The sequence below is a fragment of the Scardinius erythrophthalmus genome (genome assembly GCF_964197995.2).
Source record: "Scardinius erythrophthalmus genome assembly, chromosome: 20".
NCBI lineage: Eukaryota > Metazoa > Chordata > Actinopteri > Cypriniformes > Leuciscidae > Scardinius > Scardinius erythrophthalmus.
The window spans coordinates 30995891-31056838 of record NC_138240.1 but is presented as its reverse complement, the minus strand read 5'-3'; the positions used below and the strand labels follow the sequence as shown (position 1 = coordinate 31056838).

Below are 60948 nucleotides of genomic sequence, written 5' to 3'. Positions count from 1 at the left end.
AGATAAGAGTCATATCAGTCATATCTGTTAGGTCACCATTACAAAATGAATACTGTAAGGAACATTTGAACACTTCCAAACTAAATAATGGTCACAATTTTGGAGTTACCATAGCTTATCATCAAGAACCCTGTACTTATCTTGAAAATCAGGTCTTTCTGGAAATTCAGGTCTTTCAATTACTCTTGAAGCAATTACTAAAACAGAGTAATTGGAAGTTTCATATTTGACATTTGAGGAAAAGAGCAAATCAGACATTAATTTTGGCCGTTGTTAGCAATGTACTATTAAGAAAATACTTCAAATTTCACTTTTTTCATGCCAATGCATTTTATGAAGCAGAAGTAAGGTGAGGAGTCAACCATAATGCATACATATTATAATTCATAGGGAACATTCCTGAAATCAGGGATCTTTTTATGTTTCGAATCAAATATTCTTCTTGATTCATTTAAAAAAAAAAAATCGTAAGTATTATTTCAGCGGTTTTCCTTTCTTCGTTTTCCCCAATTTAGAAGAAAGTTTTATTACACTTTATTCCACATGCACATATGTTTTACATACATACTTTACCCATGTAGTTCCCTTATATTATTCAGTGCTTTCTTGGGTAAGTGCAAGTAACTTTTTTCAGTGATCCAATGGAGATTTGGTTTTATGAATTGTATTCTGCTTTCTTTATTGCCCCGGTAAGGTATCTTAAAGGTGACATATTATGCCCCTTTTCACACGATGTAATATAAATTTATGTTGTCCCCAGAATGTGTCTGTGAAATTTCAGCTTGAAATACCCCCCAGATCATTTATTATAGCTTGTCAAATTTTCCCCTTTTTGGGTGTGAGCAAAAACTCGCCGTTTGTGTGTGTGTCCCTTTAAATGCAAATGAGCTGCTGCTCCCGGCGCCGTTCAGAAGACAGCCGATCCTTTACACAAGCTTCGGATACTCCAGGAATAACAAAACATGTGAATAATCTCACTCATCCAAAATCTTGGCCTCAAGCCTTACAGAGAGACTCAGGAAGAGGTTGCAATTTTTAGACGCACCTGGGTGTCTCTGAATGGTTAGTGGATACATTTATGTAGTTGTTGTGGCACAGTTGACACTACTTTTTTTTTTTTTTTAAATCCCCTTTATGTTGCGTAAAATATTCCCCACTTGTGTCAGAATTTAGAAAATCTGTTTACAAACATTGACACATTATTGATTCGGACCCTAAACTAATCAGAGTTTTGCTTATTTGCTTAAGCGTGCCCCTAACTTAAAAGACCACCTAGTTAAAAATGATATACGTCCACAACTCACAACGTCCTTTCTTAGTATGCCAGATGGTAACTATAGATGTGGCAGTTGTGCCCAGTGCTCGTACACGCATAAATGCAAAAATTTTAATCATCCACACACTGGCAAGACATTATGCATTCGCGGTGTCATTACATGTAGCACCACATATGTTATTTATTTAATTCGCTGCCCATGTGGCTTAGCATATGTGGGCAAAACAACGAGAGCGCTACGGACCGGAATCAGTGAGCACAGGAGTACCATTGGAACAGGGGATGAGCGCAGTCCTGTCGCCGCTCATTTTAAACTAGCCGAGCATAATGTCAGCGCCCTCAGATATATCGGGGTGGAGCGGGTCAATAAACCGTCTAGAGGAGGAGATCATGATAAAAGGCTTCTCCAACGGGAAACTTTTTGGATTCATTATTTAAATACAATGTCTCCCTATGGTCTTAATGAAGAATTTGATATATATATAATTTTTTTTTTTCAAATTGTAAGAAATTGTCTGTTTCTATGCTGACTACATTGCAGCAGGTTTTATGAATATGTGGGGTAATGTTCTTTAATTGGTTTGGGTTGGCTTGTATATATAAAACTGTTTCTTTCACTGATTGGTTTTCTTTTTACTTTTCTCTTTTTTTCTTTTCTGTGGATGGCTATGTTATGTACTCTTTTGGGGATATTGAAATTTAAAAAGCCCCCTTTTGAGATGTATAAGTTTGTAAAAAACCTCTATGTAAGTGTTCTCTTAATTGAGTAATGTGTGGGGCTATTAGGCTTTTTTAGACCTAATCAAACTAATTGAAATCACATGGTGGGTCAGTTGATTGTAAGGCCTATATATATCCCTTCATCAAATGTGTCCACCATTTTCCTGAAGAAGACCCAGCAGGGTCGAAATGTTGCCTTTTTATTAAATATGGGAGTTTAAAGCAGTGTTGCGGACATTACATTTTTTCCCAGTTAACACAACTGACACAGTTCCCTGAGGTCTTTATAAGACGGCTGTGACATTTTTGATCAAATAGTGTTCTGTGCAGCCAACGACAGAACAGTTTGCATGCTTTGCTCGAACTTTTGCCATTGCGTTAGAACTGGTTACACTGTTGTCACTTGCAAAAACCAAATGGCGACGCAATGGCCAAATGGCGACGCCATAGGTGGAAGATTAAAGGTCCTTGCACATCGAGTCTGAAATTTTTGCACGTTGAAAAATAAATACGACCTCACGTTGTGTCAATCACGCTTACACACTGCCTCTGAAACTTTTGTCCGTCATAAAAAAATTCGGATCGGGTTCGATTTTCTGCGTTTTTCACATCCGTAGCAAGAATTTGGAGAGGTTTTGTGACAATTCAGAGCCACCAAATGATGAATACGTAAAAAATGCATATGAAAATTTCTGACTCAGTGTGCAAGGACCTTAAGGGGTGGTAATATTATAATAAGATCCCCTTTCTATGTCAGAAGGGGAGCGAAATCTGATCGCCTTATTTTTTGACATGCTTGCAGGGAAAGGCTTACCAAAAGAAAGTTACTGGGTTGTCACTTTTCACGTTTTCTGGGTTGGTAGATGCACCGGGGACCCGATTATAGCACTTAAACACAGAAACAATGTAACAATGTATGTAACAATGAACTAAAATCAATTATTGAGCATGTACATTAAAATGTGTTCAAAACTGTCTCACTGCCTTTTCCAGATTCACAACGATAAGCTGATAATAATCATTCAGAACTTTAACTGTCAGGTTCGATTTTGTAGCAAATTTGTACAGTTTTACACCATTTGTCTTTGCGTGGTAATGTCATATCCGAATATGAGTCATTAGGTCTCAATTAGGTCATTCAATGGTTCATGGAAATGGATGGGCACTGCAGTGCTCTTTGTGATCTCCGTTTCCATGGTAACAACATGACTCGTCTGATGTGGATGTTGTTTCAGGATTACTGTTGTAGTTCTTTAACAGGAATTTTGCTTTTTCGATAAATAAATAAAAAAGCACACTTGTCTTGTCTTATTTTGCTACTCTATTTTCCACTGGTATTGATGGTGGGAAATGATTTTAAATGTAAAATGTAACTAAATTATTTAGATGTTTGTGATAACTGCTTATAATTTTTATATATTATCACAGGAATAAAAAATATATATGTAGATTCAAATATGTGTTGCATTCTCAAATCATTCACATCAAATACTATAGTACAAACTAACACTTTAAAATAAAATGTTTTTAGTAGCCTAATGATGACCTTTATAAGTAGTTATGCTCTTCCTGGCCAGGAAATAATGATAATTTAATTTGCAATCTCATAATTTAGAGGACCTGAAATTGTTAACACTGCTGGAGGTGAAAAGTATGACCTTTCAGTAAAATAAGTTTTTCCTCAGGAAATGTCTGTAACATTAAAAAGTTAACATTAATAATCACAATTATGGATCAAATGTGACAAAGAGTCTTTTAATTGTTTATTTAATTTATTATTTATTAAGATAAACTGATGTGAAATAACTACATCTATTGTGAATTTTCTGTACATTTATTAACAGTTGAAAAGATGAAGGTAACATTTTTTTTTTCTTTTATATATGAATGATAGATATTGATGTGCCTTTTAAATAGACTTTTGTGAGCTGATCAAGAGTATCAGATGTTTTGATATCACTGTTTCAAAATAAAAGACTCACATTTGCTGAATCATGATGAGAGTGAGGCACTAGCAAATTTAACTTTGCGCAAAATCGGAATGTTGCATAAAACATTTGCGAATAAATCAGTGTTTCCATCCCATGTGTTGAAGAGAACAAAATCGTCACTTCTTGGGAAATTAGTGCAAAGTATCCAAAGTTTCTGCAATTGGGGAATAAACTGTGGCTCTTTTTTCCTCCATCATAAATGACTTGCGTCTCAGAGCAGGCAGGTGAAACGCAATAAACGCTGTCATGTTATCTTGCGTTCGTGTGCCTGGTGTTTGGGAACGCAATCGTGTGAGACACTTATATAAAATCATTCTGATGACAGACTTTGGCTCAGGTATTGCAGAATGATCCAACCATTGCAGAATTATCAAACATTTGACATACTGTGCAATGAAGTTGATCTACTGGTTAGTCCAGTTATCCAATCACATTCCCTACTGAGGAAAATCACTTTTTTTTTCTCCCCCCGAGGTATGTGTTTCCTCTGTAGTTTTTGCACACCTTCTTATCGGATAAAAAATGTAACCGTGTCAATTGAGTAACTATGTTTTTTATGTGCATTCATAGAATTCATGTGCATCTTGGCGTTTCCATCCAGCGTTTTTTTTATGCGATATCCCAAAATGCACCTAAAAATAAGTGGATGGAAACAAACTTTTGCCCTAATGAGGTACAAGAAAAGTACAAAAAAGCAACAAAGCATTTAGCCAAAACCTGCTCCAAAGCCCAGTGAGCTGCCTACCAAAATTCCTGATCAATAAGTGTGCTCCAATAGCAAAGGATATTCCAAAATGTAAAGCTAGCAATTTTATGTTATCTTCGAAGATTTTTGCCAAATACTAGAGCAGCATTGCATAGGGTACTGATCAGGGAGTCAGACATTTTAAGGGCTGCCTCAATTGCAAAAATCCTTCCAGTGCACTGAAACGTTAGCTCCCTAAAAAGTCCCACAATGCACCATGAAAACCAGGAAGCATCGACGCTCACTATGTTCCCTTAACAGAGGTTATGAAGCACGAAACATAAATCACATGAGTCAACTCTACACATAAAGACACGCGTGACTTTTAAAATCACGCGTTTTTTAAAAATACAATCCATTATTTAATTATATTTCAGCATAAACATAAATCGCTAGACAGGTAATGAACAATCTAGTTAACATTTATAATTTATTTATGGCTGAAATGTTGCACGTATATGTAACGAGCAAAGTACTTATCATAATGTACTTGTAACGGGATTCAGATGTTACGGGAAGAAGGAGGCGGGAACCGGCGAACATTTAAAGATTTTAATAAATAAACACACAAATACAAAAATGAAAGTAAAAGTCAGCAGCCCCTCACGGACGACTGCTGGCAACACAAACCAAAAACAAAACATCAAATAAAACACAGGCCTGTCCTCTCTCCCTCTTCACTGTCGTCGCTCCTCCTTTATGCTTCCGCTCCTCCGTGAGAGATGCGAGACCGGTGCGTCGCGCACGTGTCGCTCATTATCAATCGCGCCACCGGCCTCGCGCCGTCCTCCCACGGCCCTCGACCTCGTCGTGCTCGCCACAGTACTTTAAATAACATTCATAAATACCATGGTATGGTATATGTACCATAGTGAAGTTGTACAATGAGGACGTTGTCATGTTGCCGGAAATAGTTATCAGTGTCCCAATGTGTAGTGAGCCAGGGTCCTTACTGTCTTAAGCCTGGTTCACACGGGACGATTTTAAAATTGTCGGCCGATTTTCCAAACCTGAGAGACCCCACACACGGTGATAAAAAATCACGGGTCTAACAGTTTTGGTCGTACAGTGTGTGGTGCGCAGCCACACGGCAAAATCAACACATCACACACGAACCGATTTGACTCCCGAGCATTCCCAGGTCAGACGGGAAATCTCGCAAAATCCCTCGAGATCAAACGTAATTTAATACTGTGCTTACGAGGATACTTGACAAAGTGAATATTTTGGCATACTTTTGTGTGTTTTTGTCCGTTCAAGCGTGAAAGAGAATGCAAAGCGGCAGCACACTGTCTGAAGCGGGATTCTGTACACATGAGTTCTGTGTGTGTGTGTGTGTGTGTGTGTGTGTGTGTGTGCATCACACTGAGAGGAGATTTACAGACAGCGCGCCGCCAGTAAAGATTTAAGTTCTTTTTTGCGTTTTATCTTGCTTGAATTGTTTCTTAGCACTTGAATAAATGATAGCGTGATAAAATACTATAATATAGAGCAGCCAATGGATGAAAGAAAAAATCTACATGCCACAGTCCACAGGCTGCGTGCTCGTTTGTCGCGGGGGACACCACACACGAGGAGAAATCGGGCCAAAACAATCCAACATGTTGGATACCCCCGATTTGAGATCGGAGCGGTCCCGAAGTCCTTCCGAGCAGACGAGAGCAGTCTTAACACACCACACACGGCAGGAATATCTGATCAGATTATTTTACGATAATCGGTGTTGGGGATTGCCCCACTGAAACTGGTGGATTATATTATTGACCGCTGCAGAACTCTGGTCAGGGAGTCGGAGTCATCAGATAGAGTTTAGCTGTTTATTGCACAAGAGTGACCATATAATACACATAATAGTGTACTTGAGGTAGACTCTGAAACAAATAATATAACAGAAATAAATATTCACAGTCTAAAATTATTCAACAGCTTAGATTGCAAACTCACATATAAACATCTCTGTAAAGTGCACTGATGCATGAAATATAAATCGAGAAATATATTAGTATGAGTCTGTAATAAACTGCATAATGCAATGACAAAACACCAAAATGTGGATTATAGAAATTGGACTGTCTCATTAATACAGGCAGTAATAAATGACAACCAGTGAAAGATATTATCCACGGAGAAATTCATTTCAAAGTAATAACTAGTAGGCTAAACATGAACAATACGAGCCGCGATGCTAGCGGGATAATCCGCTCGTTAAGCAGTAAATCAAATTACACTCAGAAAGATCGCTAAACATCAACCACACCACAAGCATGGTCTAACTTAGCGCAGTTGGGATACAGTATGACAATCTGTTATTCACAATATACATAAAGGAGAACTTACTTTGTCATAAACTTTCTCTTGCACATAAACACTGCATATGAATGCGTGCACGCGATATGATCGCTCAACTGGAGTAGCTTAGTGAATAGCCAATTACGCTGAGTTCGTATGTGCTGAGAACGCTGCACTACGTTATTTGCTTACAATGCAACTTAAAATATCACACACGCAACCAACTTAATATTTAAAGGGACAGAATTCACAACAGCCGCCCCCACATTTGAGTAGCAAATGGGTAATCAAGGGAATTCTCTAAATGTCTTTGGGGTTACCTTCTAGAGCAGGCAACTGTATCAAGCGAGCAACTGGTCTAATGTAAGCTTTACCGTCAATAACAACTTCGACAGTTCGCACACATCCATCACTGCTGGGCAATGTCTTCCGAACTCTGCCTATGGGCCACTGAGCTCTTGGGAGTTGCGGATCCACAATCAGTACAACAGAGTCAACCTCCAGGTTTTCTGAAGCTTTATGCCACTTCTGCCTGGTCTGAAGCGTAGGCAAGTAGTTTCTGGTGAACTGTATCCAGAATTGGTCCGCCATGTTTTGACAGTGACGCCACCTCCGCCGCCCCATGTCTCCTGGAGCATACGCCACCTGAGGGAGGGATGCATCCCGCCGCCCCATAAGGAGAAGATTAGGAGTAATTGGATCGATGTCGGCGACATCTGTTGAGGCGTATCCCAGAGGTTTTGAGTTGAGAATCCCCTCCACTTCCACTAGGATTGTGGACAGAACATCCTCTGTGACTGCTTGGTTACCAACGGCTACCTGGAGAGCATTTTTTATAGAGCGGACCTCGCGCTCCCATATTCCGCCAAAATGTGGAGCGCTGGGCGGGTTAAGCTTGAACTCAATTTGGTGGTCTGCAAGACGGATTTGGAGTTCTGACTCCATGCTAAAGAAGGCTTCCCGTAGCTCTCTTTCCGCCCCGCGGAAGTTGGTGCCACAATCTGAACGGATCTCACGGGGTAGACCTCTTCTGGCTATGAGCCGGCGTAGTGCAAGAAGGAAGGCATCAACATCCATTGAATTAAGAAGCTCGATGTGAACTGCCCTGGTTGTGAGACATTTGAAGATCAGGCCCCAGCGTTTCTCATTCCGCCTTCCTATTTTGACCAGGTATGGGCCAAAGCAGTCAACACCCGTTGAATAAAAGGGTGGACAGAGCAGACGGAGGCGTTCTGGTGGCAAATCTGCCATTTGAGGTACCTTTGGCTGCGCTCTCCAGCGCTGACAGGACTGACAATGGAGTTGATGGTGCTTGATAGCCTGACGTCCTCTGAGAATCCAGTACTGTCTCCGTATCTCAGCGTAGACTCTCTCAGCTCCCGGATGTAACAGACGCTCATCAAATTCTTGAATAAGGAGCTTTGTTACTGCGTGTCTTGGGTCCAGTACAATGGGATGGATTTGTTCTGGGTCTGAGTTTGCCAGCCTTCTTAGACGCCCCCCAACTCGTATCATGTTGGTCAGGGGGTCCCACTCTGGAGCGAGGTTAACTAATCGACTGTGCACAGGAATCAATTTCTGTGCTCTAAGGGCAGCTCTCTTCTCTCTCACCTCTTCCGGGAAGCTCTGAGCTTGACATGCTATCAGCAGGACAGCTTCCGCCTCTCTGTTAGTCATTATTACACTGTTCGATGCGGCCGCCCCTTGACAGGCTCGTAGAGTTGCCCCCACTAACTCTCGCCAGTTCTTGAATTGCGTAACATCGGGGTGGTTGGACTCTGTTACAACTGCCATTACGGAGTAGCAGGTTAGGCCTTTCAATTCGGAAACTACTTCTGACTGTGCAACTTCAGGTCTTTTAGGCCAGTGCTCTGGGCTCTGTTTCAAGAATGGAGGCCCTTGACTCCATCGACTGGGCTCGGCCAAACTTTGGAGGGTTTTGCCTCTCGTAATGTCATCAGCTGTGTTATCCTGCGTATTAACATACCTCCATGAGCTGTGGTCTGTTAATTCTTGGATCTCGGTGACTCGTGTCCCAACGAACACCTTGTACCGGCAGGAGTCTGACTGAATCCACTCTAGCACAGTCATGGAGTCCGTCCACAGAATTGTCTCACTAATGGAGAGTGTCAGCTCATCCCTCACCAGTTTGGCCAGCTGAGCTCCAGCCAAGGCAGCGCAAAACTCCAGGCGAGGTATAGACTGCTGCCTCTTAGGAGCAACCCGTGATCTGGCCATTATGAAGGAAACATGAATGTCACCACTGGTTTGAACTGCCAAATATGCCACTGCCCCGTATGCTCTTTCAGAGGCGTCGCAGAACACATGAAGGGAACTGTGCTGTTCTGCTGCAGTTGTAGAGGTTGGCATGTAACAGCGAGGAATGGAAACTGCACTGAGTTGTTTAAGCTCGCTTTCCCAGTCGGTCCAGGCTGCCTGAAGGTTTGGTGGTAGATCTGGGTCATCCCAGTCTCTCTTTTTAGCCCACAACTGTTGGATGATCACCTTTGCTCTGGTGGTAAAAGGTAGTATGAACCTCAGTGGATCATATTGGGAAGCCAACACCTGGTAAGCAGCTCTCATAGTTAGTTCTGCATGCTCAATGAGCCGATAATGGTAGCCGAGGGTATCATCTGCGCAATTCCACCTGAGGCCTAATGTGGGCTCCATAAGGTCAACACGGTTTTGCACTAACCACTGCTCTGTGGCTGATGACTGGGCTTCCGTCGGAAGATGAGCTACCACCGCTGGATGACTGCTAGCCCACTGTCTTAGGTCGAACCCTCCTTCTGCTAACATGCTGCGTAACTGATCCACAGTTTGCTTGGCTGCTGAGACAGTAGGGAAGCTTGTCAGGCAGTTATCCACGTAGAAGCTTTGGTGGACTAGCTGTTGTAACCCTGGATATTTGGCTTCAGAATTGCAAGCATGGTGTTGCAGAGCAAAGATGGCACAGCATGGACTGCTTGTTGTGCCGAATGGCAGAACCTGCCACTCGTATACATCTGGAAGGTTTTCACTCTGCAAATCTCTCCAAATGAAACGGAGAAAGGGCCTGTCCTTCGGCAATAGACGGACTTGATGGAACATGCCCTTGATATCGGAGCTTACTGCCACAGGATGCTGTCTGAATCTCAGGAGTACTCCTAACAGCGATGGTCCAAGTGTGGGACCTGGGACGAGCTGATCATTCAAGGACCGACCATGGTATCTGAAAGAACAGTCGAACACCAGTCGTTGCTTATTGTTATGACTCACGAGATGATGGGGCAGGTACCATGCCTCTGTTTGTGTCGCTTCGGTTTGGTTGAGCTTGACTACGTAACCTGCCTCGATGAGTTTGGCAATCTCTCCTGAATAGATTGAGGCCTTGTCAGGGTCCTTCTGGAGTCTCCTTTCAGTGTTCCTCAGATTTGCAAGGACAGATTGCATGGAGCCCTTAACCCTCTGGAGTCTGAGCGGTTTTCTGGGCCCTTGAGATGTTCTGACATGCCCTGACATTTGTGCTTTTTTCAGTTGCTTATAAACATATTAATGGCAAAGGTGTAAATTCACTCTATAAAGCACAAACAGGGCTACCATAATATGTGAGCCACGTGTATGTACATGTTTTAATTTTTGAGAGAATAATGTTTATGCGTGGATATTGAAAAAACTAAAAACTAAAATTTCTGAAATAAGGCCACAAAACACATAGTAAATATGTGTCAATAAGACTTTTGACCAATGGATGTCGTCGCCTATAGTTTTTTCTTCAAAATTATGTGAAAATAGTCTTGCTTTATCGTTCAAATAAAACCATACATTGATTTAAATTGATGTAAAACAGGTTTTGCTTGGAAAGCCAATATGCGAGGGGGCGTGAACGAGGAGTGGTTTTCACCTGAATTACCACCCACTCTGCATAATGATGAGCCATTCACACAGGTGTGAAACTGGCTGAGCCACAATGCTTGGACAAAAGATATTTAGAAGAAGACTTATATTGACCATTTAAGATTTTGCTTACATCTATCTTGTACATATGTTGTGCTATTTTATTAAAAAGGTTACAATTACAACAATAATTACAATTTCAACAATATTTCAAGTGTACTCTTTCTTTATAAAAAAAAAAGAAAGATTATAGGCCTACATTTTATCTATGTATTCATTACTTTGAATATAGCCAACATTGGAACAGCTAACATCTTAGTTGATGACTTTATTTTTGACAAAAATATTAGGCTATTTTATATATAGAAATTGCTAAACAAAAGCTTATTTGACGAGGCAGTATATTCTACAGTAAAAACTGTACCCAAATCTACTAAACAAAATGTTGTCTTTCATATTTCGCCTGACTGTAAAGTTGTTTTCATGAAATATTAGGGCATATAAATGTTAATTTGCAGTTTACGTTGCTTATACAAATAGCCAACATTTTATTTCAACATATTTCAGTCGATTTTTACTCATCTCAGTATAGCAATACATTTTGCTAAAACATCATCATTCGTTGACGATAGGCTTATTTACTTTAAATCCAGGAAAGTTGTTAATGAAAAAATTATTAAAATTAAGATACAATTGATACAAAACGAAATTCGTTTTAAAGAAAGGATTTGTACTTTCTGTTTTGAGGTCTCTGTGAAAGTTTGAAAGTCTTTTAGTGGTTTTTTTTAGAGCTTGCGTCCATAATGGAGAAAAAACAGAGCGCATGCCGTTCATTCGTCAATAAACAGAAACCCGAGAAGGAAAAACTTACTAGTATTCCTCAGCTCCTATTCCTCGTATTCCTCATTATTCCTCACAGCGCTGCAAGACGGTGTAAGCAAGTAATGTTCTGAATAAACTTGTGTTTTGGTTTTCTCGAGCTGATGGGGGCGTTCACAGGATTGCGTGGATTACCTCAGCCATTTGCGTTTGAATAGCGTGCGCTCTCCGTGGGCGGAGTCACATTACATTTGAATTAGCTCTAATTAGGTCGACTGGAATCGCTCTCTTTTAATACAGATTTCACAAGATGAGAATATTTGTTTTTTATATAAATTACTTCATTTAAAAGAAGAGATTTCAAGCTTCATAAAGACATATATCACGTGTATGTGTGAGAAGTATTCACTGAGTTATGGTTCATTTTCGGACGCGTTTCAGAATGGACTACACGGACAGAGAGAAGGCAGAACTCGCTTCGTGTTTATTTTTCTTTATTTGTCGAAAAGCACAACACTATGTTTTTATTGTGAGTATACACAAAAATAATACACATTTAACAGAATCGATTGATGTATGTAACTCCTATGGAAAATCAAAGTCAACAGAGTATTCATGAGTTTCTTTTACACTGATAAAAAAAAAGCAAGCTGGTATCGCCGGCGATACCGTCGACCTCAGGGGGTTAAGTTCTGGAGCACCTGGGTTCCACAGAAGAGGGGTGGCATAACGCTGTACTCCCTTGACATTGATTCGCTGAGTTTGAGACTCAAGCAACTGCATGGCCTCTTTGTCTTGCCTAGACCGGACAACCAGTTTCTCGTTGCGAAAGGGCAGCACATCCAGTTGCCATAACCGCTCCACATTTCTGTAGAGAAGATCATCTGGGTGGTCAGTGGAGATGAAGAAACACTGCTGCACTGGTTCTCGGCCGGTAGTACTCATTTCCGCCCCTTGGAGTGCCCAGCTGAGAGCTGTACAAACTGCCACGGGTCCCCCTTTGGTGCCTTGACGAATAGGCTCTTTAGCAGTAATAAGATGAACTTGGTCTGAACCTATGAGCACCAGCGGACGTACCTTGTGAAATGGCTGTAGTGGAACTCCTCTTAGATGTGCATACCGTCTCTGAAGAGTCTGAACTGGGTATGACTGTTCCACCAGATCAATGCCAGAAGCTGTGAATGCTCCAAACACTTGATAGCGTTTCTCTGGTTTACCTTGTGGAGAGATATCGAAGGTGACTTTTGAGCCATTGAGGTGAGTAGTATCTGGTCGGACTGTACGAAGTGCTAGGGTCTCAGGTTCACCTTTAAGCTGGAGCTGCTGGACAGCAGTAGGTAGGATCATAGTGCGCTGTGCTCCGTCATCTAATATTGCATAAGTCTCTATTGTCTTTGATTTGTGGTGCAGCAGCACAGGCACCACTTTCAAAAGGACTCTGCCAGATGCAATGGATGGCAAGAGGTAGATGCGGCTCTCCGAGGTAGCTGATGATGTATCAGTTGCACGACTTCGAGCAACGCCATGAAGCACTTGAAGGTGAATACCACCACAGTCACTGCTGGGTTTCCTCAGATTACAGGTCTCATACGCATGGGAACGGGCACATTTCCAGCAGCGCTTCCCCTCTGAAATCCACTTACAAAGATCAGACACTGACTGTTCTTTAATACTACTGCATCGAGTGATGTAGTGGTCTTTACTGCCACAGAAGAGGCAGTTGACTTTGAGGGGGGTCTTCTTCCAAGACACCTTAGGACTGGGGGATGCTTTATCCTCAGTGGGTGCTGCACCATGATACAAGGCTGTACTTTGGCTTTTTTGTTTAGCAGCACTCTTCTCCTTTGAACCACTGTGATCTCTTTCATACTGGTAGCGTTGCACTAACCTACTAGACAATCTCTGTTGCTGAGCTTTGATGTCGAGCCACCCTGTGAAGTCTTGTAGGTTGTACGGATTAATACTGGGGGAGTTAAGCTTCCCTTGTAGCTGGAGAAACTCTATGAAACCATCTCGCAAGTACTTCGGCAGCTTACTAAGCAAACGATCCACATGCGAGCAGCAGTTCAACTCCATCCCTCTGGGTCCCTCCAAAGATAACAGCATGCTCACTAAGAGGTGGACACGGAGAGCAAAACTCTGAAAACTGCGTGCATCGTTTGGTTTTACCTCTGGTGCTGTGAGGATTGCTGCTATTTCGCTCTGCGCCAGCTGATGGGGTTGGCCATATTGTAACTGAAGAGCTTGCATAGCTGCAGAGTACGGGTAGGGATGATGGCGGCAGGACTGGCCAATCATTTGTGCCTCAGGCAATTTAAGGTGTTCCAGCAAGATGTGATACTTGTATTTTTCATCTAGCTCTGCATGAGGTTCCAGAAGATTGTCCAAAGCTAACTTCAGGTTAGCGAATTCCCTTTCATTGTCATTCACAAAATCAGGAATCTTTGGCTGGGGGACAGCATGCAAAGGGCGGTGAGGCACCAAGTATTTTGGTCGCTTCAGTGGCTGGCTCAATGGCTTTAGAGAAGTGTCTGCGAGAGCAGGAATGTTCATGGCAGGAACTGAAGCACTGTGCAGGGTTTGAGGCACTGATGCTACTGGAGGCATTGTAGTATAGTGAGGAACTGAAAAACTGGGTGCAGGTGGAGCCGCGACAGGTTGTCGAGGAGAAGGTGCCACTGTTGTATAGGTGTAAGGCACACTGGGATGTTGGTAGGTTGGTGTGGGAGCTACTAACTGTGGCTGCATCCGAGGCTGAAAGGCAGTTCCAGCATCATCATATGGGCAAAACTGTGTATTAAGCAGTAGTGGCACAGTATCTGCTCTTGTGTCATACTGTGGTTGGCGCACGGCGGCAGGTAACGTACCAGACGAAATTGGTGAGTACAAAGGGAGTGAAGTGGCTGGCTGTATTGGTACGAAACCAGAGTTAAAGTGCTCTGCCTCTGCAGTAGGTGTGCTTACATTTACTTGTGTGGCACTCACATGTCCTTGTCCTTTGGTATGTAACTCAATGTCAGGTGACTGTGATGAATAGGAAGAATGACTTGATGAAGGGGTCGGATGAGCTGAGTTTTCTGGAGGTGATCTCATCGGTGGTGTGGCAGGCTTTACACTTTGCACCTCTTCATCCCCTTCTTCCCTCAGGAATGATGTGATATGTTTCATCAGATCCTGACGCCGACGCTGTCGTTTTTCATACTGCTTGAGTTTGCTCTGAAGCGCAGCCATATCAGCTGCTTCATCTCTTTCCTTTTCGGAGATAGACTTCATTAATTCCCTCAGTGAACTCATGCTTAATAAGTCTGTGGAGCTTGTGGCTGGATGCTCACCCTGACTGGAGACTGGTCGTGATTGATTAATTATGCCCACTGCGGCTGCTGCTCCTCTCTGCTCCGCTGGCACCTCTGCTGTAGGTGGGGAGGAAAGAGCAGGTCGGTGATGGCTGTAATCAAGGAGATACTCCTCCAGATGCTTAGGTGTGCGACGATGCCTTGAGGGTCTGTCTGACGTCTCAGCATGAGGGAGAGAGGTTGATCGCTCTTCCAATGACATCACTGCAGTAGTCAATAGATCCGGCTCGAAGGACCATATGTTGGGGATTGCCCCACTGAAACTGGTGGATTATATTATTGAGCGCTGCAGAACTCTGGTCAGGGAGTCGGAGTCATCAGATAGAGTTTAGCTGTTTATTGCACAAGAGTGACCATATAATACACATAATAGTGTACTTGAGGTAGTCTCTGAAACAAATAATATAACAGAAATAAATATTCACAGTCTAAAATTATTCAACAGCTTAGATTGCAAACTCACATATAAACATCTCTGTAAAGTGCACTGATGCATGAAATATAAATCGAGAAATATATCCCAGATAGCACACGTACGTCGGGCCGACGTTGGCCCGATGTACAAAGTTCCATCGGCACGATGTCGCTCAGAGATCGTTTGCTCATCGGCAATATGTCTCCTCGACGTCGGCCTTTGATCGCAAATGATCTCCGGCCGATGTTTGAACGATGCAAAGCTGTAAATCTTTTGGCAGCTCTGCATGGGATTTATAGGACCTTTATTTATAGGTCGGACCTTTCGGGCTACTCCTTACATTAGACACCATGCGCTGCTTTCATTGACGCACGCACTTACGAACACACACACACACACACACACACACACAGAGCGGAGATCGCGCTGCAACACTCACTCAGCAGCACATAAACTGTAGTCAACATTGCCCCGAGACTTAAATTGATAAAATAGCTTTGATACTGAACACATGCAACTTTCATCCCTCAAAATGGCCATATTCAAGAAAAAAAAGTGGAGTAGTTTTACACTTCCATCTTACCTCGCACTCTTTCAAAGTTAAACTGATGAAACACATGCTCTGCTTCTGTGAACAGTAAACCCCGCCTTCTATGATTTGATTGGCTATCTATTTGGATGGTCTCTGTAAGGTAGACCAGCCTAAAATGTAAGTTTTAAACCTTTTTGCCAACCTAAAAACAGAGCGGAGCAAGAATTTCCAATATTGAATTTCCAGTTTGGCTATTTCTAATTATTGACATACTATTGTTATTATTGACGTATAATTATACACTGCAAAAAATGCTTTTCTTACTTAGTATTTTTGTGTTGTTTCCAGTCCAAATATCTAAACATTCTTAAATCAAGAAAAATAACATAAGAAATTCTATTTTGTTTTCAGATAAACATAAAGTAATTTAAGTAATTTTTGCTTAAAACAAGATAAATTATCTGCCAGTGGGGTAAGAAAAAATAATCTTGTTTTCCAATTGAATCAAGATTAATTTTTCTTACCCCACTGGCAGATAATTTAGCTTGTTTTAAGCAAAAAATTACTTAAATTACTCTGTTTATCTGAAAACAAAATAGAATTTCTTATGTCATTTTACTTCTCTAGTAAATGCTTCTTGATTTAAGAATTTTTTGTTATTTGGACTGGAAACAACACAAAAATACTAAGTAAGAAAAGCATGTTTTGCAGTGTAGGACTTGTCCCCCTCAATGTCTATGTACATATACAGCCCTGGAGTTACTTGACTATCCAATATGAAAAAAGTAGGCTATACTGACATTGAAAAATATCTTCTTAATTTTGTGTGTAACTGTCTCTAGTATAATGAACAGACACAAATCAAGTTAAGACATTTTAATGACACCAGAAAGACCTCCAGGAGAAAAGGGATCAGAAAGGAACGGCAACATGTAGAGAAGGATTCTTCCTGGCAACCTGTAACAACAGAGTGAAAAACATTGAGAAAAAGCAGTTAGGACTAAAGCTAAGAATAAAATTGTCATTACACTGGATAATATAATTAAAAATCTAACAACAATCAAAGGTATATCAGCTGGCAAACCATTTAATAGTTTAATAGGTTTAATAGTCTATTTAAAGGGAATGATTGTTGTGGGGAGTTTGCTCAAACTATGGCAGCGATACAGCGAATAGTTGTGCTAAAAGACGGCGCCGTCCGCGGAGTGCTTTCAAAGGCCAGTGAAAGCAGACTGTCAGTTAAATTGTAAGTAGATGCTAACTGTTTCTCATGGGTTCGTATGGTATTTTAAACATTTACAGGGTTAAGTCTGTGATTTTATTGCCATCCGAATCCATAATGTCAGTGTTTATTTTCACCCAACCCGCGTACATTTCTTAATTGCTTTTATAAAGAACACCGCTTTCTCAGTTAACGCAGTGAAGCAGCCCCTGCACGAGTGAATAATTGATTCTCGAGCCATCGATATCAGCAGATTCAGCAGCATCGCCACGGGTAGCACTGGGTAACGTCACACGTAAGAAGGAATATCTTTAGCAGCTTTCTAAGGTATACACGCCGGAACACGCCTATAAATGGTATACCTTTAGTTAAGTTATACCTTAAGAGTCTTCGTAGCACGCTAAGAGACAACGTTATCGGGAAACCCAACCCAGGTGTTTATGAATGAGACACTGAATTAATTGGTTTTAAAAGTGTTTGAATTAATGATTCAATTGAGTATCTTTTTTTTAAATAGACTGAAACATGTTATTCTGATGTATGTTATCGTGGTCTCCATTTTAAACAAAACAAAAATGATTTTAAACCAAATAGATTCTCAGTTTATCCTGAATTAGGAGCCGTTCACATATCGCGTTTAAAAACGTGTGGAAAGCGCCCTCTCCTTTCTACAAGCTCTTGCGCTCCCATGGCGTCTGTCGTTGCTATGCAACCATGAACTGCGCTCTCCATGATGACGAGGAAGTATCAAAGGATTAATTGATTTCTAGCCCTTGCATTAGCTTTACTACTAGATATATTTATGGAGATGAGAAATAAAAACTCGCCCTGTACAGCTATGATCGGCTGTTCGGCCGAGTTTTCCATGTTGTTACGGAAAGGCCAAAGCTGATCGGTTGGTTTTTGTCACATGACCTGCGGTGCGCTTGTGGCATTCTGAAAAGTTGAGATGTTTTCATCTCGCTGTGGCATATGCGTGCCTGGAAAAACGAGCACGCCGCATCGCATGCGCGTCACTTCTATTATGGTATTACACTTTTACTATGGTTTGTTTGGGTTCATTCCAAATATCAACAGTTTCCAACAGCGTTTTTGAAATATTGCTTACCCCACCTTAATATCTGGCAGTTTTTTTATGTCCATCTATAGTTGCCATCATCTGAAGTCTTCACAAGTGAGGCTGGATCCAAACTGGAGCTGCTATAATCTCTAGTGAACTTGCTGAGCATCCTGAGATAGAAACAGGGAAGCAACAGGAGAAAGATTAGCATAGCTGCAGTTCATATTATTTCAGGCAAAAGATGATCATGTGCACTTTTTACTATTTCATCACATATTAACTGTAAAACAAGATTATGAGATGTGTTAATTGAATGCTTGGCTAAAGAGTTGTGTCTTTAGTCTAGATTTAAATTGGGAGAGTGTGTCTGAGCCCCGAACATTATCAGGAAGGTTATTTATGAAAGTAAAAGAGTAGCAAAACTCAAGAGCATAAAGATGTGAATTTGAGAACTTGTCCCCTGTAAAATACAAGTCCAAAGTTGAATTTAGAGATTTGCACTTGCAGAACGTGACTTAACGCATAGACAGTGATATTAAAATAAATAAATGATAACTCTGTAAACACCATACTAATTAAAAATAGTTAAAAAATACTTATAAAATACTACTATGTACAGTTAAGCGTTTTCCTCACATAGAAAACTGGTAGAAAACACTTAAAGGTTGCATGGTATGAAAATTTCACTTTATGAGGTTTTTTAACATTAATATGAGTTCCCCTAGCCTGCCTATGGTCCCCCAGTGGCTAGAAATTGTGATAGGTGTAAAACAAGCCCTGGGTATTCTGCTACGCCTTTGAGAAAATGAAAGCTGGTAATAATCATACATTTTTCTTGAGCGTCAAATCATCAAATTAGAATGATTTCTGAAAGATCATATGAAGCTGTGATGCTGAAAATTCAGTTTTGATCACAGGAATTAATTACATTTTACAATATATTCACATAGAAAACAGTTATTTAAAATTTGTTATATTATTTCACAATATTATTGTTTTTAATGCTGTCTTGGTGAACATAAGAGACTTCTTTCAAAACATAATTTTTTTACCAACACAATTAGTGTATGTTTGACATTAGTGTATGTTTGAAGTTTTACTTACTAATCATATGGTTCATAGCGCCTTAGAGATGATGATCAGCCCAACTCTGCTACGGTGGAGGCAAGGGCATCAACATTGAAGGATCTAGGAACACAACACACCATTTGTCACAGAGCCAACAATATTATTATATAATGGCAGGTTTATTACAAGTAAGAAGCTATAGCTAAGCTATATTATATATAAGCTACAGCAGAGGTGAAATGCTTTTCTGAGATGAGTTTCTGAATCTATTTGACCTGCATCTGGGCATGGAGTACCTACGGCCTGAGGGAAGTAGCTTGAACTGGCAGGACAAAGGATGACTAGGGTCAGCTGCAATCATAGACTGTAAAAAAATATGGATGTAGTGTCCGTGACGTCACCCGTAGGTTTCTGAAGAGCATTTTTGAAGCCTAAAGTGGGCGGAGCCATCCGTCGCCATCTTGGCCTTGCGTCACTCCCGGATAACAGAAAATAGGCAAACAGGCGGGGCGTGAGTGGAGCTGAGGAGCCTGGCTATCTGAAATCACCTAGCTCGACGTGATCGAGTTAGCTGATGATGTAAAGCCAATTAAAAGTTCCTGTTTTTGCCCTTCGAAATATTATAATAGTTAAATACATGGCTACAAGTGAGACTGTGTATTACTTCGAGAGTGTTTGTGTGTGACAGTGATATTTATGTGCATAACGTTACATGTCAGTCACTCTTTCATGGTCCGTCAGCGCGGCATCGCTCAAGTTCGTAGAGAGCTTATTCAGTCCATTTTAAATTCTGATTTTGGCCGCCTCTCAAATGGGTTAAACCGTTAAACCATAGATATATTGCCTTTGAAGTGCAAGTAAATGCGCTAGAAAATCCGCGCTCATTCATGGATCGATGTGCATTTATTGCACGGACGGAGAAAGCGCCGACGCCTGCATGATTTCATCTGACGGTCACGGTACATAAGCATATTATAATCCATCTGTTCCGTGAGAGCAGAACAAACGAGCCTTTATTGACGTTTTAAATTTGAAAACCCCAAAAAGCAACGAAATTGTCTGACATCCATTAGTGCATGTTCACAGAGGAAAACAACTGAAATACAGCGCTGGTTGTTCTCTCAAACGATACTCGACGACAACGACTGAATCCAAAGACGTGGGCTTTGTACCCAAGTATTAAATTGTATGAAATAATCCCGAAAAAAAGCACAAACACCGCAGAAAAGGCAAGTTCAGCAGCTAACATTTGCTGAGGTGAAGTGACGGCTAGTAACAGCAGACAAACGGCTAGCATTGACATCAGCGGGAATCCACCTGTCACTAAAGTGGCCACACCCTTAAATTTAAATATTAATCAACTAAACGGATGAGTTATAAATAAATTCACCCCCCTCACAGTTGTTATGAAGGGCAAAATTAGCTGTATAGACCAAAGCCACAGAGAGAACCAGGCTGTAAACATGTTTTTTTTCTGCTGTAAAGTTGGTAATTTTAACATGAGGGAGATACAGATTTGACTCACTTCTGCAGCCAGGCCAAGCGGCCAGTTAATGAATTGCAGTTCAACTCACAGGGCTCCAGACTAACTTTTTGCCTTGGTTGCACTGGTGCGCCTAACTTTTTTATTTAGGTGCACCAGCACAAAATTTGGGTGCACCCAAATTTTTCCTCGGATGTATCACCTTTAACGCCACAATTTTAAGGTCACCTTTTTATCACGCTCTATACACATTCATATATATTATGTAAATGAATTTAAACAAGAAGGTGTAGGTAAAAACTTTTATTTATTTTTTGAAGCACAATTATTAACGGTATTCCTACTCTTACCGATACTGCTTATCGATACAGTACTTTAACTGTATTCTTATGGTTCTTTTTGTTTTATATATAATAAACAAAGATAAACAATAGATAAACAAAAGATAAACAATTAAACAAAGATACACTTTATATAGGCCTACACAGTGCTTTAATTTCAGGAAGGCCTACTACTGTTCAGGCATGGTCTAAAAAGAAATCTAATAAAGTAATAAAATGTAAAATAACACTGTAAAATTTATCATAAATAGATTAATGCTTATTAAAGCTGAAGTTATTCTTTCAAGAGCTGTGAGTGATTTTTCTCTTGTTGTTTGATTTGCAGTAATGGCGCAATCGTCAGCATGTTTATTAGACTGCGGCCCCTTTAAGACCGGGTGCAGATCTAATAGGCTACTGATGCACCATATTCTCCCAACTATTTCCATAACTACGTCCATTTAAGACATAAACTGTTTTTAGTGAATCTCAAAGCCGGTAATTTTGACACGCTTTTGTGTACAATTGATCGTTTAGACGCGCACAATCTGCACATGAAACCGAAAGTATAATTTGCTTGTCTCGGTCTGTTTCGGAGCGCGCGCCGCCATGCGAACAACATCTCTTGCGCAGATTTTTGTGTTTTTTAATAGCTCTTTCAATTATTAAACGCGTCCCGCAATTTAGCAACAGTACCTAGACTGCATTTACAACAATCACCGATCGTGCTGATTCTGAATCTGAGTTTTAGGGAGAAATGACAGCGTAATGCTGCGAAGGGAAGAAGTTGCGCGTAGTTAGATAGTTTTTAATGGTTTTACCTCAATATATTATTTTTTATAATCTTTGGAAGCCGAAATTTAAAATAAAATCAGACTAATAGGCTATAACAGACCTTTAGTGTAACCAGGCTACGTTTGAATGTTTAATTCTGTCCTCCGTCGTCACTCATTAAGCAGGGCTGTCATGTTGTGCGAGCTGTGGCATCGCGTGAGAGAAGAGTGCGAGTTCCGTCAAAGGAGAACAAACGCCAACAAACGTTCGTGGAGAGGCAGCGGATGCGAGGACGTTAGGTGCACCGGTGCGACCTAGGAAAAATGTTAGTCGCACACTTACAAAATTTGGTCGCATATGCGACCAAATTGGTCGCACTCTAGAGCCCTGCCTCACTTCCGTGTTGGTTTCAAGAGAGAGACGGGGAGGTTGCCGCTTGGCTGCAATAGATAGTGCCTTCTTTGCCACTCTGTTGGAGTAGCTGCTAAATGTGTGAGAGAGGGGGAAAGTTAAAGCCTGCAATCTTGCTACACGTCCTAACTCTCTAATCGTTTTTTGTAGGAACCAAACCAGCAGATAAAACAGAAGGTTAAAACAGACTGAATAAAACAAGAATAAAACATTCTCATCAAAGTGGGGTCAATGTTAAAATTCCTCAGTCTACGGTAAAAATACATTCGCTGCTGGGCTTTGGCACAAACAGCATCAGTGTGTGATTCAAAACATAGCTTACTATCAATTATTGTGCCAAGGTTGTATTCTTGTATTATCTCAATAGGTTATGATAGTAAGGGGAAGAGGGGGCCTCTGTTTCCTAAAATCAGTAATTAATTCTTTAGTTTTGGATTTCCTAACGTTACCTACCTACCTGTATTTCCTACTTCTCCAGCAGTAGCTTTCTTCAGAAATGTTGAAGTCGTGGAGCTTTCCCTCTGTTATGGGTTATTTTGTTGCTGCTGAAATCACAGAACATTTTTTTTAATCAATATTTGTTTACCATTGATCTAGTTTCAACCATGTAACTTGTGTAAGTGTAAGTTCTCCATGTAAGTGACGTCACCGATTACATATGTTTATGTTTACGTTTGTGTAAAATAAATTAGTTCACTTCCAAGTAAAACCTTTACAAAACCTCTCATATACACATAAGAGGTGATTAAAAGCCCAAACTTTCATAAACAAAAGCTCAACCGAGTTAACGTTAACTTAGCTTAACCAGAGACAATTTATATGGCTTAACTTAGCTGCTACCTTCTCTGAAAACGGTTGAGATGCTAACGGACTTTTTCCGAAGACACAAAGCCATGTCTATAAAAGTAAATATTCAACATAAGCGTATCAATTACAAGTAAGAGAAGTGTCAAGAACAGTTGTGTGTATTATCCGTGTGATTTTAGAGACTAATATGACCTGAAAGCAGTGAATTTGAAAACAACAGCGAGAGAGGGAGTTTTCCTGCTTACCAGTCGCAGTGGTCCCGCGGCGTTTCCATGGCAACTCTGCGCCGCGGCCGCTCCAGTGTTTGAAAGCGACTTGAAAGTTCACAAGCACAACGCGACATCGGCCTCCCGTATAGTGGGCCGACCTAAAGCCGACGTAACGGAGCTGGGAAATAGAGCACTGACTGACAAGAGATCTGCCTACGCCTGGCCGACGCCTTTGCGATGTTAAAGGGAGGGAGGCCGACGCTCGATGTTGGGCCAACGTCGGCCCGACGTACGTGTGCTATCTGGGATTAGTATGAGTCTGTAATAAACTGCATAATGCAATGACAAAACACCAAAATGTGGATTATAGAAATTGGACTGTCTCATTAATACAGGCAGTAATAAATGACAACCAGTGAAAGATATTATCCACGGAGAAATTCACTTCAAAGTAATAACTAGTAGGCTAAACATGAACAATACGAGCCGCGATGCTAGCGGGATAATCCGCTCGTTAAGCAGTATCAAATTACACTCAGAAAGATCGCTAAACATCAACCACACCACAAGCATGGTCTAACTTAGTGCAGTTGGGATACAGTATGACAATCTGTTATTCACAATATACGTAAAGGAGAACTTACTTTGTCATAAACTTTCTCTTGCACATAAACACTGCATATGAATGCGTGCACGCGATATGATCGCTCAACTGGAGTAGCTTAGTGAATAGCCAATTACGCTGAGTTCGTATGTGCTGAGAACGCTGCACTACGTTATTTGCTTACAATGCAACTTAAAATATCACACACGCAACCAACTTAATATTTAAAGGGACAGAATTCACAACAATCGGAGCATCCTTAAGATTGGCGGAAGGGGTGAATCGGGGCTAAAATCGGCCTAATTATCCTGCCGTGTGAACCAGGCTTTACCAGTGCCCGACTTTGTTTACGCCTACACTATATACTGATTCATGGATTCATTGGAAGCTAGGGAGCTGATTGAGACACACCACTGTCCTGCAGAGTACAACTCCAATCCTAATCAAACACACCTGAAGCAGCTAATCAAGCTCTTCAGGATCACTTGAAACTACACATGCAGGTGTGCTGAAGCAGGTTGGAAATGAACTTTGCAGGACTGTAGGGCCCCTGTAGGGTTGAAACTCTGGCATATGGTTTGTGGAGAACGCAGTCCCAGAATGCATTACGACAGGCTTAGTGAAAAATCATCTAAGATTGTGGATAGGCTGAGAGAAATATCTAATATTTAACCCAGTATAAAAAAAATGTTTTCTGTCTATACCGTGGTCTGTCTGCATACTCAATTCTGAGTGTGTTCAGACTTGTTTGGTTCGCTTGGTTTGTTTGGTCCAGACAAACCCCCAAAAAACATTTGGTACTGGTCCGCTTTTCGTTCACATTGGCATTTTAACACACAAATCTAAAGATTCCGAACCTAAAGGCACAGAGATATGTTCACAACCTGATTGGTCGGCTTTTATTACGCATTGCGTTGGAACTTACCGAACATCCAAAACAATGCTGTGTGCTTGGATAAATGCGCTCACTGTATGTATGATGGTATTTTGACCAGCTGAAAACTCGTGAAGAGCTTATAAAATGTGTAAAGGAGTCAAAAACAGCGGCAGGAATCCCTCCGTCACACACACAAATGAAGATCGTGGTTCTGATGCCTGTACCGAACTGTGATGGGCAACATCGTGACTATGATGAGAAAAAACAGGTATGCTTGAGCATTCTGTCCTTTTTAGGGTAGCATCTTGTGACATCATGTCCTGTTTTTGGATTATTTTTATGTCTTTGGTCCATGTTGCATTTATATTTCATTCAAACCACACCAGAGTTCTTTTGGAAGCAGACCGAGACCCATCTGTTCAGTATTCGGATGGCAGCGCTCATACTCATTCAAATGAACCGCACTAACAGAACAATCGCACCAGGGTTCGTTTTAATCGAACCAAACATGCCAAGTGTGAACACACCCTAGGCTGGAAGGTGTGCATCAAAACCGTTCTCAATTGTTCTCAATTCCTCTCCACTACACATTTTATATCACACCTGACTATTTCCCACATCTGATTTGGCTCCAGGCTGAAATATGTGAGTCAAATAAGAAAGACATCTAGGCAATTCAATGATCACAATTGAGGACCACTGTATCAAATTCTATTGGAATCAATTAAGAGTCCAGCCTCCTATGTGCTTCACGTATGTGTTATTTATATAGCGTGTAAAGTTGCTGCCTATCTAGAGCATTCCTAATCAGTCACTTATGAGCTTCCATAGGATGCTATTCATTTGGGAAGGTAATTGTTTTTTTCTTTAGGCTCTTTCAACTTGACAATAAAAAGTCCCTACACAGACCTATTTGATTATGGGGAATGAACTTCTATCATTGAGCAGAAGTTGAACAAAAAAACTGCCATCTCTCATCCAGAACTGAACCATTGGAATTTCTATAAAAATAGGAGCTGTTTGTCTCGTTTTGACTGTTAGAAGAATCTCCAAGAGTCCCTTAAGCATTTCCCAGCTTCTTTTTTTTCTTCCAAGGATCACCTTTCAGCTCGCCAGTGACATACCTCTAATGTCTCTCTGTCCAAAACAAATACCAGCAGATCCTCTTGTCCTATTCTTTACACTGAAGCCTGTCCCCCCTTGCCTTGTCTCCTCTTCCATATTCCGAAAATTGCCAATCCCAATCTAATTTATGGAATATTTTCAAGGTAACCATATACGCAGAGCGTCGGCGATAACATCTCCAGGCCCCCGTGACAGGCAGGAACTGTGCAGTGCGTAGTTAATAACATAAACTCCTGCACAGGCCAGTCTAAGGGAGAAGGGTAGTGAGGAGAAAGAGAGAGGCAGTCAGAGAAACCAGTATACGACGTAATTGGGACCATGTGAGCTTCCCCCAGCGGAGGATTAGGAAAGAAACGGAACTCTGCTAGGCCTCGAGATCGCTTTCAATTAGATGCGCCCAGGGCAAGTGAGAGAGAGGCACTTGGTGAAAGATGCAGCATGAGGAGAGCATGAAGCGTCTCGGTGGAGGAACCCATGCTGGGGTGAGCATGGGGTCACGTCCAAGTGTTGCTAATCGAAGATAACATGCTATGTTCTTGCACCAGCTAGGGTGGGTGTATTTTGGGGATTAGACTTTCAACTGATAAGCATGCAACATAAATAGCCTCGATGAAGGGATGGAATGATGGCGGCCGTAAATAGGGATCTCACTGGGTAGAGGTAACTCCAAATGTTAGGGCTTAGCTGTAATAAAAGATGGCACTAACATAATTTCAAACTTTCCATGTCAATCTTATCAGCCAAAGCAGTCTTTCAAAAACTAAAATGGATTCAACATGTGTTGGACTTTCAGAACCAATCATCCAATGTCTGAACCGATACTCCTGCCAAGATGCCTCGAGTCATTACTTGAAACCCAATGAAAAGCAAGGTGGCCTGTTTACGTAACATTTACGAGTAGTCTGTAAAAATGCATTTAGTCACACACATGTTGGATAAAGGGGCTTGTCAAAGACTACATGCTAATGTTATTGCTACAGCATTAGCTATGACTTAATCAGAGCTATGTCATTGACATCCTAATGGAAACAGCAAGACATTGAATAGATATGCTTCCATTCAATCGGTATTGAATGGTGGTACAAGGGATTTATCCCTATATCTGGCTCCACTTTCGCACAGATGGCTGAAAGTTTCTCTGTTTTGTTAATGGCTCAATTATTACATGCACAGCCTGGCATTGGCCCAACAGGTGGGCTTAGCGAGTCCCCATAGGCGAGCCATACGACTTCTGCAAATGGAAAAAACTAAGAACCCATTATGATGTTTCATTGATAATTAAAACGTTAGGAGGCACATTAAAAAGGTTCATAGTATGAACACTTCACCTACTATACACGCTCAGAAAAAAAGGTACGAAAGCTGTCACTGGGGTGTACCTTTTCAAAAGGTACACTTTTGGTCCTTTTAGGTACTAATTTGTCCCTTTTAGGTACTAATATGTACCATTAAGGTACCAATATGCACCCTTTAGGTACAATAATGTACCTTTTAAAAGGTACAGCCCCAGTGACAGCTTTCGTACCTTTTTTTTCTGAGAGTGACTTATTAAGGACACTTTGAAGCCACAAATGAATATGGAAGACTTTTGACATTTGAAGAATCAAATCTTCATAAAATATTTATTTTCACAAAAAGTGTTGTCAGGAGATACATGACAGTTTACAAACAAACAACGTCAATACAGAGACTGTTAAGTTTTATGGCAAGGAACATTGCATTGAAAGTGCAAGCTTTTGCTCCAATTTTACACTCTTAAAAGGGTAATTTTACTCATTTTAAACTAGATTTGTTCTACTACAATGTCTGTAGTGTGTTAATGAACAATGTGTGAGAGACAGCACAAAAATCAAAAACGCATTATGGCTGTTGAGGCTTTTGGCAATGCCCTTTTGGTCTGTTTTCTCTAGTCATATAGCACAGATTTAGCCTGGCTAACGTCAGACCTCTTCTTATGTTAATTTTCTCGTATTTGAGGCGTGGTTTACGAATGCCCAGAGCCGTTTATTGGGCGCTACGAATGTCTATCAAATGCGCCTGTACGTAGCTCATAGCCAATCGTTTCAATTATACCAGATGACGTATGTAGAGCGGCAGAAATTTGACGAGGAAGAAGACGAAATAAACTTGCGTTCTAAACTACTTCGAACACTATCTAAGGCTGCATCGAAAGGTAACTTCGCGTCTGCTGCCATGCTGGATCCATAGATATAAACAAACTGCTTCGGTGTGTCGCATTGACGTTGTCATCGTCTTGCTGCTCCCTCCCCGTTCTGTGATTGGTTCCCTTTTTGAGGGGAAAATCTGGTCCATGGTGTCCAGACTGCCTAGCAGCGTGAATAAAATCGCGCTGCGCTCAAGGCAGCGTGGGGAATCCCAGGCTAGCACAGATTAAGAAAAATGCATTTCTGCTGCATAGACTGACAAGTTTTATTAAAAGCCGTTCTTGCCAGCAGTGATTTATGTTAAAGGGATAGTTCACCCCAAAAATGTGTCATCATTTTTCTCACTCTCATGTTGTTCCAAACCTGTATGAGTTTCTTTATTCTGTTGAACACAAATGAAGATATTAAAAAAAAAATGTTGTTAACCACACAGTTGATGTTAGCCATTCACTTCCATAGTACTTTATTTTCTACTGTGGAGGTCAATGGGTTCTGTCAACTGTATTCCAGTAATTTTTTACATATATTATATATACAGTTATATACAGTATATATACAGTTTTTTGATGTATAAACATATACATCAAATTTAAAGTACACTACAAGTGTGCATTCAATACAGTTAAGTGCACTTCTTTTTTCACAAGGGTTACAATATCAGTTGGGACGCTTCCCGTCATTCACGACTCTCTCATAGCCTCATGGGATAGTAAATCACTTCTCGAATGTAGTAGGTCGACCAGGTATTTTCGTCACAGTTTTATGAAAACGGCAAAAAACGACATGCTATGAACTACATAGTAGGAAAGCAGGCATATTTAGAATCTGGGATAAAACTGCTTTCATGTCTATAGAAAGCTACCTCACTATTGATCATTTTGAAAGGAGCTACTACCCCTGAAGTCAGTTACCGGCACATCATTGAAAGAGTGCAAGTATGTTTAAATTGGACAACTAACTTGCAATTTGTTGGCCAAGCATTCATGTCTGCGTACTTGCAAAAAGTACGTTTCACGCCTAAATGTCCGACGGCTAGGATTTATATATGCGGACCCCTCCTGTGACAGTTGTATATGAAATGCCACAAAAGTTTATTTCATTCAACCTCCCTTCATCATCTCTCAACTAGCTTTATGCACACTGTTTCCAGAGTTTTCTTCTTTTTTTTTTTTTTACTTAGACCAGCAATGCTTTGTTTATTTTCAGAAAATCATTTCAGAAAATCAATAAAAAAAATCTGGGGACCTCCAGTATGCTATATCCTTTCTGCATCATTTAGTTTAAACTGAGTGCTTTATATGGAGATATGCAAGCCATAAACCGTGCGGTGTGTTTAGGGTATTGAAATTTGAGTAGAGACGTGACATGCGGCATATTTTTTCATAACTCTTAAATCAGCGCATGTACTTGGATGAAATCTAAATACCGCTGAGATTTATTTAAGATAAATTTGTCAGGAAACAGCTTTTGCTCGGGATAAATATGCTCAAATTTAACTTACTGTAAATGCATACACTCTATTTTTTTATGATGAAATGGGAGAAATGGAAGCTGTATGTTTGCAAGGTTAAAAGCCATTGCCTTCAACGATGAGGTAATTATGTCTGTGTGTTTAGAATATGTTGACTGCCCACTTTCCCTTTGCCTCCCTCTTTCTATATCCATCTCTCTCTCTCTCTCTCTCTCTCTCTCTCTCTCTCTCTCTCTCTCTCTCTCTCTCTCTCTCGCTCCCTCCCCCAGTCCTCATGTTAGACGTCTCCCTGTGGGAAGAGGTGCCTGAGATGTTGGCTGGCCCATACATCTCTGTCAAAATCTCTATGAATAAATTAACCTTTTAAAGATTAGTGCACCCTAATACCGCAGGGTTTTTACACAGAACAAACACTGAAAAATGTTTTGGGTCCTCCCTCACCAAGTTGGCGTTAGCGAAGCTTTAAAAACTTTAAAGGTACAGACATCATATTTTTATTCCGTTCTGTGTGGTTGATTGTGAGGAGGTCTACACACGCATGTATGTTATTGTTATTGTAACGTTGTTTAACGTAGGACTCTTTAACACAATTTACCGGCTAATGAATTTGTAATTCAGTCATTCATTTGCAACTGGCGGTATTGTTGGCTTGGGCTCGGAGGATGGCGCAAGCTATAGATTATAATCCAGAGCCTCTGATATGTTTATACACAGCAAGTGATTTCTCAAATGAGTCTTTGTGGAATCCAGTGAAAACTGAAACACTGAGCAGCTGTTGCTGCTGGAAATTACCTTGGTGTTCTATTAAGTTCCTGTTTGACATTGCATTGCTAGTAATGCTACGATTTTCTAGATTACGCTTTCGCAGATAACAGAATTTTGGTTGGTTCCAGAGAGGGAGAAAAAAAAAAGTCGGGGAATGAGATTTTATAGCCAATTTAAACCTTTCAGTTGTACCAGTTTAAAAATGTTTCCTACAATATGGTTCACCACAGCGCTGGGACATTACCCAGTTTTAAGAATGGAAGTAATATTTGTGGTTCCTTCGCTGAACTGCTCAGAGACGGCTGAGATATTTACCCGAAGCTGGCAGTATTTGGGATTTAACGGCGCTCATCCACTGACTGAGGTTATTTAGCCCAGGAACCACACCTGGAAGACGTCCAAACACCCTCCGGCTCCAAGAAAGAATCTCACTCTCGCTGTGGTCGGGATTATAGGGCTAGCTGCTTTACGGGAATTCTTCATCCACCATCTTGAACGCGTTTTGTACCTACACTTGATTGTATTGGCTGCAGTTAACATATTAACGGCGTCAGAAACATTAATAGTCTGAGACATTGTTTTATCAATTAAGGAAAATTTCAGTAATTCCGTGTGGGATGTATCTGTTTTTCCCCCCGGCAACAACAGTGGTCTCTTGTTGGTGGTTCGGCGTCTCGGTTTTAAACAAATCAGAGTAATTATGAGGGACAGGTTTTAGGTTGAAAAATAAACTCTTCATGTATACTGAGGGAATATGACATGTATTGGCTATGTCACTGGTTTTGGATTACACTCTCAGGACAGGCAGGAGGCGTCTCCTATACTTCCTGACTTCTCGCTTGTGCCAGCTAATGTGCTGGAGGTTTTTCTGGACCCCCTCCCTCGCTAACTTGGGGTTTTGGGCCAGGCCGGAGTGGCGTGGGGGGTGCGAACCGGTTCATGCCTTCATCGGTCCACACACTCCTGAATCTCCCCTGTTCGACCTCATTGCTCAATCTTCGTTTAACCCTGACATTTTAGGTAAGCACACTCAGGTTAATTTATGTTTGCAGAGACAAGCTTGGCAACAGAAGCCCTTAAGAAAAGTCCACTGCCTTGTGCCAAGGTGGAGTGGTTAATTTCATTTCTAGAAAGGAAGCGCTCTTTTTATTGCTAGAAAGTTTACAGTGTACCCCTCCATTTTTAGGGAAAGGACTTGCAGTAGATGTTTTAGGTTGTGACTTTGTTTCATTTAATATATTTTTTCCCCTTATAAGCTTTTAAAAATATACAGAATAGATATATGACCACATGATGTTACACATTAAAAATATGACAAAATGTTATGTGTAGCCTGTATTTTCTGTTACATAAAATAATCATTTTTATTTGAATTATAAATTACTAAATGTACAATTAGTAAACACAAAGATACTCTGTATAGAGATTCAAAGTTCTGCTTTTCCAGTATATTTCTTATAAAGTTATATTATGACTTAAATATATAATGATAATTTAAATTATTAAATGATATTATATTAAATATAAAGAGCAGGTATAGGATATAGTCAGCACTGTGGTATTGAAATCAGCCTTGTGTATATAAAGGTTTCTCTTCACTCCTCACAGTAGGTGGCTCCATAACCCATCATATCATGAGCCTCAGAGCTCACACACACACACACACACACACACGCACACACACACACATGCGCGCACACACACACACACACACACACACACACACACACACACACACACACACACACACACACACACACACACACACACACACACACACACACACACACACACACACACACACACACACACACACACACACACACACACACACACACACACTCAACTCAACCAATGTGGCTACAACCAACATATGGAAATGCTTGATTTGATGTAGTGTCACTTTACATTGCAGCAATGAGTATATGTCTTTTTTTTAGCTCCCTAACTAAAGTGAGAAATATGATCCAGCGTAACTGCTAGTGTTAAAAACAGACATATCATTAAACCATTAACAGTCTACTGGAGAATAAACCATATTATTTACTGTTATCGGTAACACTTCATTTTACAGTGTCCTTGTTACATATGTTACATGTATTTACTGTAGTAATAACAGTATCAATAACAGATATTGTGCATCCATCTATCTATCTATCTATCTATCTATCTATCTATCTATCTATCTATCTATCTATCTATCTATCTATCTATCTATCTATCTATCTATCTATCTATCTATCTATCTATCTATCTTCCTTTTTATCTTAACTTTGTGTGAACCAAATGTATACTGTATATTATTAGTTTATTAAGCTGCATTTTTCTAAAAATATTTATTAGACCACTGAATTTTATTCCCCATCCCCAAACCATATTGTTGCTCCATACTCCAATACTCGTTCTCTCTCCCTCTCTCGTCTCTCTCTCTCATTTTAATGCAGTCTTATTTTATTACAGTTTCTCTTCTCTTCACCACCCACCTCTAATAGAGCTGTTTCTTTCCTCACAGTGAGGGATCAGGGATGGAGAGCAGGCGGATTATGAGCCTTTGACAGACGATGAAAAAGCCAGTGTGTGTTACTGCTCTGAGCCGTAAAGAGCTAGTGAGGGCTGCTGGGAGTCTGTTTGGTCCATTTCCAGGGTCAGGACGAGACCACATCTGAGACGAAAAGAAGAATCACTATACTATTGTGATGTTCTCATGAATTTCACAGAGTTATGAGTCAGCTGATGTTTGTTCCTTATGATGGTGTTTGCTGATGTGTGTTGTTTAAAACAGCTGTGCAAATGCCTAAATGTACTTATGAGGACTGGGGGTGTGTGTGTGTGTGTGAGAGAGAGAGAGAGAGAGAGAGAGAGAGAGAGAGAGAGAGAGAGAGTGGTCATCGACACCAGAGCTTCTGTGTGGTGTTTGTGGAAAGAGAAGTAAACACAATAATCCAACTGCCACACGAAAACCAGACCAACAAACCACTAACTACACTTTCGATGCAAGTGTTTATAAAAAAAGGTATTGTTTTGTGTATTTTTTTTCTGTTTGTCTTTCTTCATGTAGTAATGGAGTACTTTTTGGTTAGTTTCTTAGTCTATAAATTTTTTTGCATCAACAATATAATAAATATCATGTTACATTTATTAGTATCAATTATCAGAATAAACAGTTCTTCTTATGAAATAATGAAATTCATCATTAGCATAACTGTCTCTTTCCTAGCGTATGTCCCGCGCAGGTGCGGGATCCGCTTGTCGGCAAGCCTTTCTCCACTTTCTTCGGTCCGAGGTCCTCGGGAGCGGAATCGATGTATTTCATGTCTTCCTTGATTCGGTCCATCCACCTCTTTTTCGGTCTTCCACGTAGCCTTTTCCCCTCAGGGCTGAGCCGCAGTGCTCTTCTCGCCACTGACTCTTCGTCGCTTCGGATCACATGGCCATACCATCGGAGGCGGGCTTCTCGCATCTTCTCCGTGATTGGTGCTTACTCCCATGATCTTCCTGACATCCTCATTCGTAATGTGGTCCAGTCGGGTCAGTCCCAATGTCCATCTGAGCATACGCATCTCCATCGTGTGGAGGGCCTGTTCGTGTTTGGTGGTTGCAGGCCAGCATTCTGCTCCATAGAGGGCAACTGGGCGGACTACCGTCTTGTAAACCTTTGCCTTGAGGTGGGTGGGACACCAGTGACTTCATCCAGGCAGCGTTGACTCTTGCTCTGGTGTCTGGAAGGCTGTCACCATTAGCCGAGAGGGTGGAGCCAAGGTACTTGAACTTCTCCACTTTCTTGTGCCGTCGGTTTGGGCGCCACCTTCCACGTATTCCGTTTTATCCAGGTTGAGCTTGAGGCCGCTTTCACCGAGGTGGTCGTTCCACTGCTGCACTTGGACGTTGAGTTCCTGCCGGGTCTCTTTGGCGAGGAAGACGTCGTCAGCGTACAGCAGCGTCCATGGGTGGTTCGTTTGGATGTCGGCTGTTACATGCAGAGGACGAAAAGCAGCGGTGATATGGCTGATCCCTGGTGTACGCCAACCCGGATGTCAAATGGTAGCGAGGTTCCAACAGGGCACCGGACGCTGCTTGTGGTACCTTGGTAGAGGAGTTGGGTCCAGCGCACGTACTCTTCCGGGACTTGGTGCGATCGAAAGCTTTCTCCAAATCGAGGAAGGCCATATGGACCTGTATGTTCTTCTCCCTGTGCCTCTCCATTAGCAGGCGGGCGGCGTAGATGGCATCTGTGGTTCCAGAGCCCTTGACAAAACCGCATTGGTTTGGCATGATACTGATGACAGAGTGTAGGCGGGAACTGTAGGCTGTGTACTGTTGGCAAAAAATGTAATAAAAAATGAACACATTTATCACAACTATCAGATTTAAAATTTTATTTCATTAAATTTCAATACATGGCAATGTAAATATATTCAGAATCAGTGTTAACGCAATGGTAATGGCTGTAATTAAAGGGCCTGTTCACCCCAGAATGAAACTCACCCTGATTGTCTTGGAACACAATAGGAGATATTTTATAGAATGTCCAAGATGCTCTTTTCAATGCAGACCATGTCATCGATCATATATGATATTCCCAGATTTGTAAAGTCATATGATAGCATGGAATGATGAACAGACCCACATATAAGCCATTATTCCAACACAATCTCATGAGAATTGGTGGCTAATTGGTATGAATTTGTACAATTTCATTCGTACGTATTCGTATGATCTGCTTACTCCCCATTGACGATTAGGTCATGCTTATTGCTTACTTTCTTTTTTTAAATCGGATATTTTTGGGTACAAATCACATAATAAGAATTCATACAAAAGAGATTCGGTTTTAGCTTTTCCATTTCCATTATAGATCTGTGTGTGTCCATTGTAACTGTGACCATGAAAGTGAACACAACACAAATGTGTGCTTCTACAGAAAGAGACCGCTGTCCTCCTAAGCAGAACCAAATGGAACTGTCTGTAGCCTAACTATAAAACGCCGCGCAAACCTTCTCCGTCTCTGAAGCGAGTGTTTGAGCTGTTCCAACACGGTTGCCATTTTGCTGGCTGTTTTGTCATTTCCTTCGGGGCTAAGGTTGGCCCTGGCTCTCCTAATCTTGCACCAGTTGAGACTTCAAGCGCCTGTCACCTCGCTCGTAACGCTCCGCTGCCTGCCGCTGATTGGCTGGAGGCAGATTTATTTCACCCTGTCACAGCCAATCGCATGACAGCGCGGCTCAGGGTTCTGTTTAGTTACAGTGACAAACATGCTGATTAGAGGCGGGACATGATGGATGGATGCTGGCGGAGGAGTTTTTATCAGCTCATAATGGGTCTGATGTTGCACAGACACACACTCAAATAAAGACTGCCCTCGGGGGTCACAGACACACACATACACACACAAGGGGTCAGGAGCTAACAAAGCATCTCCTGCCAGACCACACTCCTTAATGAAACGGCCCTGCTTTAAGTCATATACAGATACTTCATCATCATCATCGTCGTCATCTTTGTCATTACACGTTTCCAGGCTTCGCCGCGCCTCCCTTTTGACACGCAGAGTGATTGAGACCCATTTTGGGCTCAAGAAAATAAAGCCAACCGTAATGATGGGAACTGCAGAACCCCTTGATTATGTCAAAGCGTAAGCAATATGTATTCACTCTGAAGCACAGCATTGATGGTGGTTTCCATCTGTGTTGTATCCAGTGTGTTTGTGCCAATTTAAGGAGAATACTGCCTGCAAAGTGTGACAACCTGGCATGAAGTCATGCCTGAGATTGAAGTTACTCCTGCTTCAATCCGCCAGGACTCCTGTGCACAACTCTCAGCAGAAGTCAAGGTTGCCCGAACCGCATCTGATAAAGGATTTTTTTCGTGGTTTCTCATTGTGATGACCTTGTCCTGAGGTACTCAACCTCAGCTACGTGCCTACCGCGAATGGATTCAAAATTTCTTTCAGAAAATGAACATTTCAGTCTTATTTACTAAGTTGGCTAATTTAAAGACGATGAGCAATCAAGCCATTTTTGTTTGTCAGTTTTAGTTGTGTTGGCTAAGGCCAGTGTTTAAACTTTAGCATAATTAGTCCCACACCATATGGACATGAATTATATTTCAAATCATGCGGTGTGGAGAGGAGAGAAGTGCTATTATTTTTCCAAGCAATCAGAGCAAGGAAGTCTATTGTGCATGGAGAGAGTTATCCGTTAGAATTTCAATTCATCACGATGACACTTACTCAGCTGGCGTAAAATAAGATTTGAAATCTGATTTGTAACGGTTTTGATTGCAATAAATAATGAAATGTTAGCAATGCATGGGTCTTTTTTCAGTTTTAGGCACTGTTCAAGAGGTTAATATAAAAAAAATATATATTTTTATCACATAAGAAAGTCACAAAGAATAAATACAGTATTTATGTGTGTGTGTGTGTGTTTAGAGAAGAAGAGACAGAGAGCGAGAGTGACATACCATGCCTTCATAATTTATTTAGCTACATTTTAATTGTATTTTATGCACAGATATTATTGTTTTAATTTTAAACCATATAAAAATCCATCACAAAGATATGAACTTACATTGGTATAAAAATTAGAACTATGATTAACTAAACAAATTGTGAAAAAACGATTTCAGAATTTATTGTGTGAAAAAGATTAATATCCATATTTAGATTATGACTGTCCACCAGTTGTGATGTCATTTCAACCACACCGAAGTATTAAATGTACTTGTTTACCAAGGAGCTCACAGCATCGGTGAAGCACAAGCTTGAGATGAAATTTCCATCAGAGAATGCAATCGAACACAAAACATTATTTGAAATGTGATGGGAATTTTCATTACTTTGAGATTTTTAAAAAATCGAATGAAATGTATGTACAGTATATTATACACTGTTGCACATTGTTAATAGACAAATTATATGAAATAGTGAGAGTGTGAAAAAGTGTGTTTTAACGGTTTATTTTGCAAAAATATGTTCATTTGTATGTTCAAAGTGCCCCTAGCTGAAGAAAATCCATTTATGTTGCTTGTTATTGTTTGTTGGGATACATTGCTACGTTTGAATGTACATATATGGATAAAAATTTTCTTTATACGAGCATACCAGCAGGGGCGAATTGGCCCATGTAAACCGAGGATCAGACCACTTGGATCATACTCACGATTTTGACTGTATTCACAATGAAACGGGCAAAAAAAATCCTGTAGACTTGCATTAAAGGAGGGACCAGAACCATATGGTATCCAGCACTTTTGACAGGAAACATTTGCAACTGCATAGCAACATGCTAAAAACAAGTTCAGAACACCTAGAAACTCAATAGTAATGTGCTAAAAACACTTGAAGTGAACCGTGAAGTGAGTATTACAGCAATACACTGACAACAGCCTACAATGACCTAAACACCATGATGGCAAGTTTTGCACAGAAAAAAACACTTAGGACCACATTTACTAAAAAGGGCAAATTAACGTGAGAGCTCAATTCCACAAAAAAAAAAAAAACGCAGATGGGAGTGGAAAGTTTTGTTCGTTATCTCCAGATGACATGCTAATTAAAGAACACAGACATAGCATTTCCATAATGACCAAATCAATCTACCAAGAGCAGCGCAGATTAGCGTCTGGTTTAAGACATGCTTTTTTGGGCGGTAAATAATGGCGCAAATACCAGTAAATTGACTAGCGCAAACCTTAGTAAATCATGAAATTTAAATATTGTAGGGAAACTCCTATAAATGCATATGCAGTAAGGTCAGCCACAAAACTACGCATTTGCAGCAAAACAATTTCACTGTGTGTCTTTAGTAAATGCTGACAGTATTTTTTTAACAGCAAAAGATGGTTTGCCCTGGCCCTTACTCTGAAGAAAAACTTATTTTTACCTATTTTTAGGTTTACATTTTTTAGAAGGCAAAAAGTGTGTCCATGAAATACATTTTTCGTCTTTATTCGTTCAATATGGCATTTATGAGATAACATCAATCATTATTCGATAACATCTAGCGTAAAATCAAAGAACCAGATGTACAAGCAAAACCACAACTTGAAGTATTCCACGAGCCAATCAGCTGAAGCGGTCGCTGATTGAGTCGAAAGAGACTCGAGGCTCGGACTCGAGGCAGCCTCTCATTTGCATTATTTGAGAAACAGATGCTAACCAGCATTAATTGCTCCAAACTCCAATGTTCATATAGAGTTATTGGACTTTAAATACCAAGGTTAAGAAGTGTATGTTCTGGGATGTATTCTAGGGCTCTCTCCCTCTGTGGCCTCTCCTCTGAGGTGGGACTGTTGGGTTACATCACAGGGAGTTGTGGCTCTAAATTGGATGCAGAGAGTGAGAAGTTCAGCACTTCCCTGGGGCAAGGAATATTTTTCCATTTATTTCAGAGAAGAATGAAAGAGTGGAGGGAAGGAACTAGGGGAGCAACATGCAGACAAAGGGGGCGGAACACATTACTGGTTAAGTAATGAGTAATCAACAACCGCTCCCTTTTTGTACACCTACACTCTATCTCGCATGCAACTGAAGCGTGGCGGAGTGCAAAACAGAGTCAGAAGGCTTTTTACCCCGTCCTCAAAGAGAGAAAGCAACAAATTGTAATTAACGTTGTTATAACAATGTTACAACATGTAACAAGTTACTAATGATCATAAAATGATTCTGAATGATTTTATAGTTTAGTTCTGCAATGTCACATTGCTGCTTTGCAACCAAAGGCATTTATAGGTGATTTGTGTAGTTTTTTTTTTTTTAATATAATATAGAAGATATAAAATACTTTCTCCTGAACTTGGAGGCCGTTTACACGACACCATTTTCAGTTAATAACGGAACCCTTTTTATGCGTTTTGACTGGTTATTTAGGCTACATGAAAATGCAAACATTTGAAAACGGGATTCAAATTGTATATTTTTGAAAACTTGAAAACTACCGTTATAGACCCTTTTACAGTTGGTAAACATGGTGACGTATTAGTGTGCGCGGGGCTTAGCTGGAGGCAGAAAGATCCCTCTGGCCGCTTTACTAACGTTAGTTTGCCAGTTTTGTTAGCTTGTGTTTTAACAATGACTGGAGAAAATCCAATTTTATCTTAATGTGCAAGGTCACTCACTGTCCAGGGCCGCGATTGTTATTTGCAAAAGTTCATTTTAACGGACGGAACCAGATTGGCCGACCCGTACACGCTCAGTCAATGGATGGACGATCTGACAGGATTAACGTCAACGCTACCTCCGGTTGAGAAGCCTGCTCTACACCTGCCGACAGAGAAACTGAGCGTAAAGAGAAACTGAGGGCATATACATCTTTAGATGCCTATAAATATGTGCTGAATGGTCACGTACAAGATGTGTGGTACGATCCGCAGTTCTGCCTAGCCAGCGCCAAGGCCAGAAGACGACAATGTAAAGAGTGACATTACGGTGCAATTGTAATTATGTGAATATTTTCTTGACATAAAAATTCCAGATACATCATATTCATTTTTTAACTATGTATTTGATTACCCTTTCTTACCAGGTTCTTCAAAAAGTCTAGTCCCAATCAATCAAAACAACAATCATAGATGATTCACAAATAATCACAATCATTTAGAAAACATTATGCGATAAAATGTAAAATTGGAGCCTGTACTCTGTCGATTCTAGAACCCAACAACACAACAAGATGACATTTAATAATAATAATAGTAATTTAAGCTCCTTATTATGTAGTCGAATCTGTGCTGGTTTGTATTGGCCACCTCCAGTTTTCACTCTGTTTTGCCTCCAGCTAGCGCTGTGACGTAACTGTGACGTCGGCGCAAAAGGGGTCTATTGTTTCAGTGTAAACTACAAAAACACGAATTTGTGAAAATGCTGACGTCATGCGCATACGTATTATGTGTTCAGTCTATAGGTATAGCGTAGTGTTTCTTTACAAAGTGACATCGCAAACTACTGGCCTGGCCGCATTATCCAGTGTTTTTAATTGTTTTCATAAACCTGTGTAAATGAGGATTGTTTTCACAATGTTGTTGCCTATACGCGGAAAAAACACAAAGGAAAAACTTTTCCAGTTTTTTGGTACATCGTTGTCGTGTAAACGTACCGTTAAATCTCGAGACACACCAAGCCTCGGCCAAAAAGCTGCGCTTTTTTCCAAAAGGACTAAAGGCGATTGTCAACTAGCATGTGCGTTCTGCACCTTAGTGTAATTCAAAAAGGGAAACCGAAACTAGGACTACAGATATACAAACCGTAAATAAAGCCATGCATGCTTACCATTTTGAATATCATTATTAGGGCCTGAGCACCGATGGTGAGAGGACCCTATTGTTTTTGCTCCGTTTCTTCTTCTTCTTCATATTCTTCTTCTTCTTCTCCAAAGTGAATCGCTTTTTAGAGGGCCTAAACATGCTCGAAAACTCATGAAACTTTGCACACGCTTCAGAAGTGGTGAAAATTTACGTGTGATATGGTTTTCAAAATTGGGTGGGGCAAATTCGGTAAATTATTGCCCCCACATTTTGCCCCGGCTCTACGTTTCACGCACAGATATGAAATTTGGTACATACATGTAATGACCCAATTCCTACAAAAAAGTCTCTTGGAGCATAGCCCTAAACACAACAGGAAGTGAGCTATTTTGAACTTCCTCTCAGATTTTGGGCATTTTTCCAAATTTCCTGATGTTGTACTTTAACGAACTCCTCCTACAGATTTGATCTGATCCTCTTCAAATTTGGTGAGTGTAATCTGAAGGCCTTTGCGACGTTAAATTGCGAAGATCTTGAGTTTTCGTTGAAGGATGTGCCCTCGGGGGCCTGACAAATGTTCACCCAATTTCGGCCTTTTGGTGATTATATGCATGATCAGATAAGTTCAATATTAGTGTTGCTTGCAGTTCTGATGTTGCTAGGCAACCACAGACAGCCTGCAGTAACTTAGGCATACAATTTCCAATCTGCCCCAAACTTCACATGTTTGATAAGAGTCCTGTCCTGAACACATGACCATGCTCATATTTGGTTATAGGAATAGCGCCACCTGCTGGTAGCAGGAAGTGTGGCAAATACAAAACGTGCTCGAAAAATCATGAAACTTTGCACACGCTTCAGAAGTGGTGAAAATGTACGTGTAATATGGTTTTCAAAATTGGGTGGGACAAAATGGCTTAATTATTGCCCCTACATTTTGCCCCGGCTCGACGTTTCACATACAGGTATGAAATTTGGTACATACATGTAATGACCCAATACCTACAAAAAAGTCTCTTGGAGCGTAGCCCTAAACACAACAGGAAGTCAGCTATTTTGAACTTCCTCTCAGATTTTGTGCAGTTTTTGCCATTTCCTGATGTTGTACTTTAACGAACTCCTCCTACAGTTTTGATCTGATCCTCTTCAAATTTGGTGAGTGTAATCTTAAGGCCTTTCCTAAAGGCGCCGGGTGGCGGTGGCAGGGGTGCGAGGGCCCTTTTCATCGCTGCTTGCAGCTTTGATAATATTATTATTATTATTTATTATTATTATTTTGAATATCAAACATGTTGATCACTTTCTTCATTCCAGCTGGCTCATGTTATCATGTAAATATTCATGCATTCGAATGCTCAGGTAAGATGATGTCAAATTATAACAGCCTTCTGTCTATACCGTCTTACTTGCTTTGTTTGCTTTCATCACTTTCACTTTTATTCTCGTGCACTGACTCGTTTGCTAAGCTGCACAGCTAATCAGAGTTCTCTCTTTCACCGACGGCGCTGACGCAGATTCAACATGCGAAATCGGCCCAAGAAACCCAGAGACATCCGACTAGAGCCAACGGTGCGGAACACACCAAAACAAAGCAGACTGATTCTCAAAAACAGCTCAACACTGTCCGACGGCCGAATGTCCCGGCCTTTATATACAGTCAACTCAGGAATAAAACGCAACAATTGTACCTTAAGGTACCAATATGCACACTTTATATCAGGTACGACCCCCTTTTCCTCTATTTGTGAGATAGTGAAACATTGTGAGCTTGACTCAAACTCACATCACCCACATGACACAATTTGCCACTAGGCCATAGTTGCTTCACATGCACATAATCTTTGAAAAGCTCTCTCATATCCATCCTCATTTAATTATCCAAACATTCCAAGCAGAAAATTGACACTGGCTCTCTGGTCCTTCAGTTCTGTAAGAGCATAATGCAGGGAATGTACTGCAATTTTTTTCAAATTTTTGTGTTTTTCAATACATGAACACAGTAAGTACATTGTGCCTAACAATTATTTACTTTTATTTTTAAGGTGTCCGTTACAGTGTAATTGTACTGAGTAATACTAACGAACTACTTACTATAGTTTTAGGGATAGGGGTTGGTTTAGCGTTAGTTGCGTGTAATTATGCATCATTTATAGTTGTTACTAAAAACATGTATAACAAGTATACACTGTAAAATAAGGTGTTACCTTTTTTCGTAAGTACATAGTAGTTAAAGACAGCTAATATAAAGTAGAATCAGTCTTTTTATACTGCGCTTGACTATGAATTATTTTACTTGAATTTTTTTTTTGTGGGCAAATATTACGAAACTTATTGAAAACATAATAATAAACCATTAAAGTTTTAACTTTTTTTTAAAGTGTCCATGTTATGGTGCAATTATTTAATTAAGTAATGAGTAATATTAATTAACATCTACTCACTAATATGATTATTGTTAGGATTAGGGTTTGGTTTACTGCTCTGTTTTGCTTGTTATAGAGAATTTTCATGGCATTACTGGCTGTTAAGAGTTTCCTATATTGTGCGTGTGAGTGTGAAGACACACTTATTTCCGAATAACACACTTCTCACTTCACACTCTCCCAGTACACACACTAAAATCATGTTTGGTACTAATCACCTGATCATTGGCTATATTAACGCCTCATTCACCATCAATCGTAGGCACACAGGATCAGATCCAAATGCTTTGACCGTACCGTACGCAAACCACAACAATGATTTTCACAGTTGATCGTTACTCACTAGCTTCGACTACTGTCATTCTAGCAGATGGGCCTTATGTAAATGATTTGATTTTGGCCTGGTGCTCGAGAAGCGCTGTGACTGTAATCTAGTGAAGGCGAGAGTGCTAAGCCACCATGAAATAGAGGTTGGAGTCTGGGCCCGGGTCCAGTTTGCTTTGTCACTCTGCCAAACCATCTGTATGGACCAGAGGGAAGCCCAGACATTTACAGGCGGCCCATACTACTTGAATTTAATATTGTGAATGTGAAAGTCAAGCGCTTTTGATTTTGGGTTCAAGACCTACTAGAACCTACAGATTTAGGGCAGTATTTGCCTGAGTACACGTCACAATCACTCTATGACAATTGAGTATGATTAATTTCTAGAACCATAAAATATATTTGTTCAAACTGACAATCTGCTTTTTAAGACATTGACGTTTTATCATTGGCTCACCTGAATCTTATTTATTTATTTATTTATTTGTTTTAAACTGCACTAAAAAGCCCAAATTAAGTTTCATCAAAATCATCAATAAAATACATTTTTTTTTGTTGTGTATTTGTCTATGTGGTGTTTTAAATGTGTTTTAAGACAAACCATGTGCAAATTCATAAGTCAACACTTTTGCTGAGTATTTTCTCCTTAAAACTCCAACAGTGACAGTCTCAAAAACGCGGTATGAAATCGCTGGTGTTTCTGACGTCACAAACTACCTTGTAACCAATTACGACAAAGTGCCGGAGGGCTTTAGCATTTCATTAATAGCGAACTAGCAGGGGTCTCAAGAGATGCCAGGTTATCCCTGGTATATTTTTTTGTTGATATGAAAAAGATTTAGCGATGATGTTATGATGATATGATGAACTGTATGCCTTTCCCCACTGATGTTCTGATTTATTGGCTGACATTATTAGCTGTTTGATAACATAGGCAAGCAAAAGACTAATCATATTACAGTAATTACCGTTATGTGTCTGATGTTGTAAAGATCGATACCATTGTGCAGCGTTTACCTCAATAAGTTGACCGTGTGAATCTGTGAGCTGGCGTGAGTGAGTGGAGGCGGGGCTAATAAGTATATTCAAGGTTCAGCGTATACTAAAATAAGCAAGGGTGTAGAGTTACATACTTTAAAGGGTAACTAAACCCCTGGTCAGAGCCTGACTCCACCCACTGGCAATATTTGAAAAATGCTAGAAAAGTGGGCAGACCCCAGCGGAGATAGAGGGGACGAACCGTGAGCGGGGGGGCGTGCACCTGAGGCCTGCTGTCAGACTCTCTAAAATGGAGAGTTTGCTCACAGGGTCGCAAGACGACGTAAAGTACATGCATCTGATGAGTTTTATCGAGTTGATGTCAATAGCGCGCGCTCTCTAGGCATTTTCATATTTTGCCGCTATGTGAAAAAATCCAGAAAAATGCACCGACGCGTTTGTCGACCCCAGAGGATTAACTTTAGCCTAACCATAAATTGTGATTAAAATATATATGATCACTCACATCAAGGTGCCACTGCGGTGGTGGAGTCCATGCAGGAGTAGCAGCGTTTTGCACTGCGTCGCTTTTCAGCGCGAGCTGTGTGGAGAAGCCCATTTCCACCTCTATTGCGTTGGAGAAGCAATCCCGCGTGAAATGCAGGTTTCACACTCACGGTCTTCCAGCCCAAGTGCATGCAAACACTGGCGCCTAATTTCCAAGTCTGCTGGAAAGCTATGCAGTCCAGCAGTCCTGTTGCAACCAGCAACACTACACCTAAGTACCCTCCTGCCCACTATACAATACAGATAAATCTACGCTAGCTCGTACCAAGGGCGTGGTGAGCTCGTACCAGGGGCGTGGTGAGCTGGAACCTGCTTACGTCACCTGCCACCGCTTACGTCACTTGCCACCGCAACATCCAATAGGAAAATTCAACTGCAGTAGCCACCGTTCAACCTTAAGAGGGCAGCACTCAGACGTTTTTACACCATATATTGTAAAATTAAAACACTTTATACCCAAATGTCAAAAAAGTTACTCGAATCAATGAACAGCACTAATAAAGCCCCATTCTTACAGATCATTAACTAAAAAAAGTTGGTTTAGGGTTTAGTTACCCTTTAAGGCATGAAGATTTTTTTTTTTCACAGTAAAAAACGTTTAAATATGTAATTTTGGTGATCAAAGATGAGTTTTAAGGGCTAAAATTATTGACTACAATGGGACTTTAAGAACTTGACTGATTAATAAAGAAGTTTAATGGGGTCATATAATGTCATTTTTGTACAAGCTAATATGATTCTTTAGGGTCTAAATTAAAAGTTTGTAATATACTTTAATTAAAAATTCTCATTAGTATTGTAAGAAAACACTCATTTTACCTGGTCAAAAACAGCTGTTTTCAGCACGCCGTTTCAGTGCATGTGTCTTTAAATGATAATGAGCTTTGCTCACCCCGCCCCTCTGTTCTGTGGGTACACCGTTTGTAACACAATAACACAATAACCACAACGCGTTGTTCATTAAAAACGTGGGATTATGAATTATATTGATAAGGTCATACATAGAAAACATGCCATAATGTACCCTGAGTGTAAAAATAGCCACATTCATCGTGAAGCGTGCAAGCTATTTGCAAAGATTAATATAAAGATTAATATAAAGGTCAATAAAACGTTACACTCACTTGTTCTTCTGGAGGTTCAGCAGGAACACGAATAGTTGGTACTGATCCTTTTTTCAGGAGCAGCTTCTTAGCAAATAACCAGCTTTATACTGACCCTCGTTTGTAAAGCAGTCCTAGTGAAATGATTCGCGCAAACATGACAGCATTGACGTTGATCGTGGGGAATATTCCCTTCGAAAACAAACTCAGCCACTGCGTCTTCAGCGGTTCGGATTTAGGGACATCAACATGACTGCTGTGTTCGTTATTACACCCAAGAACAGAACACCACAATCGTTAGACGCCATTCTACTCAGCACTCCAGCTATCAACAATGAACGCGCCTCTCGGCGCGTGCTATGATTGACAGCTTGCTCACGAAGGCGCGAGGGCGGGTCTGTGTTTGAAACACTGCTGTCAATCAGCCATCGTGGGAGGGGCGTCGATTTTGTGACGTCACAATATCGAACAGCTTGATTTGAGACAGGAGGAAACATATAAGAAGATTAAAAAAAAACCACTGGATGGATTTTTATAATTTTATGATGGTTGTGTACAGGCACTGCCAACACACATTTCAGTACAATCAACTTGTAAAAGTGCATGTACCATTATATGACCCCTTTAAGGGTTTATAATCTTCACAAATAAACAGTTAATGGATTTTCTTAATATTTTATGATGTTGCTTGATATCAATATGTTTAGCTCTGCAGGCTTCCACAGTTTTGAAACATCCTTTATTTACAAAGTTCTACACGCCCCGCCTCCTTTTTATGTAATATTTTGACAAATTTGAGAAAAAAAAAAAAAATCTGTGGATTCTGTTTGGCCCATAGATTCCACATAAATGAATCATATTTTAACCAACAAAACTTAAGTTGTTGCATTGAGCTCATTATGAAGAGCTTGGAATTAAAAGACAAAGCAGATTTAACAGTTCATATCCTTGGGGTTTTGAAATCTTGATTATTCTGATCAGGACTGTTAGTTTCCTATGGACAGTTGCATATACTTTAAGTCAAAGTTATTTTTTTCCCCCTGGTTATCAAAGCAATCCATTTAACCACATCTATCTATTTCACCAACGTGACTACAATACTCCTTCTTTAGTCTCACACTTCGGTTTTGTGAAAAATTGCTTTCTTATGTTAATTTTTTTAAGTTCTGCTGAGGTCCATGGAGAATGCATTGTGTTTATCCGCCAATAAATCTGGGGTGACAGCCAAAATATTTGAGTAAATTTGCAGGGCTGAAGTTCTGATATTCAAATCTATGTAGACAAGCCCTCTGGATTATTCAGATGTGAATGTCATGTTGCCAATAATCAAAGAAAAGTAAAGAAAATGCTTCCCTTTTTGCAGAACAACAAAGTAGATAGAGAGCAAAAATTGTCTTTAATAAAATAAACAAGAAACTCTCAGGAGATCGCAGGAGAATAAATAACAAAACCACGTTAAAGGAGAACTCCGGTCAATTTTAACATTGAGCTCATTTTTTTGTACATTTGGAGTGCTGTCAATACAGAGAACAACGACAAAAATCGGTGTTGCCTACACCGAGTTATTCTATTTTTAAAATTTGCACCCTATTGACTTCAATGGGGCAAGTAGTAAGCCTGCTTTTTAGCCTCTTAACATCCTTTAAGTGTCATTACAAGTGCACAGAAAATGTGAGTGATTCCTTCCGAGTGAACACGGGTGAATCTGACTGCAGTAGATGTTAGAGATATTAATAAAAATGAAGTTAATTCAGCCAGCGCTCATACCTCTGTTTACATCCTGTTTTCGGTGGAAGGCCATAGTAATCGATTGTCGAGTTCACGCGCATAGGTTTAGTGCCTATGATCACGCGCGTGAACTCGACAATCGATTACTATGGCCTTCCACCGAAAACAGGATGTAAACAGAGGTATGAGCGCTGGCTGAATTAACTTCATTTTTATTAATATCTCTAACATCTACTGCAGTCAGATTCACCCGTGTTCACTCGGAAGGAATCACTCACATTTTCTGTGCACTTGTAATGACACTTAAAGGATGTTAAGAGGCTAAAAAGCAGGCTTACTACTTGCCCCATTGAAGTCAATAGGGTGCAAATTTTAAAAATAGAATAACTCGGTGTAGGCAACACCGATTTTTGTCGTTGTTCTCTGTATTGACAGCACTCCAAATGTACAAAAAAATGAGCTCAATGTTAAAATTGACCGGAGTTCTCCTTTAACTTAGACGATACTGGACAAAGGAACCGAATGAAACTGGGGCTGTTTACACGACACCATTTTCAACTAAAAACGTAAAACTTTTTAATGCGTTTTGGCCGTTGTTTACACATCGTTTACATGGCTGAAAACGCAAACTTTTGAAAACATAAAAATGGTCTCTGTGTAAACAACAATAACGCAAATCTCTGAAAATGTCATGCACATGCGTATTACGTTTTCAGTCTATAGTGTTTCATCGCCATCTAATGGTCTGGCAGCAGAATCTAATTAACATTTAGTGAAACTAACTCAGGCAGGCAAAACAGGAACAGAACATAGTGAAAACAAAACCAAAACAGACCATACACGTTATAGTTACATTTTCAATATTCTTTTGTTATAGTAAATGATTTAGATAAATATTGTGTTTTCACACTAGAAAATATGTCTCTGATTAAATTAGAAATAACTTTTTTAAACATAATGAGATTGCCCCCATTAATCTCAATGTAGAATCTAACAACTTTTTTTTTCAAAACAGTAGCCTGACTGTAGATAGTTCACCTTAAAAATAAAATACTTACAGAAAAAAAGAAACGTATAAAGGATTAGAAGGATGGGTGAAATGATGACAGAACTTTCATTTTGGGTGAATTATACCTTTAAAATGAGCTTAGTAGTTACAAGCAGTTCAATTGCAAAGTACTGTAGTTTTCCCAAGGTTGTATGCACTTAATGCCATTCTAGATATTTACATCAGTGTCCCTTGTGCAGTTTTCCCACTGTAGTGGCATTCATAGGATTTTTCTTGTTTTGTTTTCATGCGTATCAGCAAGACTGATGGGCTCTTGATAAGAGCATTAGATCCAGTCTTGCGCCTCAGGCTTGGTTTTCTTAAGGTGTTGGTGTCCTTTGAATTCCCCGTCCTCTCCCTCTTCCATGTTTTGATTTCTACTTAAAGTCTGATGTCTTTGCCCTCCCTCTGGGGCACCATTAGCTCGTATGCTAATAGGGCTATGCATATTCTATTAGTGCTGTCATTGCAGGATGGGGGACATATGTGGTAAGGGGCACTTTGGGGGCAATAAACCCAGCAAGGGGGCTCTGGCTGCTCTCATACCATCAGTCATCTTCCTGTCTTGAATGGAGGTTATAGACTTCCTTCCAGCCATGACTTGGCACAGTCTCTCAGTTTAATCACTGACTGCACTGTGATTGCTGCACTGCCATTTTGGAACATAAGCTCTGTTCCAAATCCTTTGAGTTGCCTACCTATATAGCATTTCACAACCCCATACACAAAATAAATATATTGAAATATATTTTAAAGTGTCAAAAATATATGTGGCATATATTCCAAATGCATTGAAATATATTTGCATTGTTGCATTCACTTATATTTATCATTTTGAAATATATTCTGAAATATAACAAAAATATATGATGTTAAGTGTGAACTATATTTACATTTACAACATGTAATGTAAATTATATGACAAAATATATGGTCATAAAATGTTTAGCTTGCTAAAGAAGGGTCGAAAATGTATTTTGATCATAGTAATTCCTCTACCTTTTCCCCTATACACAACAGTAGGCTACCATATTTCACTACTGTATTATGACACACAGCTATAATAAATACTGTACTTACATTTAAATGACTGCAATGTAAAATGACAGATAGTTGCTTTCCTAGGACTATTAGGCCATATTAGGTGGCACGTACCTAACACTAAGTGCAATTTTTAGATTTATTGTTGTGTTTTATTGACATCTTTCCTGAAGTCATTTAAATGTTGAAAATATGCACAATATTTATGATGCAAGTATAACAGTGACACTCCAACAATGAAGTACACTTAAACAATAGATAGAACTCAGTGTCTAACACTGCGCACACACTATTAAATAACTGTATTCAATTCTGTAAAAATAATTCAAATAATAGTATTTCATATAAAATATATACATTTTTTGAACATTTATATACACTATATACATTTACAATATATACAAGGGACAACTGGGGACAGATGTCAACTCAAAAATAGCTGAACTCAGATTTAAAATGAAATAAATAAAAATGTAAAAAATAAATTGAAAATGTGTTGTTTGTTTGTGAAAATGTTAACTTTTTGAATTTCAAAATATATTTCAAATGAAACAATTTGCAAAAGTTAAAAAATATATGAACATATATGTTGTTAGTAAATATATTGACATATAAATATATCCACATATTTAACTAAAATATATTTTCAAAAAAAATAAAATATATATAGGCTATATTTACATATGTTTAACTAAAATATATTTATTGGGCCAATTTCAAATATTTGCATATATTCCAAAAATATATTCTGAAAATATATTTCAAATACATTTCTTTTGTGTATGGGACATCATAGGTGCAATTGCAACATGAAGACTGTTCTAAAATGTCAGGCAACATAATAACACTGCTTTCTAACATACATTTAGCCCCAAATCCAAGGAAGCATCACATCCTTGTCAAAGAATGCAATCCAAGAACACACTGCAACAAGCTCAGTGTAAAAAAAAATACAAAAAATGGCAATACATATATTTCAGTTTTGAAGAATATGGTTAAAATTGTATTATCAAAGTGAAATTAACTCATATTTGTGAATTGCTATGGATTATTATGCTTATGAGAATATTGATTTGCAAAACAAAAGGTATAATTGTAACACTTCATAAGCCTTGTAACACCTAACAAGTTGATATGGAATGTGAATGTAAAAGGTCTGCAAAGTTTCAAAGATCAATGTGCACGATAAATAAAGTTATTGTCTCCTAAAAGGAGAAATTTCCAGTGCTGCAAATTCACTTTGCATGGACTACAAAAAGATGAACACTCGTGCTGGAATCGATACGAAATGAAAGCACAGGATTGTGGGATATCAAAGGCAGTGAAGGATACATCTATGCTGCCTTCAAAAATCTATCAGATAAAGGTATCTCATGAGACAGGAAGTGAAGCTAACATTGGATTCGGACGTGCCTTGATGCTTTCCTACCTTGGAATGCATCCTCTGAAAGGTAGCATTTTTAAGCTTTCTGATGCAGCCAGAAATCACACACTTTCCCACTATATAGTAGGTGAAAAACGGTATGTGACAAAAGAAGTATGTCCGAATTGCCGAGTTGGCAAAAAGTGTATGGATGACGGACTTTTTCCAGTGAGTTTCTGAAGCGTGCATACGATGGACACTTTACTATCCCATGAGGCCACGGGAGAGGATTTGTGAATGGCAGTGAAAGCAACGCAACTGATGCTGGTAGGTCACGTGAAACATGGCGAATGTAGTACGTCCAGATTACATTCATACTACTCACATTCATACTACATAGAACATACTTTTTTAGCGGTCATAATTACTTATTCAAAACAAGTACGTACTCAAGAGAGTATGCGATTTAGGATGCAGCCAAGTCGCCAAAGACTGTTTCGGTTTTACAAATCTAGGCTTTGACTGTGGGGTCACGTTTGGCGACTGTTGGGGTGGAGAGGGACGGGAAGGCTGATAATCCAAATGGCTCGCTTTTCCTGAGGGTCTGAAATTCGGTTGGACAGACCTTGAATGCCTCTCCTTCCTTTTTAATCAGGTCACATTGCTGTCTCATGCCGAACATTGCCTTTCAATTTAAATTTCAATTTCAAAACACTTTATTTTATTTGTTTATTTGTCCCCATGGGGCAATTAACGAGGCCACATAGACTCATGTAAACAATATACATAAAACATCATACTTTAAATAAATAACACAATGTGCATGGAATACATATTAAATATAATATACTACAAGTGGATACCTAAAAAACAAGTCCATACCATATATAAGAATGAATAAATACGTAAATATATATGTATATAACTGTGCACCAAAAAAAATTAACTAAACTTTTTTAAGTCATGGCATGGTAAACAAGGGGGCCAGAGATGATTGAACATTTAAAAGCTGCAACAAAGGTGTTTGGAACCAAGGTGGCTGTCCTCCTTTGTGTCCTACAGCATGGACAACGAAGCCGTCTCCCTCAAGGAAGCCACTCAAAAACAGAGAACATGACATGTAAAGTGTCTCGTAAAATCCTTCCAGCCAACCTTAGCGTTTGCTGTTCACTTATAATAGAAAGAGCCCTAATAGTGAGAATAGCAGACTTTAACTGTGCGCTCCAGACTATTTCTATTTTGGAGGCTAATAGAATGAAACCAGCAGACGATGGAGAATGTAATGACACTTTCAGTGTAGGAGTAGTAGAACATAGTGAGAATGTTCTTACTAACTCCAAAGGAATTGACCCTCCTTAAAAGGTACTGCCGCTGTTGGCATTTCCTCAATATCGCCTCTGTATTAGAAGTAAAATTCAGCAGATTGTCAAAAATTGTCCCTTGGTACTTGTACTCTTTGACAATCTCCATAGGCTTTCCATGAATAACAGTAGGGACTGCCTTAGCCATATGCCTCTGCTTATTAGAAAGGGTTACTACCATCTCTTTAGTCTTATTCACATTAAGTTCCAAACAGGAGATGTCACACCACTCAACAAATTCCTGAAGGGCTGAGCCATGATGCTGTGAAGGGCCTGAAAGCAGAGACAGTAAAACGGTGTCATCAGCAAACTTAATTGACAATTAGATTGGGTGGATCTGCAATCGTCAGTATACAGAATGAAGAGCAGAGGTGAAAGGACACAGCCCTGCGGAATGCCAGTTTAAGTATATAGGAGGTCAGAAAAGATTGTTGACCAGCACTCTCTGAGACCTATTGGTCAAAAAGTCAATTATCCAGAAAATCAGTTGGTCCTCCAGATGAAAACGACTGATAAGTTTCTCAGCAAGAATATGTGGCTGTAGGGTATTGAATGCCGATGGAAAATCAGCAAACAAAAATCTGCTGTGGTATTAGGAGACAAGATGCTTATGAACAAGGTCTGTGATAAACACCTTTGCATCATCGACCCCTCTACCTGCGATAGGCAAACTGAAGTGGATCCAACTGTGAGTCAGTTACTTTAATAATATAGTAATATAGTCATAAGAGAGGTGAGTGCAACAGGCCTCAGATTGTTTAAGGCGTTTTTGGAACTCTTTTTAGATATCGGAATAACTGTGGAATGTTTCCATAGTTGAGGGACTACACCACTGGCCATGGAGTTCTGAAACAAAGTCTGAAACATTGGGAAGAGATGTTGAACTGCTACCTGCAACCTGAATGTGCTTACGAGCAGTGGGAGCAATATTAACTGCTGCCATATGCCAGGCTGTATGGAGGTTCCCCTGAGTAAATGTTTGCTCAGTCTTGTTCTTATATCTCAGTTTAGCAGATTTAATAGCACGCTTAACCTCTCTGTTAACCTCCTTTTTTCAAACTCAGAGCCGGTGTAGAAAACTCTCTTTTTCTTATTTAAAATTTCCTTGAGGTCCTTGGTTACCCAGGGCTTATTGTTGGGAAAGATGGTAACCTTCTTGGTAGGAAAGAGAACCTTTGGATCAAAAGGGGCATCCAAGAACTCCACCTTTTCTTTATCAGAGAGTCCTGACAAACTCAGCCACAACGATCTCTCTCCCACAACTGCTAAGCCCATACTCCATCCGCAACTTTGTACTGCTCTGTGGGATGTGCTCAGTTTCAAATCTGCGATGACACATATATCCTTCCAGAGTGCTGGATTGGGAGATCCGGAGTCCTGCTGACCACCCATCTCCTCTAGTAACTCCACTTGATAGAACATAAGGAGGGATGTCACATTTAAAGCACGAATGGCCAATGCAGAGGATTTATGAATGAATGCGAAGCACTCTGTTTTCCCTGGCAGCGAGGCTCCAGTTGAAAAGAGAGCTACCCTGCGTCCCGCGTGATTCTACAGGGGGAGAATCCGCCATCCCTAAATCCTCCATTCCCTGAACATCCAGCCTCGAGAAGCACTTGATTGGTACTCAATGGGAAAAAGGCTCGCACCAAAACCTCTTCATTTCAGCCATGCAGGCCGGGACGGCAGGGATATACTGTCTCGCTAGAGGAAGATGTGACCGGTGTCTCTTTCGGTCGTATAAATCTCTTTCAGCCCCTTGCCGGTTTGGATGGCCAGTCGATTGACAACCTAGCAGCGGCCATGTGACAGACCTTGAGGAGATCCGTGTCCATCTGCACAGGGGATAGTGAACTCTCATCCTATGCACTCGGTAGACAAGACTGATTTGGGGGAAAAGAATAGCATCATCGTCATCCTCAGCTCCAAGGATGGTCGACAACACCTCGTCATCGTCATCTTCCTTTCCGGCTAATGGATCTTCAAACAGTAGGGAAAGGACAAGTGACACACTCTTCATCATATCTCCCCACGAGCTAGCGGACAATCCATAGGTTCCTCTCTGGGTTGAGCAGAGAGGCATGTGTCTGACTTTCCAGCGACTGCAATGCCGAGTCTCCTTTCTCTGGTTTTAGCCGAGAATATTGCACAGTGGGGGCAGCCCTCGGGGTTGGATAGTGGTGCCTGAGTGTGTTTAGCACTCAAACAGGAGATGCAGAGACTGTGTGAATCCTTTGCGCAAGGATGCGGAGGACGACCTATTCCTCCAGGGCTCTCCGGCTCTTTTGCAGTGGTCATGATGTAGCCTGCACCCTCTTCATACGGTAAGCCCACCTCAACTTGACAACTAGTAAGGAGATGATCTGAGAGTAGAGAGCTCTCCTTTTTCATTCTTTTTAGTGTGTGATGAGTGCCCCAAAATTTGGAAAAATATGTTGGAAACAGAGCAGAAACTTACAGCGCTTCCGGGTTCTATGTAAGAACTCCGGCTCACCATTGGCCAGTTCATGCATCAGCATCACACGCATAGGTCGTGGTGCTCACGTGAACAGATTCAGCCAATAATTAGCTGGCATTCTGGCTTAGAACCCGGAAGCACTGTACTGTGTTTGCTACGCGAATAACATAGGAAGAGAAGTAATGGTTGAATAAAGTTGTTATTTTTGTTTTTTTTGGCCGCAAAAAGTATTCTCGTTGCTTCATAACATTACATTTGAACCACTGTAGTCACATGGACTATTTTAACGATGTCTTTATTACCTTTCTGGGCCTTGAAAGTTGCAATGATGCTGCTGCCTATGGAGGAATCAGAAAGCACTCGATTTCATCAAAAATATCTTAATTTGTGTTTCGAAGATGAACGAAGGTCGTACGGGTTTGGAAAGACATGAGGGTGAGTAAGTAATGACATAATTTTCATTTTTGGGTGAACTAACTCTTTAAGCAATAATTCCCAAAATCTGCTGAGGACAGCTTCCGAAATTCTTCCACGGGGAAGAGAGCGAAAATAATGAAATGAAACGGCAGGTACTTCTGCAATTTATATACAGGGATTTCATGGACTCCCTGATCACAGCAGCAATTGGTCTGCCTTCTCTTGTTGCCCTTCGGCTGAAAATTACATCCAAAAGCCGCACAATGTGGCATCATATCAGTATTTTATTTTCCAAGTTGTGTATTCCGAGTTGTGTTGCGATGAAAATAGCACCAGGTAGCACCAGTTGCTCACCGAGGGCAACCATTTGACGTCATCGTCACTGCGCACTTAAAATGGCACCCCCGTTGTCCAAAATATGTATAAAACGATGTGGATTTTTAAATAACAAATCTTTCATGGGTTTTCTACTACATATTTCTGTAAGAGACATCATTTATGTCATATTAAGCCATACAAGTCTTAATACCCGGGGTTGGTTGAAAGTTCTCAATGAAACATAATATTCCACAAGAAAAGATGTAGGGCATTGTATTTTATTACATTATAGTAGCCTAGATGTTTCACCAGTTGCGATTCTTTTTTTGGAGGGCTCTTAAAATCTTGATATTTACTTTATATTGACTTTGATGTCACAGTTCATCGTAGTCGCTGGTGAAGTGTATGGTTTTATGCAATATTCTTGTTAAAAAAGAAACGTTGAAAAGTAGTTTCAGAGGTGGAGCAAAATTACAAAGGCAAACTAGTACCAACAAATTATGTACAACAAAAAAACAGCAACGTTAACAACTTTAATACTGGTTTGCATTTTAACCATTTCACCAATAACACACACTACATATTTTTTTGTCAAAAATCATAAATCATTTGTATAATTGAATTATTTCATAGCCAATGCAATATAAACAGCTGCAAATGTTCTAAACATGCTATCTGTCTGCACGTTCAGAAGTCTCGCCCTCCCTTCTACATCTAAGCGATAAAATGCTCCTCAAAATTGGAAAAACATGTCAGATATAAAGTGTGCTTGCACATATAAGAAGCTGAATTAAACCAGAGCTGAGTTGAAGTGGCAATTTTGCTAGGGAGAGCAAGATGTGTTTCTCTGCCATGGCTCTGTTCTGCGGCAGCGCTCCATTCATGAATCACTTTAAGTACTTTAGACAAAACAAAAGTTTAGAGATGATGTCACGATACGACTGATTTGTTTGCGTTCATTCTTGATGATGTGCAGAGGTCATTGTTATGGCCTGTTAAAAATGTTTGCACTTCTTTCGTTTTTCATTTCCGTCTCGCTCTTTCTAGCAACATCCTACAATGGTCTCGAAAGAATGAATAAATCATGGTTTAGATAAAACGACCACTGAATTATATGCCACAAAGAGACAGAAAGCACAGAAAAAAAGAAAATATCTCGTTATGTTTCTACCTAAAACAGATGAAGCTTTTATGGAAATGTGGAAACAATTAGTTTTAGGGTCCTCTTTTAGAGTAATTCCCAAATGAAACTCGCTGGCCCTGTATTTATGAAGCCCATTGCAGAGGACTCTAATGAGGCTATTAAGGAAAGGGTTGGCCGACTTTGATCTAAATGTGGTGATTTTTACAAAAACATCTCATCATGATAGATACTCATAACTCAGAGGCCTTAATTGTGCTTAATTTGTTTGGAATAGGAATGTGCTTTCAATTAGACTGTGCATTCTGCCCACATGTTTAAAGGAGCCTGTCAGGGAAAATTAAGAACTAGTTTGCTTTGGAAGTGACTGTTTTTTATCACGTTTAAGAGAGTCTTGAACAGAAGGCAAAGGATAATTAGGCTCTAAACAGAGGCCTGGGCAAGGAATGAGGAAGAGACAGGGATAGAATGAGAGCGAGGGCAAATTAAAAATGTATGTGCTCGGGTGGCAGCCTATAGATCCAGAGGCTGAAGCCTGCGACTAGCGTTATTGGTGTGACTGCTTTTAACTGGTCACGCCATTTTGCACGCTTAAAGGAGAACTCGGCAACTCTAGCGAACTCTAGTCACTTCTTCGCTGATTTTCCCTTTTGTTGTCGCATGTTTTCCCCACGAGCTCCCCCTACAGCTGTGGTGGGGCGTATATTTCACAACACAGTCGTAAAAAACTCACTTGCGGCGGCCTCCTCCCCCTCTCTACCGCTGCTCATGTGCGTTTGTTTTGATCGGAGCAAGCCAACTGTATCGTGTGGAGTTATGTCTACCGAGGTGGGTAATCTGGTAATACATCATACATGCGTGTGTGTTTATGTCGAATTGCCGTAAAGCAATTTGTGTTTCGCGCTCGTTCTCGTTCTCGCTTTCGCTTCTCACGAGACTTCCAATTTCTATCTTGCCGGGACGGTAGTGAACAAGTTGCAAGGTTGGTTTTCCGCCTGGGAACGCTAGGGGGAGCGGGGAAAGTCACCAATATCACCAGAACAGGTTGTTTAACCATCCAAATGATTTCTAGACAGTTTTATTAAGTTAAAAAAGCTACCAAGTTCTCCTTTAAGGGCTAGAACTAGAAGAGATGGTCATTTCAACGCGATGTACTGTATCAAACTCCGTGGTAGCAGTGAAACACATTTTACGCAGAAAGCACATGTTGAGCTCATATTGCCGTCATAGATGCGACACAAGCAACGCTTACAATGATCTGAATGTCTTTGCTTTAGATGACAAAATATCCAACCAAATGTCCCCTGTCAACTGGAGTAGAACTGACTTCATACTTCCACTGAAAATCACCAGAACAGCAGTTGAAAAAATAGTTCTGAGAAAACAATTCCTGCTATATTTGTTTCCAGATGCCACTTGTTTTTTAATCTAATGCAATAACAATTTAAGTAGCTTAAATGTCCAAATGTTCTCTAAATACATTATTGATAATGAACAATTATGAACAAAACTAAATAATGCTAGGGAATTTCCTCACTACTTTCATATTATTACCAGTATGTTTTATGACTTGAGCTGCTTATATAATAAGACTGATTACTGTAGTTTCATTACATCACATGCACTGTTGCGCGCACACACACACACATACACACACACACACACACACACACACACACACACACACACACACACACACACACACACTGACAACTTAATGTTGTCAGTCATGCGACTAGATTTACCAAAGATTCCCCCTCTGTCTTTCTCTCCCTCTCTTCTAAGTGTCTCTCCAGATCTCTGGCGTTCTGCTCCATTAGACGTGTCTCCTCATATCTGGTGTGTGTCAGTGCATCAGAGATCATGTCCACTCACAGACTCTCAGCGCTCGACCGCAGGGGTTTCATGTCTAATGGCTTGAGAGAGATACTGTGGATTCACTCAAGACATCCCCTCCTCGGCATGAGTAATCTCTTTCGTTCGTGATGCACTGTAGAGATTTCTTTCCCCACTCTGTGGCCATAATATGACAGTGTGTTATCTTGTTCAGGGAGCCAAAGATGTCATGTCATTCATTTTTGTCACACCTATTTTACAGGGCCTTGCTAACTGAAGTAATAAAATTGCCCAAATATTATAAAAAGCAAGCAAATGATTCCTTTTGTTGGCGATACACATTATCTTTTCTGTTTAATTTAAGTAGGATGTACAGAAAAGTACTGTATCTTTTAGCATTCCCATTAAACTCAATTTTATGTCCATATATCATTTTGGATTTTTTTTATTTTAATGAAACTTAGTGTGAAACATTCTTGACAAAAATATTTTCAGAAACTTCTGGCTCATTAGTCAAACTGTAAATTAAAGGTTGAGTGTTTATGTGCTGTATACTGCACATATTGGTGTTCGATGCACAGAAAATACAAATTACACAGTACATATAATATATATTGAAGAAATAGTACAAGCAGATTGTATTACTATTACAAACAAATCTGTGTTGTGATTTCATTTGTTGGAACGAACACTGTAAATGGAAACACAAGACAATTTCTTACCATGTTGTAACTATGTTATTACTGTATGTGAATCATTTTAACTATTAAAATATTTTTACCAAGAAAAAAGTCATGTAAGAAAGTTATGGTATGTTCACACTTGTAGTTCGGTTCACTTGGTTTGTTTGGTCCTGTTCATTGGCATTTAACACCGAATCTAAAGGCATAGAGATCCGTTCACAACCTGAATGGTCGGCTAAATGCTCTCGTTGTATGATGCTATTTTGAGCAGCTGAGAACTCGTGAAGAGCTTATAAAATGTGTAAAGGAGTCAAAAAGCATCAGGAATCCCTCCGTCACTCATAAATGAAGATCTGCTGTGAGGAGATGCGGTTCTGACGCCTGTACCGAACTGTGATGGGCAACATAGCGACTATGATGAGAAAAAACAGGTATGCTTGAGCATTCTGTCCTTTTTAGGGTCACATTTTGTGACATCATGTCCTGTTTTTGGTTTGTTTACATGTCTTTGGTCCATGTTGCATTCATATTTCAGTTGAACCACACCAGAGTTCTCTTGGAAGTGGACCGAGACCCGTTCCGCTGGTTTGGTGCACACCAGGGTTCAGATGGCAACATTCACACTTATTCAAATGAACCACACTAATAGAGCAATCGCACCAGGGTTCGTTTTAATCGAACCACACATGCCACGTGTGAACACTTGAACACTTCTTAATTTTGCATTGAAAGCAAGTAAGCTAATATACTGTAGCTAATTATATTCATTTTGACAGTCACCAAACTTAGAGTTAAACTGAATTAAGTAGCTTTAGTTCGTCTAACCTTCATGTGTCATACTGAAACAAGTAGGAAGGATAGAATTAATGATTTAAAAAAAAACTGATTGAAGGAGCACATGGTGTGCATTAGAATCATCTTAAGAAGTCCGTAACTCTGGGAGTTGCAGCATATATTGTGGTTTGTCAAAAAAGGGGATTAATAAACTCTGAAAAAATAATACGCCAAAGGAAGGCGCATATTAATATCTCTTCTTTGGAATCCAGGCACCCCAAAGCTATTAAGCTGTTCCTGCTCCCCCTTTCACTTTGTTCTTGGGAAATCATGCCAAAAGACTTAATTAGGCTGAATAATAGCCAAGCATGCGCGGGGCGTAATCCCTTCCACTGACGGCGTGTGTTAATGGTTTCCTTGTCACTCACTGGACTTATAAGAAAACATGTTTCCTTTCAGTACTCTGATCTGCTCTCCGCAGGCTCCCTGGCCCTCTCCACTTCTCCTTTTCTTCTTTCACTCTCCCTCTTTCTCCCTCTCCCTGGCGTTTTGATTCAGCTGAAGGGAATTATGATGAATCCAGCTAAAGTCTGGCACAAAGTCCGCCATCAAGTTCTTAAATGAGAGAACAAATTACTCACTTCCTGTCCTCTTATTAAGTGGGCTTCCTAGTCTTCTCGTTTTTTTTTTTCTACTTCTTTTTCTGTGCAGTTATTGTTTGCTCTGGAACTTATTGTTTTCTTAATCCAGTAAAAACATATAAACA

At 40.2% G+C, this 60948-nt stretch overlaps 1 long non-coding RNA gene across 1 annotated transcript; it reads right to left on the bottom strand.

Moving 5' to 3' along the window:
• Positions 1-18344: 18344 nt before the first annotated feature.
• LOC308680309 lies at positions 18345-24089 on the bottom strand. The gene is made up of 5 exons (XR_014028905.1): positions 23407-24089; positions 22812-22899; positions 22340-22427; positions 19403-19486; positions 18345-18468 (listed from the first exon to the last, which is right to left on the bottom strand). It is a non-coding gene; the product is annotated as an uncharacterized lncRNA (long non-coding RNA).
• Between the last annotated feature and the right edge of the window lie 36859 nt (positions 24090-60948).